At 33.1% G+C, this 70,491-nt stretch overlaps 6 protein-coding genes across 11 annotated transcripts in view; 2 read left to right on the forward strand and 4 right to left on the reverse strand.

The window, feature by feature from the left end:
- Positions 1-14,191: 14,191 nt before the first annotated feature.
- Positions 14,192-15,100, forward strand: LOC133675945 (AT-hook motif nuclear-localized protein 17-like). Its single transcript, XM_062097552.1, has one exon. It carries the CDS (start codon positions 14,192-14,194, stop codon positions 15,098-15,100), a length of 909 nt encoding a protein of 302 aa, XP_061953536.1.
- A 15,015-nt stretch (positions 15,101-30,115) lies between these two features.
- On the forward strand, positions 30,116-34,466 carry LOC133704240 (hydroxyproline O-arabinosyltransferase PLENTY-like). Of its 3 annotated transcripts, none has more exons than XM_062129020.1 (9): positions 30,116-30,315; positions 30,595-31,232; positions 31,735-31,802; positions 31,917-32,118; positions 32,382-32,479; positions 32,582-32,651; positions 32,740-32,811; positions 32,999-33,112; positions 33,930-34,466. In XM_062129020.1, the coding sequence occupies exons 2-9, from the start codon at positions 30,828-30,830 to the stop codon at positions 33,999-34,001; spliced, it is 1,101 nt and encodes a 366-aa protein (XP_061985004.1). In that variant the 5' UTR covers positions 30,116-30,315; positions 30,595-30,827; the 3' UTR covers positions 34,002-34,466. The 3 variants fall into 3 exon arrangements, with proteins under 3 accessions (XP_061985004.1, XP_061985010.1, XP_061985018.1); XM_062129034.1 differs by lacking the exon at positions 30,116-30,315 and adding an exon at positions 30,346-30,364; XM_062129026.1 differs by lacking the exon at positions 30,116-30,315 and having other exon boundaries at positions 30,323-31,232.
- Positions 34,467-34,809: 343 nt separating this feature from the next.
- LOC133704230 (non-specific phospholipase C2-like) lies at positions 34,810-38,103 on the reverse strand. Its single transcript, XM_062129010.1, has 5 exons — positions 37,454-38,103; positions 36,484-36,871; positions 36,060-36,279; positions 35,307-35,483; positions 34,810-35,218 (listed from the first exon to the last, which is right to left on the reverse strand). Exons 1-5 carry the CDS (start codon positions 37,942-37,944, stop codon positions 34,908-34,910), a joined length of 1,587 nt encoding a protein of 528 aa, XP_061984994.1. The 5' UTR covers positions 37,945-38,103; the 3' UTR covers positions 34,810-34,907.
- A 5,865-nt stretch (positions 38,104-43,968) lies between these two features.
- LOC133702773 (nonsense-mediated mRNA decay factor SMG7) lies at positions 43,969-49,692 on the reverse strand. Of its 3 annotated transcripts, XM_062127106.1 has the most exons (8): positions 49,502-49,692; positions 48,317-48,427; positions 47,599-48,186; positions 47,378-47,500; positions 46,928-47,160; positions 44,911-46,837; positions 44,675-44,811; positions 43,969-44,556 (listed from the first exon to the last, which is right to left on the reverse strand). In XM_062127106.1, the coding sequence occupies exons 2-6, from the start codon at positions 48,383-48,385 to the stop codon at positions 44,932-44,934; spliced, it is 2,919 nt and encodes a 972-aa protein (XP_061983090.1). In that variant the 5' UTR covers positions 48,386-48,427; positions 49,502-49,692; the 3' UTR covers positions 43,969-44,556; positions 44,675-44,811; positions 44,911-44,931. The 3 variants fall into 3 exon arrangements, with proteins under 3 accessions (XP_061983090.1, XP_061983078.1, XP_061983084.1); XM_062127094.1 differs by having other exon boundaries at positions 44,675-46,837; XM_062127100.1 differs by having other exon boundaries at positions 44,675-46,837; positions 48,317-48,441; positions 49,502-49,668.
- A 15,980-nt stretch (positions 49,693-65,672) lies between these two features.
- LOC133687001 (uncharacterized) lies at positions 65,673-67,570 on the reverse strand. The gene is made up of 3 exons (XM_062107009.1): positions 67,412-67,570; positions 66,353-67,030; positions 65,673-66,222 (listed from the first exon to the last, which is right to left on the reverse strand). The coding sequence occupies exons 2-3, from the start codon at positions 66,969-66,971 to the stop codon at positions 66,116-66,118; spliced, it is 726 nt and encodes a 241-aa protein (XP_061962993.1). The 5' UTR covers positions 66,972-67,030; positions 67,412-67,570; the 3' UTR covers positions 65,673-66,115.
- A 1,041-nt stretch (positions 67,571-68,611) lies between these two features.
- Positions 68,612-70,491, reverse strand: part of LOC133705155 (rho GTPase-activating protein 7-like) — a 12,690-nt gene continuing 10,810 nt past the window's right edge. The window contains exons 21-22 of one of the 2 annotated variants that reach the window (XM_062130288.1): positions 69,321-69,483; positions 68,612-69,094 (exon numbers count right to left, since the gene is read on the reverse strand). In XM_062130288.1, coding sequence (XP_061986272.1) covers positions 68,976-69,094; positions 69,321-69,483 — 282 coding nt within the window. In that variant the 3' untranslated portion in view covers positions 68,612-68,975. Of the gene's footprint in view, positions 69,095-69,282; positions 69,484-70,491 lie in introns of both variants that reach the window. The other variant, XM_062130280.1, reaches the window with a different exon arrangement.

The following is a 70,491-nucleotide window of genomic DNA, read 5'->3' on the forward strand; positions in this document are numbered from 1 at the left end:
CGAACATAAACATGCTAGACCAAATTAAACAAGTACACATACTTGTCAAATAACAAACATAAACTTTTTTATCATAGTGAAATCATCTTAGCAATCAGGCTTGTAGCTGCGTTGGTTCACAAAATTCTGAACCCAAATTTTTCTCAAATTAGCATTTTTTTTACCATAAATGCTTTTGCCAACATTTCATGTTGGACCAAGTGATCAAATGCATCCCCAAGCGTGATCTCATCAAAGCCTTCAATTTTCATCACTTCTATATATAGCTCATTAACATCAAGTTGATTTTTGCTGAGGCTTTGGATTGCAAATGCTACATCTCCAATCTTTTTAGACAACTTTTCAACACTATCATCTTCATACATGCGATTTCTCTTCCTATGTTGCCTCTTTTGTGCACTAGAGGAAGATGTCTCTTTTCCTTTTGAAGTTTCTTCATATTCCCCTTCATTTTCAATTGAATTGATTGCTCTTCAGTGTTTTCTTCTAAGTTGACATCAGCATATGATTTGGCATAATTTCCGGTTGCCATATCTTTTCCAACAACAATTGTCATTGCCTTGTACATGTCAAGTTTTTTGTTGAGATACTTGTCATGATTGGGATGTGCCTGTTCATAAAGTTTAGAATACGAAATTTTTTAGTTCCTTGTATAACATTTTGGAAACAAAAGTAAATATAAAAATTACGAAGAGTATAATATTTATCATATCTTCACTTTTTCATCATAAACATCTTTCGAAACTGTAATCATCTTCAAACAATCATCCCAACCAAAGCCACTTTTATTTTTAAGCTTGGTTATTATTCCCCATTCTTTTTTCACAGTTTTGAGATGATTGTCAACATGCTTAGGCTCGTATTGAACGTTGAACTTTTGACTAATTTCGGTAGCCACCTTAACAAAAGATTCTGCTCTAAAGATGGAAGAAGGTTTGTTTCCTTTAAGTGCCTCCTCAGCTAATATCTCAAGTAGCATGTGAGACATAGGCTTAGACCATGTAAAGTGCTTGCCCTTGCATTTTTCATTCTGTGTGGTACTCATTTCTACAAAAAAAAGGTTATAAATTTATACAAAATATAATCATACAATATTTAGATTTAATAAATTAAATATAAAAACTACAATCAATATTTAAAAGAGAATACATAAAATACATAAGAAATTATAATAAAGTCAACAAACAATCCAAATACATAACAAAGATAATACAAACTCAAACAAGACATAATAAAAATAAACATATATAATTAACACTCAATTACTAGTTTCTTTGAGTGGTATAATCATTCCACATGGTTGATGCAATCATTTCTCTTTTTGTTATCCACTCCCTATTCTCTTCCCTCTCCTCCCGTTGACTTAAGTTGATTGTTCGTCTAATTGGTTCACTTTCCAAACATATTTCTTCCATAAGAAAGTCATTTGGATCAACTCCCATAATGTGATTATGAATAATACAACATGCAAGCACAACATCTACTTGTGTTTCATAAGACCAAAAAGACTTTCCATCAATTGATCTAAAACGACTCTTCAAAATACCAAACCCTCGCTCAATAGCAGTTCTTAAAGAAGAGTGTCGAAGATTAAATAGCTCCTTTTCATTTTCTGGTGAATGTTCTGTAAACTCGTTCAAGTGATATCGAACTCCACGAAAAGGAGAAATGATTCCTTTTTTAATACCGTAACCAGCATCACCAAGATAATATTTTCCTACAAATTAGAAAAAAAAACCTATTACTATCTTTAGCTAATTAAACATTTTATATGTTTATTACATATAATAAATACTTTATTATATACATTCTAGAATTTTTAGACCACTAGGTCTTGATAATGCATCACCTAAAACCTGTGAATCATGTGCACTTCCTTCCCAGCCAGCTAAAACATATATAAACTTCAAATCAAAAGTTATAGCTGCTAAAATATTTTGTGTTGTTCCTTCTTTTCGACCTCGAAACTTTCCTTGAATCTCAACAGGAACATTTGCAGGAACATGGGTACCATCAATTGCTCCCACACAATCCTATATAAATATGAAAAAATAATTTATAACCTTTTCTTTTAGATGTAATTAAATAATGTATAAAAATATTGGTATTGTTCTCATACCTTAAAATAAGGATAGAATCTTTGATTATTCAATATCTCTGCGGGAACTGTATCGCCTGGGTCTTTAATTAGGTGTTTGTATAACTTAAGAACTGCTTTTAAAACAATTCTAAAGTAACGATGGATAGTTTTAACAGACCTATAGTATATACCACTAATAAAACGAAATCTTTGGTTTTGGCCTATAATTTGTAAGAACACAATTACTTGCTCCCTAATAGACACATTTTGAGTTGATCTTAATAAGTCATGACTTGTGAGAACATCACACAATTTATATAAGACAACTGGTTTCATACGAATTTGTTCAACGCAATGTCTATCACCTCGATTCAAAATGCTATCCATATAGAATTCTTGTTGAGCAATTGCATTTATACGCGGTTCTCTTGGTATATAAATTCTATTTCTTTCTTGTTCAATAATAGCTACCTCTGTCGCTATCACAGTTACAACTGCTCTCATACATGCTGCATGAATAATCTTACTATCCATAACAAAAAAGTGAAGTTTTCTGCTAACAAAACCTAAAAATTTGGGGAAATAAACATTAAAAAAGCATATAAAATACTTACATAATTAATATAATAAATTATGCTCAAAGAAGCTGATTCCCAACACAAACAATACCTTAAAAGAAATAATTATATAATGAATTCTGCATCCCAAAACAAACAATATAATAATTTATTAACGAATTCTGTATATAAATATTTAATAGGCTCAAGTTTTCTATCCAAGCCAAATTAGTTTTTTATAACTGTGTTATATTTCTACCCAACATCAACGTACATAATATTTAACTGTCTAAAATATTTCTACCCAAACCAATTCCCATTTCACTACTGTGCAACATCATCAACCGTTGATTACTGTCCTAACCATATACTCTTCACTTATCAAGCTTGGAACCCATATCTCCACCCGGCTTAACCACTGTCTAATATTTCTACCTAACAACAACGGGTATAATATTTCAGTCAAGATTTAGCCAAACCAATTCCCATTTCATCATCAGCATTATCAACGCACACATCACTGTGCATCATCATCAACACACACACACACACATATCACGCCTAGAAAGCACAAGAAACGCACAAAGCACAGGAAACACATATCATCAACTCATCAACAGAGAAAGAAAATCACATCGGGTGGGTCGGGTTCTACTGGAAGAGAAGCAATTGAAGAAAAGGAGATGAAGATGAAGAGATGGAGGGGAATTGAAAGCATACGTGTTTGATTAAACAAAAGGAGAAACAGAGCATGGGTTTGCTGTGTTTTTTTCACAGAAACCAAACAAAACATTTTGTTTGGTTTCTGTGAAAAAAACACAGTAAACCTGATTCTGTGAAAAAAGCATAGAATGGGAAAAATAGGTTTGGGTTTGCTGGGTATGGGTTGCTTTGTATGGGTTTGCTGTGTTTGGTTTCTGTTAAAAATGCAGGGGTTTTGGTTTTCTGTGTATGGGTTGCCCGATGAAGAGGTGGATCGGCAGGGAAGGAAACGGGGCTGAAGGGCGCCTTCGGCTTAACGAAATAATGGGTTTTTTTTGTGTTTGGTGTGCTAGCAATAGTGGCGAAACGAAGGAATGGTTTGGTTTTCTGTGTATGGGTCTCTGTTTGGTTTCTTGAAAAAATTCTGGGTTTGCTGTGGTTTATTTTTCCTAGGGGTTTGGGTTTGTTGTATGGGTTGCCTTCCCACGGGTTTGGATTTACACAGAGCATGGGAGCATGGGTTGGAGTAAAATTAACAAGATAAACAAGGAAAAAAACGCAGCAAATATATAACAAGACATGCCATTATAACAACAGAAAAATAAAAAAGATGAAAAACATATAAGATAATAAATAGACATTTGAGGAAAAAAAATTACCTGGAAGAAAGCTGTGAGAGATGCTTCCAATTGATCTGGGTAAATTATTTGGGAGAGAAAGAGAGTTTAGGGATTTGTATTTTAAGAGAGTGCACGTTTTGTTAAAGAGAAAGGAAAGTGTTTTCCCTAGAATAAAGAAAGGAAAACACTTTCCTGGCATAAAACTTTTTGTTTTTCTTTGACCAGAATTGAGTTTCCTTTGACCAATTTTCTTTATGTTCACCAAACATGGGAAAGTGGGGAAAATAGTTTTCAGGAATTCATTTTCCTGGAAACAAACAAGGCATAAGTATACATCAAATTGACCTTTTATTCGCAGTAAAAAAAAAAGATTCAATCTTTATGGAGGTTAAACTAAGTAGATGTGTTTTCCATATTTTCATTTAAAAATCAAAATTTTAATTAAAAAAAACGTTAATTCACCATTCATGAGTGGATGATATATAATAATACTGAATAAAAAAAATAGAGAAAAATATCTCCTTTAAATATAAAAAAAACTAGAAAAGTATCATAATAAAAAATAAAAAAATAAAATTAACTAAAAAAATATTTATGTTTATAAAAAAAATCAGATACTATTGGAAAAGTGCATTTAAATTTTGTGATTTTAACATTAGCATGTCAAAAATCAAAACTATATATAATTAAAAATCATCAATTTTTACCCTTTTTGGGTCCAAGCTTATTTTTAAAAACACTTTCAAACAATTATTAAATGAAACCTGAGATCACCTTTTATAATAGGAATGATGGCTTCATCTATCCTTAATTCTTCGATTTGTTCTTTCATCTTCGATTGAACCAATTTTGTCCTTGGATAAAGCTAAAGTGTATAATTTATTATTTCAACGAGTTTTTCCGAGCAAAGTGACCGGAATGACTTGCACATGACAATGTTTTTTCAAAAATGTCAATGTCACTATATAAGATTAATGGTTCAACATCTCTCCTCCTTATATGATGAGGTATTCCTTCAATTTAATCCAATTAATCTATGAATATACATTAAATTTTTTTTTTTAGTTTAACGTGGGTGTCCGGGCCAGCTTTCGCGCACCTCGACTAATCCCACGGGCTCTAAAGTAAACGACCATGTAAGCCTCCAGTGGCTATCATATGAGCAACAACAGGGCTCGAACCTGAGACCACAGATGAAGCAAACCTCTTAGTCCCAAACTCTTACCACTGGCCCACCATCTAGATGGTTAATATACATTAAATTTTTAATCTATCGTTTAAATGAGATTTTTAAACCACCCCACAAAAATTAGTCATGTGATTTATATCCGACTAATTTAAAAAATAGAAAGTGAAAAATGAATTTTTATTGCTTTCAAAATTTTATTTTAACTTTTAAAATCATTAATAAAAAATAAACTTAATAATTCAACCTAACACGATTTCTATTTTTTTTTCCTTCTAAAAAGACACCAAACGACATTTGCATTTTTTCTTCATAGATTCATCAATGTTCAAATTCTTTCTTATAATTTAAAATCTTTCAATATTACCTACATAATTTTTAAAAGTTTGAACCTTGTGCTTTGTTATTAAATAAGTATTAAAAAATAAATTTAGTTCATATTTTTATTTTATTCTTCCCTTATTTGTTTTTCCTTTCAAGTCTCCTTAAATGTTATTATACATCTTAAAAACCTAAAAACAAATATTAAAAAATAAGTTATTTAATTGTTAGACTTAAAATTGAAACTTTTCAAAAACTGAAAAACAATTACTACTAGAAAATTAGCTAATACAAATGGAAACACCGGGGGAAAATTTCATCGGTATATTGAGATGGCCTTTACTGACATAATTTTCCATCCTTGTATCTATTGGTAAACACCGACAGGAAAATTATGTTAGTACATATTGAGAGAATGACAAACGGTATTCTAATGGGATTCAAAAGGGTAAATCATACGGTGAAGTGGTATTTTTATTGATAGAATGACCAATGAAGTTATTGACGGAATAATTAAATCGGTAATGTCGTCGGTGATATTTAATTTATGACTTGACGATCGACCCTCCTCTCCCTCTCCCTCAATTCTCTTTCTTCCTTATGTATTTTTTTCTACAACAAACAGCCACCCCCCAAACTAATCTCAACACAATTCAACCTCCTACAATAAATCTGGCCACCACAACACTCAGTTCGTAAGCATTTGTGTTCTGATTCAAATTTTATTGAGGATTCTCCATTTTAAGTAAACAAACCTGCCATTTTTTTATTTGAACCCAATTTTAAATGTTGGTTTTTTTGCATTTTTTTTTGTAGTATATGTATTTTGTTTGGGTGTTTACTTGTTTTTTGTTTGTAAATTGATGAGACATGTGTCAAATTTTTGACCTAGGTGTTTTGTGATGAAATAAATAATAGTTTATTTAACGAGTCCGTTTTAGATTTTGTCAATTTTATTGCTGATTGAAATTTCCAGTAAATATGTAAATATTTGAATTTATATAGATAATTGATAATGAATTAAGAGTACAATTAAAATAGATTAAATAACTTTGAGCTAAATCAATATTTTTGCAAATTATTTAGTTAACATGGTTAATTAATACATGTTGTCATCATTATTTTATATAGGTTTGATAGTTCATGAATGTATAGAGATTCACGTCAAGGCCCACGGTGGATGGATTATTGTAATGGGGTTCAGGGTTTTATTAATTATGCATTATCTAATTCGAGAAATATTAGTGAAGGGGGAATTAGATATCCACGCAAAAAGTGTAAAAATAAAAAGTTTCTTGATTCAGATGTTGTATCGATGCATCTTCTATAAAAAGAGTTCATGGAGAAATATTTCTGTTAGTATGCACACGGAGAACCATATACCTCACGATACCATGGTAGAAAGGATGGTTGCGTCAACTTCTAATTCTAGCAATATGCATGGAATTGTAGATGGCAATAGTAATCCTTCTAGTAATATGATTATGGATGCAATGAGAATGAATCAGGGTCATGCCGGTTAATATCCAATTATAGATGAAGAACCTAATGCAGACGAGGCTATACCTATTGATCTTTTGAAAGATTCTCACAAACCATTATGGAATGATTTTACAAATCACAGTAAATTATCGATCATTGTACACGTGTTCACCATCAAGTTAGATGATGAGTTGTGTAAGGTCGGTTATGATAAAATTATCGAATAAGCGAGAAGTATTTTACCTAAAAAGGACAGGCTAAAAGAGAACTTTTATACTGCTAAGTCCATGATGAAACCTCTCGATCTAAGATACCAAAAAATTGACACGTGTCTAAACTTTTGCATGTTGTACTACCTTGAACATACAAATTTGACTGGGTGCAGAACATGTGAATATTCTTGTTATAAACCCATGACTGGCAGAGGAAGGTCTCTTTTCGAACACATAAAACTTAGATACTTCTCAATCACACCTAGACTACAAAGGTTATTCATGTCACCAAAAACTATTGAGCACATGACATGACACCAATCATATGATGCGGTGGATGGAGTGATGGTACACCCTTTCAATAGCGAAGCTCGGAAATACTTTAACAGTGTGCATCCTCGGTTTTTACTAGAGACAAAGAACGTGTGTCCTGGGTTATTTACAGATGGATTCAATCCATTCGAGTTATTTGCTGCTTCTTTTTCTTATTGGTCGATGATACTCATGGTTTACAACTTGCCACCTGAGATGTGTATGAGACCGGAGTTCATGTTTTTATCTATGGTCATACTCGGTTCTAATAGTCTAGGTCAGAATATAGATATTTATCTTTGACCATTGATTCATGAGTTGAAATAGTTGTAGTCATTTGGGGCTTTGACTTATGATGTATCGAAAATTTTTTTAATGAAGGCAACTTTGATGTGGAGTATCAATGATTTTCCAGCTTATAGAATGGTTTCTGGTTGGAGCACGCATGAAAAATTAACATGTCCATACTGTATGGAAAATAACAAGGCATTCACCCTAACAAACAGCAGTGAAACATCTTTTTTTACTGCCACTGATAGTTCTTGCCAATGAATCACAAGTTCAAAACGAACAGAAAGACTTGTTTATTGACAGAGTTGAAAGGGATGTTGACCGTCGTTTCTTGCCAATGAATCGTGAAAGGGAAGAAAAAGGACAATATTAAGCCTAGAATGAATATAACTTTGTTTTGTCACCGTAAAAATATGGAGTTGGTTTATATTGGGTTATGTTAATTCTAGTGTTACTTTGTCTTTACTAAGTCTTGTTCTTGAAAGAAAGATGAAGTTCTACGACGAGTATTTCATCAATGGATATATGTTTCATACTGAAGAATATGGGCAGGACAAAAAGACATATAATGGTGGGGGGTCAAATTCTAATGAGTTTGAAATTGACTACTATAAGAAGTTGGAAGAGGTCATTGAATTGTAATATCATCACGATCAGAATAAAGTATTTTTATTCAAATGTTATTGATATGACACCGTTGACAGAGGAATCGAAGTAGATCCTCATCGTGGTTTAGTTGAAATTAATTCAAAGGCTAGACTCCGCAACATCGATGATGTCTTTGTGTTTGCCAAACAATCCCAGTAAGTTTATTATACATACAATCCTTCCTTTAAAAAGGATTGTTTAAGAGCTGATTAGTTATCTGTGGTGAAAACCAAACCCAAGGGTTGTGTCAAGATTGTTTAGGATAACAACAATGAATTAATTGTGGGAAATGATATTTTTCAACTTGGTGAGTTAGTTGATCCATATTGAGTTGCTCCATCTAATGACTTAAAAGAAAATTGAAACTTTTGCATCCCCTAGAATATTTATATGGATGTTGACGCTGAGGAGTTAAATGATGTTTTGAGCTCTAACGGATAAGTCGATAAAGATGATAGCGACAAAATCAACGTACAAGATTGCGATGAAGATAAGGACGGGTCAATTGATGAAAAAGAAGAGAATTTTGATTAATTTAAATGACACGAATATGTAATGCCATAAACTATAATGTATTACTTATGGAAGAAATTCATTTCAATGTATTGACAATACTGTTAATTTATTATTGAATGATAATAAAATATTTATTTTATTATTATGATGTGAAGTGATGTTATTGTGTTGTGTGTGCAGCTGTGAATTTAAGTATTTGCAGAATGAATAGATAGGGAATACATATGCAATTTGTTATTAGACATTGTTTTACACTGATAAAAATATCGTCAAACTGTATATTACACACAAGTATATCGAAGGAATGTGTTCGTTGGTCTATTCCAGAGACCATGAGAACTGTTCCCTTTCACCCTAAAAATGTTCATAGTATTCATTACATATGGGTATACCAATAGAATGTGTCTTTCGGTATATTCTAGAAACCATGGGAATTGTGACCTTTGATCATGACATTGTTCATGGTGTTCATTACATAATATTAAACCGACAAAATTTGTTCATCGGTATATTCCAGAGAATATGAGAACTGTTCACTTTTCAATACGGTGATAATTAATTGACTATTCAGTTTTTTTACCAATAAAATCACCGACGAAATGAAAAGTCGTCGGTAGTATTTGAAGGAGCTTTATGAAAACTTTTACGCAAATTGAAATTTTTCATTTGACTTTACAGACGGAGTTACCGATACAAATATTAAAAATTTTAATATTTAATATTTCATTTATGATTATGTTAATAAAAAGCGCTCAGATACCAAGACTATTAAATTTCAATTTAACTTCACAAACATAATTATTGATGAAAATATTAAAAATATTAATATTTAATATTTCATCGGTAATCATGTCAATATAAACTAAAATAAAAGACCTAAATCATGACAGATCGAGGCTTCATCTTCTTCTTTTTTCTTCTCTCACACACATGTTTTTCTCTCTTTTTCATCTCTTTTCTCTCTCATTCTAACCCGACATCAAGTATTGTCTTCTCTTCTCATCCTAAGATATGTTGTCTTTTTTCATTTTTCTTCTTATTTTTCTTATTTTTTTGGTTTATTATTAACAATGTCTTTTCTTTTCTTTTTTTCTTTTTTGGTTTTTTCATTAAAAGCCGAAATAAAGCACTCCATTAAGGTAAGAATTTTTCATTCCTTTTTCTTCTTCTTTATTGTGTTTTTTTTTCATTATTTATGTTTTTTTGTCATTATTTTTGTTCAATTTTGTGTTCTTAGTAATTTTTTGAATTAATAAATGACATGAATTTTAGTTGTGATTGAAATAATTTTTGCATTATTTTGTTCAATTTTAGTTTTTTTTTTTCAAATTTATTGTTCAATTTCAAATAAATTTTTATGAATAATTTTAATTATTAGTTTTGTATTTATTCCATTTAGAATATTTTTTTTGTAAATTTAGGATTAAAAATATTATCACATAGAAATAATTGTGTTGAATTTTAGTTGTTATTGTAATAATTTTTGCATTATTTTGTTGAATTTTAGTTTTTTTTAAATTCTGTTGTTCAATTTAATTTAAATGTGTAGGATTAATTTTAATTATTATTTTTAATTTTTGTAAATTTAGAATAATTTGTTGTAAATTTATGATTAAAAATACTATCACGTAGAAAATGAAAATTTTCTACGAAGTTAAATTATGCTAAATTGTTAGAAGAAATTGAATAAAATCAACTGGTTTATGGCACATATGTTATATATTTACAGGTTTAAAATTTTTGGATAGTCTTCGTAAAGGAGAGATGTTGCCAAATTTGTTTATAAAATAGGAATCGTTTAATTTTTTTTATCTGTTAATTTGTGTAGATGCTTAGAAAAAAGTCTATAGCATGTCACGAGGACATAATCGTTGCTAGTTTTTCTAGTAGCGATGCTAATGACCATGAGTGATAAGGTGCCGATCAAGAACATGCACCTGAGGCACATGCATTTACTCAAGATACGAGCTCGTTGAGTGTGATGCTGCAACATTGATATGGGGTCCCTTCATAGTTGGATCTATTTACCTGCAAGTATTAGGCCCAGTGAAACGATGATCTTTAAATGTAAGTTTGTTTTGCTTTCACAACGACATGTTTAATAATTGTTTTTAAAATAATATCATTTAAGGAATGCAATTTATGGTTTACAAGCATTGAGGCTATTGACCTTTAAATTGTCGATGAAAATTCTATTATTTTAATGAAGCTAGGTTTCCAAGCTAAGTTGTTCAAGGTTATTATTAACTTAAATATATTTTTTATGTTAATTTGGACTGTTTATTGAAATTACTGAAAAAATTATAAATTTTTATTTTAGGGGAAAATTTGAATGGGAAAGAGTTGATGATAATGTTGCGAGGAGAGTTTGGGATAATGGCGCTATAATTAAGTAAGATCGAATTCAAGATAATTTTTTTTATTCCAAATATTAAAATTTTATTTTTCATTTACTAACAGGTAATTAATTTGTATCATATAAGTTGCATTATTTTTTATACGAGGTACAAAAGAAAGCCAAAAAATATATAAAAGAAAGAGAGCTTTTAGGTTAGAATGACATGATATTTTGGAAGGATTTCAGACCTTTGTACATCTCATAGGATGTATGGACAAAATACATTCAACACGTGATGTCCACACGTTTCACTCGACGCTCACAGTCCGATAGGGATAACCAGAACCGGCGTGTTCACGGTTACATTACCAAGCACACTAGTGGCTCTGTTCTATTCATTTTGCATGCAAAGCGGATAATATAATTTTTTTTATTACATCTATTTGTTTATTAATTGTTTTTTTTATAAATATATTTAACTGACAATATTTTTTTTATTGCAGGCTACGGTTTTTGGACACGAGCCAAGCTCGATAGAGCTTTTTGTTGAAACGCATGTGTGGAGTGATGACTGCCAAAAAGGGATGCAACAGTTAATTGATAGTCGAAATCAGCACTTTGTGGTATGTTTGTTTTCAATCATTTTTTTTCTTAAGTTATTATTTCCTTAAATTTGATGAATTTATTTTTTCTTTCCATGATACATATAACATCCGGTTGAAGAAGAGATACATGGATGATCCTTCGATCCATCCGGATATTGATCTAGATTTGTGGTTAGTGGCAGGATCGTTCGATGGGCTTAATAGAAATCGGATGTACGGGCTCTCTAACACTACATTCGAGAACTTGCGATGACCTATAGTGCTTCGATAGTTGGATGCTCACAATCGATTCTGAGCGTTCAAACTCTGGAGTTTATGGCGATGTTAGACCAACGAATACAGGATCAGACGACCTATCTTAATAATAAATATGAATGACTCACTGTTTATTATGAAGAACTCTGTTGATTAGTAATGAATATGAGATCAAAGATGAGTGGTTCATGTGCACTCTTTAATTAGCCCTACGATCTCGGCGACAACCATCCTCCTCTTCCTTCAACGCCGTCTCTATTTTAGATTTGTTGTATTTGAACGTATAAATATTTCAATTTGTAATAAATATTTTTTATACTAATTTATTTTAAAATTATAAAATAAATTTATTTTTCTACTTCTATTCAATATATTTTTAAAAAATATATTTTTAAAATATTATTGTTGGGGTTACCAATAAAACTAGATTGTCAATATATTCCAGAGAGTTGGAAAAGAATTACTGCAAATATCACTTTCATTGATAATGCACTGACAGAATTACAAATATTATCTGTCGGTGATATGTAATATTTACTTATTGATATACCGACATAATAAAACAGTTAAATTTTTTTTAGCCCGCTTTATTCATCTGTAAATCTTTCAATATATTTATTATCAATTGATTATAAATTGTCGACAAATTGTCGACGAGAGCTTTTATAAAGGATTGTTTTCATTCATAAATCTGTTGGTAATATACGTATCAGCGAATTGCTAGTACAAATATTTTTATATGTAACACTGTTAAATCTTACCGTGAATAAAGATAATTCTAGAACCATAAAGGTTGGTGTGAAATATTGAAAATCAATGCAAATAAAAATTATGTTTAATATTAAAAAATTATTTAAGGATGGTAGTATCACTCAACCCGAATGGGAAGCAATCATGCGGTAATGCTTTATACCACGAAAACATGTAACGAAAAAACATAATAAATAATCGACAAAGAAGTTACATAAAATTACCATGCATACCCCAATGTCTATCGTGATTTTTTCGTAGGGTTCCTTTTTCTTTCCTGTAACATAGTGTTGATATTTGATGCAACGATGCCCCTTCCTTTTTGCCTCTCATTTAGCGAGATTTTCAAAGTATGTTATTTTTTTATGCATTTTAAAAGTATATTTTATTTAAAAAGCATTAAATTAATATTTTTAAATACTTTTCAATTATTAATATTAAAAATAATATATATATATATACACCAAAAAAAATTATTCTAATACATTTTCAAGTAAAAAATATTTTTAAAAAGTATTCTACAAGTTTATGTTTAAGATTAGAATGCAAGATACATTTTAAAATAATTTTTTGCTTGAAAATATATCAAAATAATTTTTTTTTAAATTAAAGCATTTAATTAATATTTTTTAATACTTTATAGTTTTAATGTGCCATATAAAAAATAAAAAAATCAATAAAATTCTTTTAAAAAAATCAAAAACAAAAACAAATACACTCTCGAGCACTTACTCATATTATTTTACATAGGAATCATGTTTACCCATTAGTTTCACCCTTATTGTTTTGAAGTGCGCTACAAACATAAATTTACTAAAATTTAATTTTTTATATATATATATTTTTAAATTATTTTGATATACTATATTAAAATAAATTTTAAAAATAAGATAAATTATTTTAATATATTTATAAATAAAAAATAATTTAAAAAACAGAACTAATCACCGACGGCGAACTAACAAAACAGGGAGTTGAGGAGGACCCAACCTAGCCAAGTCCAAGCAAGCAAACTCCCAAGAAAAAACACAAAAGAGATTGGCGTACACTCCCTGACCCCACTCTATTTCTAGACCAACTTCAAAATTCAGATACGATACCCATCATTTTAGAGACCCCCCCCCCTAAAAACTAAGGTGTCCCCCACCTACCTTCCTTCGTATCGTATGTGCCAGCCTCTCCTCTGGAAACTTGCAAAATTGTGGGACCCACAACTTAAAACCCTGACTATAAAAGCAACCTTAAAGAAACAGTGTTTTCCCTGCTTCTTCCATTTTCTTTCTCTCTCTCTCACTCGACAAAATCCTCCCCATGAAATGGCTGATCACTTTGAAGGTGCAATCTCTCTCTCAAGAGAACTGTCTCACACCTCTGATGACTCCTCCTCCGAGCATAGCCCAAGAAGTGTCCCTACATTCTCCACCACTCCTGTGTCCACCGACTCTCCATCAAGGTTTGGTGGACCCTGCAACAATACCTCTCCTGATGATCAGCACCACCAGCACAAGGACATCAGAATCCAATCAGTTCAGATTCAGAGAAAGCCACGAGGTAGACCACCTGGCTCGAAAAACAGGCCCAAACCACCCATTATCATCACCAAAGACTGCGAGTCCTCCATGAAACCAGTCATCCTCGAGATCTCCGCTGGTTCTGATATAATCGAAACTATAATCAACTTTGCTCGTAGAAACCATGCGGGCATAAGTGTAATGAGTGCAAATGGGTCTGTATCTAATGTTACTCTTAGCCACCCAGTTTCTCATGCTCCTTCTCTATCTTTACATGGACCCTTTAACTTGCTTGCACTGTTTGGCTCTTTTGTTGGTTCTTTTGCATCGAATAAAGTACCATGCGCTTCTTCCTCTTCTTCTCCTGGTTCTGTGTATTCTTGCTCTTCTTTTGGGATATCTCTTGCAGGGGCACAAGGGCAGGTTTTTGGAGGGATAGTGGCTGGAAAGGTGATAGCTGCAAATCAAGTTGTGGTGGTGGCTGCTACTTTCGTGAACCCTACGTTTCACAAGCTACCATGTGAGAACGATAAGGATGATCAAGAGACTAAACCTAGTAATGTTGGTGGTGGTGGTACCGCAAGTGAGTCTTGTTTTAGCACTGGCATGTCCATGACTGTTTATGGCTTGGCTAATCCAACCCCAGTCAATTGCCAGATGTCTCCTCCTGATATTGTGCACTGGCCTGGCCCTTCCTCGCGTCCATCATATTAGCAGGAATAAAATGTTCAACTTTCCTGGGCAAGCATTTAGGTGCAAAATTGTGTTAGATGACTTGCAGCATGTGTTTCTTAGTTCTACAAAATTGAGTAGGTGATGTTTATGAAAGTGAAATTTAGTTGGAGAATGTTATTGCTATGATAAAGGCAACTAAAATAGAATTGTCTTTCTATGGATAGCTAGTTTTGTAATAGTATTTCTATTTTATGTTGCCTGATGTTTGTCGCGAATTTTAGATTACACCTCCTTAATTTATATAATATCTATGAATCTTCTATATCGTTATGAGCCCTTCCCTTCCTTGGTTTGGTTTTATTGTTTCATTAATGGCGTTTGTGTGTGTATATGTATATATGCTTACATTTCTCTTAAGAGTTGATCCGGTTCACATAGATTGTTTCCAGGTTTCTTAGAAATCCTGATGAAGAAAGAGGGTGGCATTGGCAGTGGTGCAGAACCCAGTCACGGTTTAGGCTACTGTTACCATGTTGTTTTCTGCAACAAGTGACCTGACGCCAACGTAATTAATTATATCTTTGGGAATTCAATGTCAGGGGTCCAATACCCTTGGTAAGGGTTCAATTTCTCACCTTCTCCCAAGCAATTAAAGCACACAGATATGCCTGAATGGAAGCAAGAAACTCTATCCAAAGCCTTTAACTGGTGCTGCAGGCTAGAAGATAACTGTACTTCTATTATCATGATCTGGTGGCTTTCGTTACTGAGTCGTCTTTTCTTTCTTGTCATGGTCAACAACCCATTTGATCTATCTTCTTTGCACATTACAACTGGTTAGGACTTATCAAACCATAACCTAACTATCATGAATGTACTGAAATGCATGCGTATAGAATGCTGTACGACTTCGAGGCTAGTTAGCTGACAATGTTTTAAGTTCGAAAAAAAAAGCTGAGAATATTTCCTTGATTCTTAATATCTGATTCATGTACATTGTTCATGTGCCTTTTTAAAAGAGTTTTATACGATGGTGATTGATTTTTTAAATATATTTTTTAAAAATATATTAAAATAATATTTTTTTTATTTTTTAAAAAATATTTTTAATATTAACACATTAAAATAATTTAAAAACATTATAAAAAATTATTAATTTTAAAAAAAATCAAACTTTTTCAAAAATACCTATTAAATATAAAAACAGTCATAAAATAAAACTACTATTCTGATTTCGTACCCCAAAATCTAACTTCAATCAAGTTGCGTGCAACTTATTTGCTAATATTATATAGCATTTGATATGAACTTTTGTAATATGTCACATGATAAAATTAAAAAACAGATATCATAAAATATCTCTTGCTGTTAGCTAGATACATTCCTTCATGCCTGTGCCAAGCACGAGTACATTCTTCTTCCATGGTGGTTCGTGGTGGGTTTTGCTTGTATTTTTCCTACTGCGTGTTGCCTTGGTCCATGAACCATTGTCCCTACCCTGTAATAAATGGGGACTGAATCAAAGGAAAGATCAAGCATATGGTGGGAATTACATGCTATGGCATTGATTCAGAAAGATAGCATGAAGATAGTGAGTCCGAATTCCAGTCAAAATACACAACGGTACATACTTTGTTGCTTTAAGACATGACAATCACTGCACTTCCCACCTTAACCCCCTTCTCCTCTCTCTCTCTCTCTCTCTCTCTCTCTCTCTTATTTATTACACATGCATGGAGTCCCCATGAATGGGACTGCAGAGAGAAAGGTAACTTTTTTTTTATTTCTCTGATAAAAAAAATGATGAAAGTTGCTATTACCGTGGTGAAAACAAGGGTCAAGGTGAATGCAAGAACTGAGAGGGTTTAGGCCAGGAGGGGGCACGCGGGGTCAGTAAATGCAGTGAGCAAGTCTGGGGTTTGTAGACTTTGTCGATCTCTAATTGGCCAAATATTTTCACGAGCTGTCATGTAGAGAGAAAGGTAAAAAGCTGGTAACAATTGGGAGTTTCTATCCACTTGGTCAAACATATTTAAACAACCTTACAGAGATTGCTATTTTAATGCCTGGATTTGCTTTCAAAAGGTGTTATAACTTGTCATAGAAAGAACAAACATGAAATCAAACAAGTTTGGAAGCGGGCTTTTTCATGCGTTGGGAATTGGAACTTGGTTGCCATGTTGTGAGCTGTGTGCATATAAATGAAGTAGTCTTGTTTTGTTGAGTTTTGTTGCTTCTATTACGTACAAGAGTGAAGCTAAGGCCTAGAGGAGGGCCATGGTTTAGTTAACACAAGTTGTCCGCGCTACTTCGCTGGCTATCTCTTAGTGTGTTAACAAAGTAACGAATACATAAAATATAGCAGTCTAAGCAGTTGCATAATTTATAAGCCAAAGGCAAGAAATACGATTTCATAATGTATGTTGCGAAGGTGGAGGAAACTACGAAGCAAAATAGCAAAAGTATAGGATTGTATGTTGTTGAACAACACAAAACAAAGTAAAAGTCATAAAGTACCATACAAAAGTTTGAAACAAAGATATGTGCAAATGGAGAGAGATGGGTTCCAAGTTTTTTGTGCAAAGATGAGGACAGAGATGCTATTGACTCTACTATTGAACAAACGCATCTGCTGGTCTGTCATCCTGCAACGAAACGATCAAAGTTTTGTGAGAAATATGAAAAGGCAATAGGAGCTGAAGTTAATAATCTTCGTCTAAAGCAAGAACAGACATTTAAAGGATATGAGTGAAGTACATGCACATGAACTATGTAAACGAAAAGAAAAACACAAAAAAGTTTCCAAAGCACAAGTGTAAATGTAGGTGATTGGTTGTTAAAAGAAATTTCTTGTAACCTGACACAACAAATAGCCTGATTTTTTAAAGCATAAAAAATTATACGATCAACAATGCAATGGCATTTAAGAGAGTCTCATAACATTTGCCGAGTAAAAAGAAAGTACAATAATGGAGGCACATGCTTCCTTGATGGAAGACCAAATTGGAGATGTGGTTTGCAGTGCGTTGCGTGGTACATGATACATGGTGTGTGTTGGGCCCTAATTGGACAATAATGTAGCCACGTTTTTTTTTTTTTGTTTTCATCCTCTTTTTGTTGGTTTTATTTTCATTTCACTTCATGTTTTGTTGATTGAAGATTTGATTTTGTGATTTTTTTCAGGTTTATTTTTTTATAGGATTAGTCTAAATTAATGAATAGGGTCACAAGTTTTGAAGATTAACTTTGGTTGATTTTGGTTTTTTTTTTAGTTTTTTTTTTAATTTTATCCTTCAACATTTAGTTGGTTGGGGATTGAACTTTGTACTTTTTTTCACTTTTCTTTCTATGGGATCATCTCGATCTCATGTCCCAAATTGCAGGTTTAGCGGTTTACCATGATTGATTTTTTTTTCCGTTACTTTTTTAAATTGATTTTTTTTCAATTTTTTCTTTAAAAAATGAGTTGTTTGAGATTTGAGTTTTGTTGTTTCATTCAATTTGCTTTCTTACAATGTTATCATGGTCCCACGACTAGGTCGTCTATTTGTTAGGTTGACTTGGATATTTGTTCTTTTTTAATTTCTTCTTTTATAGGGTTATCGTGCTCCCATTCATATTTGTTTCTTTATCCAATAAAATCATTGAGACCTTTTAAGAATATTAGAAGAACATCTTTTTTGTTATATATATATATATATATATATATATATATATATACACACACACATTATTCTTAGACTTCATGACTCTTGAGTTTAGTCTCTCGGTTTTCTATAACACTTGGGTTTCCTAGTGTCCTTTAATGTTCTTATTTTCTTCTCGTATAAATAGACTACTTGTCTTGTATTCTAAGCATTGAGAAAAATATACAAAAAAAGATATGAATTTCTCTTTTAAGTTTTATTTTGAATATGCATGTTCTTACTTGCTCTTTTTATTTTAACATGTTATCAGCATGATCACTCTACTTAATTTATATTAAAATCTTGTCCCACATGAATTCCTATATTACGTGGCTTATAGAATAAATGTAAGTTAATTACCAGGTAAAGTTTCAATGGTAGCATGTTCTCAAGGTAAATTAATTACCAAACAATCTCTATCAAAGGTTGTTATAGAATCACCGTATTTTCTCAAAAGAATTCAAGGAGATATACGTGGATCTACTCAATCATCATGCAAAACTTTTAGATATTTTATGGTATTAATTGATGTATCAAGTAAATGGCCACGTGTTTGTTTATTTTTTAGGTGAAATGTTGTATTTGCTAGATTAATAGCCTAGATTATCAGACTACGAGCACAATTTCCTGATTATTCAATCAAGAAAATTTAATTAGAAAATTTTGGTATGTTTACTTCTCAAGCATTTGATAATTTTTTTCACTTTTATTAGAATTGATATTGAACATCATGTTGCTCATGTACATACTCAAAATGGTTTAGCAGAATTATTTATAAAGCGCCTTCAATTAATTGTTAGACCATTACTTGTGAAATCAAAATTGCTTACATCTGTTTAGGGACATGTTATATTACATATTGCATCATTGGTTAGAATTAAAGCAAGTACTTACCATAAATATTCTCTTTTACAGCATGTTTTTGGTATACCAGCAAATATATTTTATTTATGAACTTTTGGTTGTGTGGTATATGTGCTTATAGTGCCCTCACAAAGGACTAAAATGGATCCACAATGTAGAATAAAAATTTATATTGATTTTGATTCTTCATCTATTATTAGATTCCTTGAACATTTAACTAGTGATGTTTTTAAGACACGTTTTGAAGACTGTCATTTTGATGAGAATATTTTCCCATCATTAGGGAAATAAAAGTTAGTGCCTAAAGCACGACAAGAAATTACTTGGAATAACCTAAACTTATCTCATTTTGATCCAAGAAAAAATCAATGTGAACTTGAAGTTTAAAAGATAATTCATTTACAAAATATTGTAAATCAATTACTAGATATTTTTACCAATAGTGAAAGGGTGGTTAGATATCATATTCTAGTTGCAAATGCTCCATCTAGAATTAAAATATCTAAAGAAAAAAAGGCAACATAGTAGCAAATGAATCTATACCATGCTTGAAGCGCGAAAGACTTGATAGTGCCAAGGACAAAAATCTTAGAAAATAAAAATTACAAGAAATGGATAATGATACTCTTGAAGATTCATCATCCATAAAACAAATGATAAATATTGTGTCAAAATCATCTTCCAATATTGATCCTATTAAAGAGGGACCTCCTGAAGAGATCTAGGTACCTAGAAATAATGAGATCTTCATAAATTATGTTCACACACGAGAGTTTTGGATCAAAATAAAATTATCATAAATGACGTATTTTTATTTAAGGTTGCTTTTGGCATCACTAGCAGTAATGATGAAATTAAACTATAAACTGTTGAAAAATGTCAATATAGAAATGATTGGCCAATATGGAAAAAAACAATTCAAACAGAGTTAAACTCACTTGCAAAAGTAAAGTATTTGGACATATAGTTCATACACCTAAAGGTGTTATACCCGTTGGATATAAATGGGTTTTTGTTAGAAAACAAAATGAGAACAATGAAATTGTTTCATACAAGATATGACTTATTGCACAAGGTTTATCAGAAAGACTTGGCATTGATTATAAAAAAATTTATTCTTCAGTTATAGATGCAATCACTTTCAGATTTTTTATTGGTTTAATAGTTTAAAAAACTTTAGATATACATTTGATGGATGTAGTTACAACATATCTATATGGATCATTAGATAAAGATATCCATATGAAAATCCCTAAAGGATTCAAAATGTCTGAAGCCTTTTATGATAAACCCAAAAGTGTTTATTCTATTAAACTATAAAAAATTTTATATTGGTTGAAGCAATTTGGTTGAATGTGGTATAATCATCTGAATGAATTTCTTTTAGAAAAGGGTTTGAGAATAATAAGATTTGCCCATGTATTTTTATTTAAAAAATTCACATCTAGATTTGCTATTATTGCAATATATGTTGATGATTTAAATCTTGTTGGTACTCTTGAATAGCTCATAAAAATTACAACTTATTTGAAAGATGAATTTGAGATGAAAGATCTTGGAAAGACAAAATTTTATCTTGGTTTACAAATTGAACATCTTGCAAATGAAAAATTTATCCATCAATTGACGCATACAGAAAAGGTCTTAAAGCATTTTGACATGGACAATGTTCATCCTTTGAGTATACCTATGATTGTTCGATCACTTAATATGAAGAAAGATCATTTTCGGCCGCCAGAAGAGAATAAAGAGATTCTTTGTCCAAAAGTATCATATCTTAGTATTATTATAGCACTTATGTATCTTGCAAATTATACAAGATCAAATATAGCTTTTGCAGTCAATTTATTGGTAAGATATAGTTTCACTCCCATAAAAATACATTGGAATGAGGTTAAACATATACTTTGCTATCTTTGTGGAACAACTAAAATGAGATTATTTTATAGTAGATTAAATTAATAATTGATTGGATTTTCAGATGCAAATTATTACAAAACAAGTTATTTATTTACATATGAAGGTATTGCAATTTCTTGAAGATCTATCAAACAAATATTAGTGTTTGCTTCATCATATCATTATGAAATTATTGCAATACATGAAGCAAGTCAAGATTGTATATGACTAAAGTTAGTTATTCAGCTCATAAAAGAAAAATATAGATTTTCAACCATTGAAGATAGTCTCGCAATATTGTTTGAAGATAATGTTGCTTGCATCAGTAAACTTAAAGGAGGCTACGTTAAAGGAGACAAAAGCATATCTCATAAAAATTCTTTTATACTCACGAGCAACAAAAGAGAAAAATTGATATCAAGCAAATCAAGTTAAGTGGTAATTTAACATATTTAACTATAAAATTTTATCAACCTTAGTTTTCAAGAAATTTGTCCATGAAATTGAAATGCATCAATTTAAAGATTTATTATAAAACATGTAATTTTAACCGATCTAGTACTCTTCTAAACTAAAAAAAAGAATATTATAAAAAAAATCATGAGATGCCATTATTCGAACATTCGTAGGAAGCGATTTCGACCCATAAATGGAATATGGATAATTCCAGTTAAGTCGTGACTGGATTCGGTCGCACATCAGAACATCCGATCCATGCGACGAACGATGGAAGCTGGGTCCTAGGTACCTGTATTTATGAAATGAATACGTGCGTGTGTGTGTGATAAGGTGATCTCAGTAAAGAAAGTTTTATTGAAGCGAACAAAGCAGTGATAGAGCAAGTTTTATTGAACTGGACAAAGCATTAGTTAGCTACAAGTAGCAGGCAAGGCAAGCTTTTGTCGAAAAAGAAGAAACACCAAGAATATGGGAAGGAAAAAGTACAAAATGAAGCAGCACTCTAGAAAGAAGTAGAGATAACACAAGAAGCAAAAAAAATCAAGTCTCAAAATTTACTGGACACGGAGCCAGAAGTGCTCTCCAGGTTCAAAGCAGGTTTCCCAGTGGGCAGAGGCTTCCTTGCAGTGGGTGGAAAATGAGAGAAGGCAGAGGCTCACATGATCTTGATGATGTTGAGTAGTGGGAGGATTATTTTTTGATGTTTCATTGGTGAGAACTGCAGTTGTGGGCTCCATTTGAAGCACGAGTATTGCTATGAACACCTGCAGTTGCCCGTCCTGAGTCTACGAAGGGCTCATTTCCGGTTATCTCTGGTTCGTAGGACTTGAGATGCTTGGCGTCTATGGCGAGACATGACTGGTCTTTTTGATGTTTGTTTGAGAGAGGGAGTGAGACTGAGTTTTATTTATTTGACTTCTTTTATTTTTTTTATTTTTTATGGTGAGCCTTGATCTTTTTATATATATATATATATATATATATATATATATATATATATATATATATATATATATATATATTTCTTTTGCGTTCATAGGATGTTCTCAAGGCTATGGAAATTAAACTTATGATCTGGTTAAAGGTATTTAATGATTGATATATTTAATATGCCGTAAAATTTATTTTCATCTATCTCATAGTACTTGTAATTGTAAGATAGTATAAAATAGACTATCTAGGTGGTGGTTCAATAAAAATGATATAACTATAACCATCTAGGTGGTGGTATAATGGTAAGAGTTTGGGACTAAAAGATTTGATTTCTCTGTGGTCTCAGGTTCAAGCCATGTGGTTGCTAATATGATGGCCACTTGAGGCTTACATGGTCGTTAACTTCAGGGCCCGTGAGATTAGTCGAGGTGCGCGCAAGCTGACCCAGACACCGACGTTAAACTAAAAAAAAAAAAGATAGTATAACTATAACTCAAAATGTATAATTTCAAAACATAAAAAAAAATTAACTGAAATACTTTCGTATTAGTTAAATTTAAATTATTGAAAGAATATCATTTAGTTTAGCATATAATAAAAATAAAAATAATTTAATAATCTAGTTTTTTATTTTTTTCATATATTCTAAATCATGGATTTGGATATTCTTAAAGGAACATGTTCCACTTCCTATTGATAGATTTGAATTCAATGTATCAAATAGATGAGAGAAATTATATATATATATATATATATATATATATATATATATATATATATATATATATATATATATCACTTTTCAATGAGATAATTAAGTTGAGGTCACCGATTTTATTTTTAAAATAAAATCTTACATCGTATTTTCTACTAGTTTTACAGAAAATCAATGTAGTGTATCTACGAGGCAACTAATGTAATTGTTTTGCAAGTTGCAAGATGCACGGATTTCCTGACAAAAGGATCTTACATGGGAATTGAATTATTTGTTGCTGGTATGGTTGGTTTTGTCATTACCGTTATTTAAATGTTATTTAAAATATTTTTTATTTAAAAATATATTAAAATAATATTTTTTTATTTTTTAAAATTTATTCTACATCAGTACATAACAAACATAAAAAAAATCAATTTTTTTTTATAATACTTCTTTTTTTTTAATAAAAAAAACAGATTCTTCTTTAAACAAGTTACTCTAGCTTGAAATGTAGTATTGAAATCGATCCTTTTGTTATTGTTTTATGTACACTCTCTAACTTCTGATCATGGAAACAATAGAGAATGGATTTTTTTGCCTTTCAGTAAGGCCATAGCCAATGTGGAGGGTGTAATGAGACAAATGGCAATAGAACGTGTTGTAGGGCTAAGGACCACTTGTTCTTTTGGCTACTGAACCACCTAAATTACGAAAAATACAATTTTCCCAGCGCACCAGACACTTCCTTTGCTTCCCCCACTTTGTTTTTTTCTCTGTCTACCGCTTTGCTTTTCTTAAAATGTGAGATTATTAAATTGCTTTGTAAAATGTTTTTTTTAAAAAAATATATTAAAATAATATATATTTTATCCTTTTAAAATTTATTATGAACATTAGCGTATCAAAACAATTTAAAAATATCATAAAAATTAATTTAACGAGAGATGGATTTCTGTGGGATCACAGATCCTCAGGGCCGCATTCATGTTAGGGAATCTGTGTATGTAATCCACATGAATATGGCACCGCGCTCTGATATATAGCTTAGCTGATGATGTGGTTCGTTCTTGTTAGACTTTCAGGACCCGGGCTTTAGCACGATAGAGACACGCTGAAAAAAAGAAAACAAAACGTTACCAGTCCAAGAGTTCTCAGCTTTCACCAAATTTCTTTGCGATAATTGGGATTTCGCTTTGCAGTAGATTATAACTTAGCTTCGTTTGCTTTAATTTGTTGAATGTAATTGCAAGTAGGTCTGTCTCCCTTTTGGCTTCGATTTTGTTACATCAACCAGTTGGTTGCTATCAACTCACTTCGTCCATTTTGTTTGTCTACTGTGCATAATCTCAAGAATGTCTGTCTTGGAAATTATATAATATAATTGAGGATAAGCAATAAAAGGGAATTCTGGTACTAATCTGGAAAGGCTCAAGAGGAGAAAAGGTGGAAAGGGATCTTAAAAAAGAAAGGTAGAGATTGGCCTCATGTACAGAGGTTTTAGAGTTTTGCCCAGTAATGAGTAAAAAAGATACCATGTGGATCGTGGCTTTCACGAGATAGGACTGCAGAAGTGTTGCAGCAGCTAGCGTCCCCACACTAAGACATCTCAGCCCAATGAGTTTAGTTTGGAATTCCAATTTGAAGGTTCCAAGTTCAGAAATTAATGAAATGGGATAGAAGATTGGTGAAATGAAATTTTGACAAACTATTTCAATTTCAATTATGTAACTCAAGATCTGAAAGTCTCCAAATCTTCACTTCAAGTTCAACTCTTGTAAACAATATCAAATTTTTTTATGATTTGGATGCGAGCAAAATAAATTATGCGTTAGATTAGGGCACGTTAAGCTAACGTTTGAATCAAATATCTGCAACCTATCATCAAAAGAGAGAGAGAAGAGAGGGTGGAGAGCTTGATGCATGAGCTTGGCCTTTTCCATGTTGCAGATTGTTTTGTTGGCGATTAAGAGAGTAGATGTATATCTGGTGGAGAAAGAAAGAGTGTGTCAATTGGGGTTGTCATGATTCATGATACACCAATTTTACTCCTTGATGAGCCAACTTCAGGCCTAGACAGCACTTCAGCTCTTCAGGTGATTGAACTACTTTCATCAATGGCAAAGGCAAAGCAAAGGACAGTGGTGTTGTCTATCCATCAACCGAGCTATAGAATTCTTCGATACATTCCCAATTTTTTAATCGTGTCTCACGGTTCAGTTGTGCATAATGGTAGCCTGGAATCACTTGAGGAAACCATAACCAAGTTGGGATTCCAAATTCCATTGCAACTAAATGCTCTGTAGTTCGCAATGGAATTATCAATACACTAGAAGACGCAGAATCCAAATTGTACACCCTACTCTAGAAAATAATGAACCATCGCTACTTAAAAAAAAGCTTATCAGCAACTGCAACTAACTAGTAGTTGCAAATAATATTAAATTTTGTTGCTGATAAAACTCAGCTACAGATAATTTCATATATGATTTCAAATGCAAATAATAAATGCTAATTTTTTAGCAATAGATTATCAATTGATGATTTGCTTAGTAAAAAATTATTCGTTGCTAAGATTCCGGTGTTGAATATGTAAATCAACAACGAATATTTCATTGCGAATGATAATGGCTAATCAGCAACGGATATTGTGTTGCTGATCCGTTACTGATTAGCAATGCAAACTTTGTTGCTAATCCGTTGTTGATTTATCCAATGACTATTTTTTAAAACATGAATTTTTTAAATTATTTTTCCCAATTTATTGAATTTTTTTTAATTATTTGTGGCTATTTCAAAAATTATAGATAAATATATAAAGAACATAAATTAATACTAGAAATTATCTTATCAAAAATAATAAGTCAAATAAAAATAAATTTCACAATAAATTTCTAAATCTAATCAAACTTACATCAAAATAGATAAGTCACAATTAAATAAATATGTTCTATCATAAAGGTGATAGTGGGGGTGGAGGTGGGGGTGGGGGTGGAAACGAACCAAAACAGTGCTGACCATCATAATGGTCAAGGCCTAAGTCGATATACTGGAGTAGACAGGGGATACATAGGTGTCGTCATCTGTGGAGCCACGTGTGACGACATAGATGAAGCCATAGGTGTCGACATGCCTTGGTCCATATTTGACACCCAAGCTTAGTATCCCCTATTACTAAGAAATTTTTTTTTTATTAAAGTCATCTCCTGTTGTAGTGATAAAATATGACCATCTCTTTCCTTTATTTGTTCTGTCAATGCCAGAATTGATGAGCTAGGAGGTGTTGACTCCATCGTATAGGATTGTGATGAAGCACTCATACTAACCATAGATTTCAGCATACCAGGTGCACCATGTATTCTACCATTTGTAACTCCTCCTATAGCCACACACCAAATTGCTCCATCAAATGAAGGATGATTTTCCCGATCAGTTCTATATCTTGAAATCATCTCTTTTTGTAATTTTTTACAATAAAATTAAATATAATAATACATTCATTTTAATTTTAAATAATAATTAAATTACATAAAAAATACTTACAACAACTTTTTTAGACTTGTTATCCATGGAGGTTTCAGGCTTCTTGGCATTCTGATGCAACACCGAAAACACATCATCTTATAGAGGTTCTTTTCCACCTGCTTTTTCTTGCTATCAATAAACAAAAAATATCAGACAATATAAATATAAAAATTTGAAGTGCATTATAACAAATATAAACAATCCTCACCGTTCTAGCTCGATATAATACAAATGACACTATACCTCCAAAATGAATGCTTAATTTACTATCTGTTTCAGGTAACTAATTATTTCTTGCAGATTTTGATTTCTTTTTAAATTCAGGGATGGATCAAATTTCTTTACTCATTTGATTCTAATAACCATTGTTTATCCAAACTGGACAATATATATTCTCTCTAAATTACAAACATAATCTCTTGAATATGTGTTTTTAATTATACCTGTTATCTTAATTTTTCACACCATGTTTGTTCCATGCAAGATGGAATTCTTGGAAGCGTAAATTAATTGGAGAAGAAGTTAAGAAAATGACAAATTATGATTTTAAAAAATGACGCATGACAGAGATAGGTTTCTGGAGAAGGAATAGAAAGAAAGATATGGGTTAATTAGGTTTGATCTAAAGAAGATATAGAGAGGGACATATGGGTTCTTCCGGAGAATGAAGGAATTTTGCCTGTGTGAGGTTCTCTTTTGTTTTCAAGGTATAGATGGACCTATAAATAATTAACATGTAATTATTATTTTTTATAAAAGTCAAAATTTAATTCTTTTTTAATTAGCAATCATATTAGGAACGACAAATTCATTGTTGATTCTTAATATATTAATTTATTTTTTAGTATCTGATTTTGCGTTGCTAAATTCATCGTTAATATTAAAAAATTAATTAGATACAGCTTTAGCAACAAATTAGTAACAGATTTTTACTAGTGTATATTCCTACACAATGTGTAGTGTATATTCGTTACTAATATGATTATATATATATATATATATATATATATATATATATATATATATATATATATAATTCGTTATTAATTTATTGCTAAAGTTGCATCTAAATTATTTTGATGCTAACATCTGATGCTAATGACCTTTTTTTTTTTTTTAGTGTATATTCCTACACAATTTGGCCTCAAGAAGAAATTGTCCAAACCCAACAAGGTATTGATAGCAAATATTCAGGCTTCTGTTCCTTCTTCAATTTGTCTGAAATCATGTTTCTCTGATCAAGATCTAGGAAGATCATTTATAGAACAAAGCATATAAGGTATAGGATAACTAGAAAGGCTTGTATGGCTCTTCCCGCTTCCCCTCTGTACTGCATGTAGAGAACACCGCCTCAGAAGGTATTTGATCTGTATTTTCATTTCCAATTCTCCTGTGTTAAGGAGTTTCCCTGAAAGCTATGTTATGCCTTTTTACCTCTCCCTCTCCCTATCCCTACACGCTGGCTCTGTATCGAGTGTATCGTCCATGTACGTCTAAAGTAGGAGCACCTAAAGCTATCATATCTGTAATTACATGCATCTTTTTTTTGGAAGTTTGAAGAAAGGGGCGTCCAGGATATCTTGTAAAAGAAAAGCTAGTGCATCGGTTACAACTAGATGAATCAATCTTAATGAGGGTAGGATGGCGAAACGAACCAAGAAACAATCCATTTATTCAATAGCTTTTTTGTTTATTACTTTGCGAAATGAAACTCGATTCTTTAATTGTCTAGCTGAAAATTCTCCAAGAACATTCGGGGGTGCATGCATGTAAGGGTTTTCAATTCTTGTAATAGAAATGTTAAGTTTTTAGTTCATACAATTAAGTTTTTTTTGTATATTGATCTAAAATTCTCTCTTATTAGTTCGAATAAATGTGGAATTATTATCCCAATTTGAGTACCTCCCAGTTGAACATTCTCAATTAGCATGGCTCTAGATTCGGGGGTTCCTGCTATAGTCAAACACGAGGGAAAGATAATTTATACCAATATTGGATAAGATTATTTTATAAGAGAATGGCTATATTGTAAACATTTCATTAGTTATGTATCAACATTCCAACAAAAATACTTGTATGTATCAAAAAACTCAGGTTCAGCAAGGATTTCTTAGTCTAAATCATTGAATAGAAATATAAGTCTTTGTTTGATGTACGTTTATGTAATTTATTCTTTATTAATATTTTTTTTAGTCAATCTTTGAATTAAATAAAACGGAATTGCTCTATAGAATCTAATTTATATTTTTTACAATTTCTTAATATCGAGTGTATTATAAGATCATGATTAGATCCGCATATGTTTGGTAAAAAAACATTCTTCTCCTTTGAGAATAATCAAAAAAAGAAAGTGTTTAATTGGAACATGAAAACGCGACTAAATTTATTCTAATTATTTTTTGGGACTGAGTGGATGAAGGGAGGAGCTTCTATGAAAAGGGTCCAATGACTTTGAAAGAATTGAATGAAGAGTTGTATGGTCGAGGTGCAATTTCATCTTCTAATAAAAAAAAACTTTAAATAAATAACAATCGCTTTAATACTCTTCAACATTTTTTTTTAAAAAATGCCCTTTTAGGCTTGTAATTTTCAACTTATTTTATCTTCCACAGCGAAAAGAAAAAAAGCCTAAATTTGCACTCGCAAAAGTATAATGGACTTGCAATCTTAAAACACGTATTCTTTTTTATTTATTTTAGGAAGGATGAAAGCACTCACCCTTCGTTGAAAGATAAGAATAAAACATGGTCTAAAAACTCATTATCTGTGTGCGGGCTGCGAGGTGATTGTCCTTTTCCAATCATTTCTCCTTCTTTTACGTGGTTTGCTGTACAACAAGATTAAAATTAAGAGAAGAATGGGACAAGTTTAGAAGCAAAAACAAAAACAAAATCCTTAAATCCAAAAGGTCGCAGCATCCTTAAATCGAGCCATCACCACCACATCAGCCTCCACCTAAGAACACCCATATTTGCAGGTTGTAATAACTAATTAATATGTATTAAAAATTGAAAACACCGCTATTTATTTAGTTATTCTTAACTTAAAAATGAATAATTTATTAAGCATTCAGTTTCCTCCCACTTTCTCAGTTTTGCAACTTGTCAACCGAGCCTTCTCCACGTCATTCACTTTGCATTTAGCAAAGCGTTGACATAACCCATATTCTACGTTTTTTCCTTCTCTTTATTCAGGTAAACAGATAAAGAAAGACCCTTCATCAGATCTGTGTATTTGTTTATGGTTGTCTTTATGAACTTGAATTCTGATTCTTGCATGGATTTTCATTTTTAATGATTTGTTTTCTTGCTTCTGGGCCTTGTTTTTGCATTGCTGTTATACGTGCTTGACACTAAGATTTGTGCTCTTTCTTTTTTCTGTTTCAAGTTTTAGTTTGGTTTGATGATGAGAAATTGAGTTGGTTTTGTGTTATATTATTGACTCCTTGTTTCTTTATTGTTACTGTAATGCAGATTGATTCTGGGCTTTTTATTTAGCTTTATGATCGAACCATTTGATGTTTTGAAAAGATAGTGGGGTTTTCGTTGGTGAGATTGTGTGTTGGAGATGTGAATTGGAGTGGTTTAAATGTTAATATCTGGGTTTCTATTTATATGCTATTGTAGATAGCATAATTGAGGTTCTGTTTGGCTTTGTGAATTGTGAAGAGAGTTGGAATTTAGTTTCTGTATATTGGGGGTTCGAGATGATTGGGAGAAAAAATATGGGGCGAGCGTCGCCATTGCTTTTGGTGCTTTTGGCACTAGGATTTTTCTTTGCGATGTATAACTTGTTGACTTTGGTAATACAATATAAGGATTCTAGTTCAGGAGCTGGATCAGGGAATCCTGATCCTGTAATACGGATGCCAACCAATTTGAGGAAATTAGGGAAGTCGAATTTGAAATTCCATGTTGCCCTTACGGCTACTGATGCTCCTTATAGTCAATGGCAATGCCGGATTATGTATTATTGGTATAAGAAGATGAAAAACATGCCAGGATCAGACATGGGAAAGTTTACTCGAGTGTTGCATTCGGGAAAAGGTGATCATTTGATGGACGAGATTCCATCTTTTGTTGTTGATCCTCTTCCGGAGGGCTTAGATCGGGTAAGAATCTTTTTATTTTTGCTTTTGCCGCCGTTGCTTATATTTATTTCTCAGCTTTTATTCTGTTACATATTGATTTCAAAGTTAAAATTATTGTGACCTTGAATTTGCTTTAGGAAATGCCTCTTAGTCATTTTTTATTCTTCTCCTTGGCTCGTTTACACATTGTTACCTTGTTAATTTAAAAGTGTTCCTAGTGAATTGATGAGGGATCCTGCAAGTATTGTGTTTCATCAATAACATGAATTATACAGGTTCAATTTTCATTTTACTCAATTATTTCTGGGGCTATGAGAAATCTTGACATTTCTCAAGCATCTTGGTTTTAGATTGATTTCTATCAATAATGATGCAGACATTTAATGTGTTTCCCATACCAAATCTGTGGCTCTTCCTAATATTAGTACAAAAGAAGTCAATACTCATGGTTTGCTTCTATCAAATTATCAATTATTAGTTAATTGCATAATTTGCTCATATAGCCATTTCATGCTCTATCCAGGGCTATATTGTCTTAAATAGACCATGGGCTTTTGTGCAATGGCTGGAAAAAGCAACTATTGAGGAAGAGTAAGTTTTTAAAGCTATGGTTCACAGTTTCCTTTTTACACCTGCTCTTTCGGTATGACATCTGAAATTTAGTGATTGTATGATTGATACAGAAGCATTTTGTGATTGATACAGATACATTCTAATGGCAGAACCTGACCACATATTTGCAAATCCTTTGCCTAACTTGGCACATGGAGATAATCCAGCAGGGTTTCCATTTTTCTATATTAAACCAACTGAACACGAGAAAATTGTTCGAAAGTTTTATCCCGAGGAGAAGGGTCCTGTGACCGACGTTGATCCAATTGGCAATTCTCCCGTAATAATAAAAAAGGTACTCCTTTTATTTCATTTATAGCCTGTTTAAACCATTTGAACTTCTGAGAATTTTATGCATTTCCATATTAGTTATCAGAGCTCATTATTATGGGAATATAATTTAAATTTCAGTTGGAAACACATGAAGTGCTGATCATTGACATGCCATTGTCCTTGTCAAAATATCACTATTGTCGTAGCCATTGGGATGGGATATTTGCTTTAACTCTAAACAGTTTTGCTTATTAACATTTGGTGAGCTACACTTTATCGTTACAGTCACTGCTGGAGGAAATTTCACCAACATGGGTGAATGTTTCGCTAAGAATGAAAGATGACCCAGAGACTGATAAGGCATTTGGTTGGGTGCTTGAAATGTGAGTAATGTTTGATAGGATTCTTTCTATTTTGCTAATGAATTTAGATCTTGAATGGTTGGTATATATTCAATGTTGCTCACATATCTTTGTTGATCTAAGGTATGCCTATGCTGTAGCATCAGCATTGCATGGTGTGCGGCATATACTCCATGAAGACTTTATGCTACAGGTACCTGTGGTTTATGGTAATTCTTCTTGTATCTCTCTATTTCTTAAAGTCACTCATTCAGAATTGCCTATATCCATGTATGTTTCAGCCACCATGGGATTTGGAAGTTGGGAAGAGATTTATTATCCACTACACTTATGGATGCGACTACAATATGAAGGTAAAAGAAGGGATCTCTCTCTCTCTCTCTCTCATATTTATAATTATCTTTTGTGATTTTGATGTTTTAACTGTTATTCTTCACCTTCTATTTTTCTTTGTTTTTTTCCTGCAAATGTTCACAAGTTGTTTCTTAGACAACCAATATTTGATTCTTATTTTGTTGATTATGATTTGTTATTATCCAGGGAGAATTAACATATGGAAAGATTGGAGAATGGCGGTTTGACAAGAGATCCTATCTCAGTGGTCCTCCACCAAAGAACCTTTCCCTGCCCCCACCAGGAGTTCCTGAAAGTGTGGTATGTTCACAACTAGATCTTTCAGACCATTTGGGAAATCATATTATATGAATGTCAGAAGATTCATGTTTGATAAGTGGGCTTAGAGGGAAAATGTTAAAATGAAGCCTGCCTGGAACTACAACACATTGCGTTATTGTACAATTTGTTTTCTTGCTATAATGAACTTGCTTTTCTGAGGAGTATGTTTGAATTAGAACCCAATTAGGCTTTACCCATACACTGAAGATGATCAAGAGAATTGCCATCTTAGGCAGACCTTGTAGAGAAGGAATATGAAGGGCAGATACTGTGGCACAGCATTGTACATGTATGATTTCCCTGAAAAGATGCCCGTAATATTCACATGATACATGGATTAAATTTCTTTATATAAAAACAATAGTTTGTATGAAACCACGTGTACATATCAACTTGGCGTGCTGGCCATCTTGATCACTTGCAATGTGAAACTGTCTGTCTATGTTTTATAGTATAGAGCAAAAACCTTATCTGGTCTCCATCCAAATTTCAAATTACATGGATCTTAGCATCCTAGGTGAAAAGAAACCAAAACATACCTGCATTGAGTTGTTCAAGTATTCTTGGTCTCTGATGACCAAGTATCCTTGTCTGGTGTGAAGTAAAGGGTACTGCGATATTTTCTGTTATTTGTTGTAACTGATGCCATGGGAACTGATAGTTAAGATAATGATTCCTGTCTGGATTATGAGTCATTTTACCTTATTCTGATAGTATGCCATGGAAGTGAAGGCACTTATTTTTTTCTGTGTCTTTCTCATGGAGTTAATAATCCATTTATTATGATTCTCTGCAGGTGAGACTTGTAACGATGGTTAATGAGGCTACAGCTAACATCCCTGGCTGGGACTCATTAAACAGTGGCTAAGATTGAGATCTGGATCATAAGCTCATTGATCCTTGGTTCAATGCAATCTCTTGCGTGAGAGATTCACCCATACTATCTACAAGATAACAGAAGAATGGTATAGGAAAATAGGAATGCCTTCACAACAGAGGGATCTTTGGTTAGTGACACTACGTGAATTGATCATGAAGGACTCTGGATTCTTTTTGTACACATATCTGCTACACTTGAAATAGTGCTGAGTTTTGAATTTTGAATGTTTCAGACCTGTAATTGGGAATTTCTTGCTTTCACAGTTTGTAGTACTCTTTGCTGTTTATGAAACGATGGTGAAGTGAGTTGTCTTGTGCTAACCGTGGCTGAAAGTCAACGGGCAGGTTAATTTGATTGGCATTTGTACAACTATTTCTGTTTGAAGACAGTTCAGTAGACTGAGGTCGTCTTTCCTGTTGTTGTTTTAGTTAATAAAGCCCTAATTTCCACTAATGTAGTCCTTTGTTCCTGCTGATTCCCCCCTGACATTACTCTGAGATAGCGAAAAGCATATATCTAAACAAGAAGAGTGTGCCCGACTGTAGTAGAGGTGCAAGTTCTAGTGGTTCATCTACGGAATCCTCATGCTGTCATGTTTTAAGTGAACTTCATGGAGCTCTTGTTCTGCAAGCATTAGCTCTCGATGCATGAGCCCTGGAATATTGCTATGCAATTGTGTTTTGTTAATTTGTCGACATCCATTAAAATGTTTCTGGATGTATTAGGGTAATGGATTTTTGTTTCTGTGATCTTGTAGTATTGCTGAGCTTGATTTCATTATAAAACAGTACCGGTATAGCAAGAAATGGAGAAACCTTTATTTGATTCACAATTGTTTATGTTTTTTTTCTGTGTATACAATTGCTAATGTTGCTGAGCATGTAACAAAGATCATCATGGTTGATTGGTTGTTGGTTTGGATGTTCTTGTAGTGAGGGAGGGCCTCATTTGAACAATTTGTTCTTCATCAACTCCCATCCTCGTAGCATGAAGGCCTGCTTCCAAGAATCGTTTCACTGCATCCTCCATGTAATCATTCCCTTGCTTGACTGTCATTTCCTTCCCTATCTTTTCAAGGTAACTCGTCAAAGTATCCTCTCCTTTTAGCACAGCTGCAAGCTGTAGTAGCTCCTGCTGAAATTCGGTAAGCTTGGCATCTTCATTGGGCTCACTCTTCCTGATCCGAGTTGGAATCGGTAGTTGCTCTATTCAGGAGAGGGGATGAGAACAAGAACAATCGTTAGCAAAAAGCTCACGTATTCCAAGCATGGAAAACGAGTTAAGGTGGCTAACCTGGGCAATCAGTTCTAGGCTCAGTCCGAGTCTGTACGATGCCTTCAAAGGTACCCGCCCATTCATCCCTCTTTGTCAAGAAAGTGGACATGTTGAAGAGCTTCTTCACCGTCGCAGGAATGGATGAGTGCTCGTATTCTGACGTTGGAAATGGTGACCCATTGGGTCCATGGACAACTGCACCACCATGACAAAGTAACATCCATCAATTTTTAGTTAATTTCTCATTTCCAGCATGATAGATCAACACTCCTGCAGTCAATTATCAGCAAAATGATTACACGATGATGCTATACATCGACAATTTTCCTTGCCTTCCATTTGAGAAAATCACGCACGAGATCTTGATTCTCCAGACATAATTAATCTCCTCACATTAAGACACGTACGTTGGTCGATGAAAAGAAGGGGAAGTGAGAAATTGGTATTTGTCACTTTTTCGCTAGCCTGGTTGTCGTCCACGAGGATTTCATTTCAAGCACTGACAATGGGCGAGTGCGAAAAACACAAAAAGAAGTAGGTGGAAGGTGGTCACCTTTTTCTCTTTTTCTATGAAAAAGCTCTGTAAAACAGGCTAGTTTATTTTGCACATAATCTAACAGTTAGTCGTGAAGGTATGGCTGGGTGACATTTAAGTAAAAGCTAGCCCTTAATCGTATATGATAATGCTATGAATCAATGCTCACAGAGCAAGTAATATTCTTGGATATTTATATATGCCGGAATTCCCTCTGAAAGTGATGTGCTACTTACCGGTGCCCTTCTCTATCCACGGGGAGACCATGATAGAGGGAACTCTAACCCCGAGTCTATCAAACTTGAAAAAAAAAGGCGCTGGTCCCACAATCCCGTCCGGACTAGGGACCCCAATTACAGGTGTAGCCACGTGATCGTAGAACCCACCATGCTCGTCGTATGTGATTACTAACAGTGTCTCATTCCATTGTGGACTTGCCCTTAGTGTCTCGTACACCTGCAATATCCAGAATTACAAAAATGTTTCCTGCGATTGAGAGGGTAGGGGGGATGGAGAAGACATATGTTCAAGGAAAAAAACTCGGACAATCTCAACAACGGTGCTCTTGTAAAAATAAAAAAACGTAGAAGACTGATAGAACCACCTACATGCACGTGAATGACTGTCCAAAATATATGTAAAACAAAAAATGGCGAGCACCTCTTTGACAAACATTTGCCCTTGATAAACATCATGGGAAGGATGATCATCGTTGGCAGGGGCTGTCTTCAAGTCCGTGTACCGCTGCTCAATCACAACATAACCAGGAAGCTTGCCTTTTCCCGCATCCTTCTTAAACGACGAGTCATAAGGATGGAATCTAGAAGTGTACTTGACCTTCCTTAGGTTCCTATAAAACAATGTGGCCGGGATGTTCTGGTAGTATATTCCCCAAGATATTCCAGCATCGTCAAGGTTTTCGAAAATTGTTCTTTGAGGGTACCCCTTAGCGAGCATTGCCGGGATGTTGCTGGTGGCTCCGGCAGATGTGCCTGAATGCACAAATAGCCGGTTGGGTTGTGTAGATGATGGAACCGAAGCAAACCACCTGCTAGTACCAGAATGGTTGTTGTCAATTGGACATTGCATGTGCTTTTACATGTACTTGCAAAATTATAGCTAAGTGGGTATTTCATAGTCGACAAATTAATTTAATACTTTCAGTTTTTTTTTTTCACAAAAATTATATATGTAGATGACTAGATAGACTGGCTACAGGAACGTTCTCCTTCCAGTTTATGGAGGGTTACAGATAAAAGGCCCATTAAGCAACATAGATTTCTATAATTAAAAAGAAATTCTTTCCCTTTTTTTTACAAAAGAAAGAAAGAAAAATCGGTTTCCTACTAACTGCAACATGGCATGTGTACTAAAGAGAAGATGAAGGTGGCTTTGGAGACGAAAATTAATCATCCGTTGAGCTATCTTTCTTCTCTCTGCTTTTTCTTATGGTTAAATCCCATCTGGAATATGCCATTGGTACAGTCCTGAGATTAATCATGACATTATTGGATTATATATCCATTCTACATGATTGTGGATAGAGTGAAAATCAGTGTTTAGTTCGAAAAATGGAATCGTTAGTACGTAGCTTAGTTAAATTTGGACAGACAAAAAGGAATGGATGTACCTGTCAAAGACAGCAAATTCCGATACAAGTGCCCTGTACACAGCTAGCATATCAGGCTCGAATCCGTTCATCACATCCCGGGACATGTTGGCTGATGGGTCCATAGAGAAAGCCTGTTGAGCAAAGCCGTTCATGGGAGGAGGATTCTTGGACGTGTCTTCAGACCCAAATATCTGCTCCCTTATTGCTTGAAAAGAGTGGCCAGGATCAGGGTCAACATACTGAGCTTGGTTATTGAAGAAGAATTTTGGTGAATTTGGATCCGTTATGTTCAGTGGATTCCATTGAGTGCCATCAACACCATTGATTTCAGGGTTGATTTTCTTCATCCAACCTAGCATGTGATCGAAAGAACGATTTTCCATCACTAATACCACAACACTTTTTATTGGACTTGCATGGATTTGGTCATGGAGGAGTACAAGGAGGAGGAGGAGGAGGAGGGAAGGGGCTAGTTGAGGTGGTCTTTTTGCGGACATGTTTTGTTGCATTTTGGAGATAGTCAGTAGAGGAGAGAAAGGGAGAGGAAGCTTTTGGTAATGGCTGTTTTGACAACTTCTGTGATCCAGCCCGTGCCATTGTGCTCTTCTTTAATGGTAGCTTGCTGCGTTGAGTTAGATGCAGTGGGCGTTGCTTGTCTTTTTTGCCATGTGCCCAATCCTCTTTTGACAAAGATATTTCCCTTTTTGATTCTTGTGAGGCATAGAAATTGACTGGATGCATTAAAGTTGGTGTTTTCACGCCAAGAGTACCCAGTAGTAACTATTCACGAGCGGGTCTGAATTTTTTTTCAAAAAAAAACAATATTAATAATTTGAGTTATAATATTGACTTGAGATTAATAAATTGATTTTATTTTAATTAAATAAAAAAAAGTGATATTAACCAAACAAATTACTTTAAAAAAATATTATGATACCTTGAGAGAAAAAAATGAGAGCATGAAATTGGATAAAAAAGATAAGAAAATGAGTTCAAGTCAACAAATATTAAAGACATAATGGAAAAAAAAATTAACTACACAAAAATATCTAAAATAAAAAAAAATAATTAAAATAATGAGGGCAAAAATCATAATAAAAAAATAGAGGGTAACTAAATTTTTTTGATTGGAGGGTTAAATTGAAAAGAAAAATAACAAAAAAAGGAAAAGGAAATAAAAGAAAGAGGAAAAATTGGAAAAAAAAATAACACGACATAAAATTGATTTAAAAAATATGAGATTAAAAACCAATAAAAATTTAATAAAAGAGTTACAGGAAAAAAAAAAGAGAAATCCAAAAATTAAGAAACAAATAAAAAAGAAATATATGAAAAACTAAAATTGAAAAACTAAATCGAAAATAAATAACACCTATACAAAAGGTAAAATGATGAAAAAATGAAGAATTTTTGTTTGGAGGGTTAATTCAAAGAGAAAAATAACTCCAACAAAAAACAATAAGGATCAAATTAAAAAAAAATAACACAAAATAAACTTAGATCGAATGGTGAAATTGAAAAAAAAAAACTTATATAAAAGGGACAAGTAAAGAAAATAAAAAATTAAAAGAATAAAAATTAAATTGAAAAGTATTAATATATTACAAAAGAATAAGATCGAAGAAAACAATTTTTTTGTTAAAGAGTCAACGACAGAAATAAAAAAAAAGACTAAATCATAAATACTAAAAACACAAAGAAGACTAATTAGTAATTTTTGAGGTATGACAGGAAAAAAAAAAGAGAGAAAAAAAAAAGGATCGCCAATGTAAACCACCAACTCGTTGATGACACGTGCTATACTAGTTGAAAAAGAACGCGACAACGCATTTAATTACACGTTGAATGGTCAAGTTTAACCATGGGGGCGCCAACCAAAATGCACGAGTGTCTCTCACATGCTGGCGCGTGCATCGCCCGCGCCAATCGCTTTTTAAATTCTAATATTATTTTATTATGGTAAAATACAATAATGTTTTTGAAAAATATAAAAAAAAATAACAAAATAACCAAAAGAAAAGACATAATTTTCTTTTGATTATTTTGGTTCAAGAAGCATTTTAGTAATCTAATTTTAATCTACAATAGAAAAAACCGATAATACAATTTGATTAAAGACATAATTTTTTGTTTCCAACAACAATTTAGTATTTTTAATGCTTATATAAAACAAACATAGCTTAATACTCTTATAAGTAAGTCCATTTGTTATTTGAATGAAGAGTAAATTAATAATTTTACTGCTGGAGTCCAAGTGAGATGTAAGCAGGAAAAACACTGTTAAAACGTCCCTTCACTTTTAGGATATTTGTCACAATAATACAAGGCGTACATGTTATCCGCTCTGGAACGTTTTACTGACATTGACATATGAGACCTTGTGAGAGAAAAAGAATTTAATATTCTTTTTTATATAAATAAATGGAAAAGGACTCTGGAATTTATGATAATTCAGAAAGAAGGATGTGCAAATCTATCATGTGAATCGATTTTTGTGTTTGTTTTTGAATTTTAAAAGTATTTTAAAAAAAATTAAAAATATTTTATTTTTTTATTTTAAATTAATATTTTTTAGTATTTTTAGATCATTTTGATCCGCTGATGTTAAAAATAATTTTTAAAAAATAAAAAAAAAATTATTTTTATATATATTCAAATAAAAAACACTTTAAAAACAATCAAAACCACTCTTAGGCACCGTTTGGGAACGCGGCTGCGGTCGCGTTCCCAAAAAATTTAAAAATTTTTTGTTTTTTTTTTGGCTAAAATTTAATATGGTTTGTATGTTTTGGATCGTTTTGATGTGCTGATGTCAAAAATGATTTTTAAAAAATGAAAAAACATTGTTGGCATGCATTTTGGCATGAAAAGTTATTTGAAAAGCACCCGCAACCACACTGCCAAACACGCTCTTAATCCAGCAATAATCTAATTGAAAATGCTAGTTGTTGCCTGTTCTCCATCCTCCTTGCCATGGAAATGAGGATTCGTTTTTTCCTGCAATTTGGGCGCTGGAAAGGTTGACTTTCATTGCGGAGTCGGATATTCATTTTCAAATTAGACAAAAATTTAAACACAACCAAACATTCTCTAATAGATGAAAAATAATCTATCTCTTTTTCTACGTTCTATTTTCCCACTTTCATGTAGATAGAAACCCGTGATGAAAAAATTTGTTACAACTCAAAACTTTTAAATATTAAAAATATTATAATTATAGATAAACATTTAAAATATTTAGTTTTACTCATTGTAATCTCCACTTATCAAAAGTTTATTATAATCATTTATATATAAAAAAAAAAAAAAAACTCAGCTATACTGAATAGAAAAAATAAACTAGAAAAATCATTCTTTTAAAATAAAAAAAATAAACTAAAAGCATAATAATATAAAATAAAAAAATAAAATTAACTAATAAAAATATTTATTTTTCTTAAAAAAGCTCTTGTACTGGTCTCTTCGAGTTTGAAAGAATTCATCCTTGAGTTTAGTCTTCAATTAAAACAATTCATTTATCAAGAACATTACTTTATGTGTAAGCAACCTCTTCATAAATCCTTTAACTTCTTTGTGTGGACCACCTCAACAAGAGTACCTAACACAACATATTTGCATCAAGGTTGTCAATTCCGTTTCGGTAGGTGTTTTATTTTTTCAATTGGAATGGAATATTTTAATTTTGGAGTGTTTCGGCGTGTCGTTTCGAGGTTGTAATGTTCACACACACATATATATTCAATAAACATAATTCAAATTCAAGATAAATTAACTATAAATTATGCAATACAAACACAATGTCAAACAAATATAATTTTAAAATTTAAAATATTGCAAGATAGTCAAGATTAAATAGATCTTTAACTTAAAGTAATTCAACTTAAACAAAATATCAAAATATTATGAAAGTAAATGTTTTAGCACAAATATTTTAAATATAAAATGAGATCAATATTATTGAGGCTAATTGAATCTAAAACATCTTTTATTTTGCTCAAATTCCTACAAAATATAAACATGAAAAAAGCAATATGAATATAAACCATATATATTAGTGAAAAATCTAATTTTAAAAAATTAATATCATTATTAATGAAAATAGTAATAATAATTTTCAATATTGTTATTAATATCATTGTTATTGAAAATAGTAATAAAAAAAGAGCTTTTTATACTTAAGTGGTTTAATTAATTAAATTGAACTAAGTTTAATTTGATTCAATGGCTTTTTAAAACTGGAACGGAACATGTGGAATAAAACCAGAACATTCCGGCCGAAATTTAGCCAAAAATCCGGAACGGATCGAGATTTAAAATGAGATGAAAATTGTTCCGTTTTGTTCTGTTTTTTGAATTGGTATGAAATATTTCGGTCATTTCAGACGAAACGGAACAGAATTGACAACCTTAATTTGTATGAGCCATTCCATTATAGATCTTTAACATAATATCTTTGTATGGGTTGTCTCATTATGGATCTTACCATCATTATTAAATTTTTAATAACAACAACTAATATAAATAGAAATAACACACTAGTTTATAGACATTTTTTTTTCTATGAAGAACCACCTCACCTCTTCATACACAAGCATGTTGTATTATGCAACATGGTTGTCTAGCAACACGCAACAAGCAAGTAACCTCTAGAATAGTTGGGCTCTAATATCAAGTAACACAGACAAAAATAAATGATAAAAAAGTTTGTTACAAGTCAAAACCACGTAATATTGAAAACATCATAATTTTGAGGGGATTCAGAATACTTAATTTTTATTCATCATAGTTTTCACTTGCTAAAAAGCTATCACAACTTTTTATATAAAAAAAACCTACAAAATTATAATAATATCGATTAGGAAAAATAAACTAGAAAAACTATTCACTTAAAACAGAAAAAAAAAACTAAAAAACATAATAAAAAGTTATATATATACAGCCAAAATAAATGCTTATTAATTATACTTATTATAGAGAGATTAAATTTATTAATGAGAAATATAAAAAAAAAATGAAAAACAATTAAGGAAATGGAAAGATGTACAGCCAAATAAATGCTTGAATCTATAATGGTTATACTTTGTGAACTGAAGAAAGTTAATTGAAGGGAGGGAAGCAATTTCTAGACCTTCATTTTTTATTTCTTCAGACATTGTTTCTTATCTTTCAAATTCTAGCACAAAAAAATTGAAGAGAATATCCATGTTATTATGAACAACATTATGAGATGATCTTATCAACATAAAAACTACCTTATTCAGCAGTGATTCGGGGTGGGTGTTAGTAGTATGGTAGTAATTATTTTTAAAAATAATTTTTATTTAAAAATATATTAAAATAATATCTTAATATTTTTTAAAATTTAATTTTTACGTTGACATATTAAAATAGTTTTAAATAAAAATAATGTACCGAGACCCGGGGTAGCTGCCAAGGGCTAACAATCGTGTACACGAAATGAAAAATCGATGAAATGACAAACGCACCGACTCCTTGCCCGGCGTGTTGAGTTCGACCACTGCAAATGTGAATCCTGCAAAGGTCTTCTGATTGTGACCTAGAAAAAGACTCTGATAAGATTCGGTAAATCACTACTCTTCATCATCTTTTAATTAAACAAAACTCCATGGTCCCGCTCTGGGAAACATGGTGTGGTTTCTTTTCCATCAATCAACCAAGTTAGGTTCTGGACAGTATCCTCGAACTCTCTTTATTTTTATTTTCACCGAGACGGTTTGATTTCCCTAGTCCTCACACCTTTCATTTCTCAAGAGATTGTAGTCAATTAGCCGCTTGGGTTGACAAATTGAGTCTACTGTCCACACAAAAATCAACTTGGGTGGCTCGGCTTCACTTGACTCTAAAACCTGACCCCCTTTTTTAGAACATTTCATCATTTCTTTCTCCGTCTCACGATAATTTTGAACTCGCCATGGCAACATCATCCAAACAAAATATGAGAAAACCCCTTTAATTTGTCACAGTACCTCCTTCTCAGGTCCAAAGTTTTTTCCCTAAGAAATAAAAAAAAAAGAGGAGAAGAGCTCTTAGTTAGTTCGGTGGGAGTTATTGTAATAATAATTAAGCATGCAGGATCGTTTATTCTCTATTAATTATGCCGGCACAGTAATTGTCACTGCCAGAAAATGGCAACTGGCAAGTAATATCTAGAGCAATGCTGTCACAGCCAAGAAGCAGTCAAAAAATCCCCAATTCATCATCACATTCCATAGTGAGATGAGAAGAATAATCCACCGATCAAGAATCCATTTCTAGTGTCCGGTTTAAAGGAGCAGATACGATGCTCGTTGATCCTAAGCTAAGGAAGCAGCAGCATGTAAACTTCAAACGGAGCACGTATTAGCACATTTCAGCTTAATAAATAACACTCCCAGGCCAGTGAGGCGTAGAATGGGTGCACAAGCCATGGTGCAGACTTGAATCAGCAAACCTGTAAGTGAAGCCCGACACGTAATTGGCCCGACAAGCATCCATACATCTACAAATAAAAAACTAGCGACTTAACAAACATATAACATAAAAAATTAAAAATTAAAAAGCATTACTCCAAACATAATAGTGTCTTTGACATAGAAAGGACACCGTTCAATGACTTATTCCTGGAAATTAGGGTCTGAACCAGGTCACTTGTAACCCGTAAATAACGTCATACAATTAAAAAAAAAAAGTCTTTCATCTATGGACTCTTACGACCATGCACATGAGACTTCCAATCATCCATATAAAGAACTTCCGGTAATATCAACATGCTACTCTCCAGCTTCTGACGCTGATATCATTCCCTGGCACTCTCCCAACTAGAGCTCTGAAGTTATCTGGCACAGAACTGGTTGAGCAAGCTATAACATATCACTGTAGACCGAGACTATACCAGTAATCCAGAAAACGGAGAGCAGAACGAAAGTTTAGTAGGATGGTGAGTACACCATATCTTTATTCCACCAACTCCTCCGAATATAAGCCCAAAACCAACAGTTGCTCTTATTAACATCTTCTATCTCCAACCCAAGTAACCAGACCAGGCATTTACTTCTTACAAATTTCACATCATCAGGATGTTGCAATACTTGTCTTCTCCATGCAGGAGAGCTCCGTGAAATCTGTTTTTGAGATAGTAATCAGTGCATGCAATATACAGCACATAAAGGCACTACTTAACCAAATCGAACAAGTGCTTGTTGAATAATCTATTCAGCGAAAAAGTAGATAGATACTTACCTGTTCAATAGCAAGTGCCCGCAAAGGAGGCTTTCTCCAACAAAAAGTTAAATTTTAAATTTGACAAGGCTGCTAAGTTGGAGTTTGTATTTGGTAGCAAAAGGATGCAGTACATTCGCCGAAATCATTCTCAAAACCTCAAGATAAAAGGAATTTTGTGAGATCAGGACAACATTCAATAAGAGAGCTTACACACCAATGATGGGTGAGATGCGGTGTATAAGCCACAATCTTACCATCTATGCTTCCATGCTGATTCACACAATATAACGACCACCCCAGATGGACTGTCCATGATATTGCTCAGGAATTGGAGAAAACTGCTGGTTTCCATTAATGAGTTGTTGCTGCAGCTGGTGTTCTTGCTGTACCCGTTGATGCTCAAAACCCAGATAGTTCTGCCAGCCTTTCTGTTTCTCTGCTTGGGTTTGCACTGGCGGTACCTGTTTCCCAGGGAAGGGAAAGCTGGCTGTCCCACTTAAGCCACTGCTGTTACTCGTATACTGTGGTGCTGCATGAGAAGTGACATTAGCAGAACCATTGAGTCCAGAGACTTTTGCTGATGATGGCAGCTGATAGCCATCCAACCAGCTATAATCATCCTGTAGTGGATTCTCAGCCATCAAAACTGAACCAGAAACTGGTTCACTCGCTTGCTTAGGAGGAACAGAATTAAAACCTGGGGGAGGCCCAAGGTGCCTTAGAGGTCGGCTAACTGGACTTTTTCTGAAACCTGGTGGCAAAGCTGCCGATGTCTTCACAGCCAAACTTTCAGCAATAACTCCAGAAGGAGCATAAGTATCAACCTTTGATGGAACAGCATTTTCTGCCACCGTTGTCTGACCATAAAACATACCAGTATTTACATTCAAAGATTGTTGGACAGAAACTGGACGAACAGCTTGATAGGCCATGCCTAAATCTTTCTGCATCTCATGTTCCATGACATGCCCATTTTCCATGAACCTGACACCTTTCAAGCCATTGGCAAGAGAAGCAGCTTCTTCAACTAACCACTTTGAAGTATGAGGCTGGATAAGTTGGAGAGGCTGAGGGACAATAGTACCATGAGATACAGATATCTGAGAACCTGCATCAAAAGCAGCCTGCTGCCGAAGATTATCAAGAGGGGCTGAAACAGAACTGCCATAAAAGTGCAAATCATCTGCTGCATTTCGACTAGGTTTTAGACCTTCATGAGGGGCCCATTTTGGACTAAGCACATCATTTCGCTTCTCAGTCACTACTGGCTTGAAAACAATCACTTCATCTTCCTCTTCACCTTCAGTGTATGGGTGTGGATTAGGCTGCAAAGCTACCAAATTCATTGTTTCTTCAGGCTGCACTTCTTGAATCACATCAGCAGCTATCAACAACCCATCAACTGAAATTTGAGGCTCAGCACCAATAACAAATTTTTTCATCTTTGAATCAAAATATATTGTTTGCTGATCGACCCTGACCATATTTGCTAAGGCCTTCCCTGCTGCTAGAATCCTTTTAGCACGAGCTATTTTTTCCTTACTGCCATCGCTTCCAAACAAGTGCTTCCTTGAAAAGTCTAAAATAGTATGTGCAGGAAGAAGTGGTGAAAACCCTCTCAACTCAAAGTCTTCCCACAAAGCAAGCCGGTTTTCTGTTTCTCCTTCTTCATAACGGCTCATGTTAAAAAAGCATGTCTCGTCTTCATTGTCATCAAGAGACATTGAGCAACATGAAACAATCTTGTTCAAAAATGATATGCAGTGATTCCAAAAGTTCAATCTTACAGCTGACTGTTTCTCATCTATGTCACTGCCTGATGCTATGTCAGGACAACAAGCCAACCATTCTACAAAAACCATAATGCCAGGTAATAGGTAACTTGAGGAGGGATCATGAAGTTGTGCACACCTATCTAATACGTGTCCCATGAACTCAAAAACAGCAGTAAAGGCATTCTGAAGCAGAACAGCACGCTGCACGATTTCTGCATATGTCTGACCTTCAGCCTCCTTCTTCACATGGTGAACAGTAAATATAAGAATCGAGATGAGGCGAACAATGAAAAGTCCATTTTCAGAAGCATCTGCACCAAAATTCAGCTCCTCTTCTGGTCCAGAAGAAACAAGCTCTGAGAATCCAATGCTAACCAGTGCCAGAACTTCCGAAAATGTCTCCAAGCTGGACCAAGAAAAAAGTGACACTAGGAAAATTAGTCATCAGAAGTAGGCTAACAATCTATTAAATTAAGAAAACTTCAAGGTAAAATACCTAGTGCGTGTGAAAAGAATGCCATTCAGTCGGACAAACCGAACACAGAAGGACTTGTGAATCTCACGAATACTAGATGTCTTTTCCTTGACAGCACCTGCTTCCAGTTTCATATCCTTAGATGCAGGGTTTGCTTCTCTCTTCCCTCTACCTTTGCCAGTCAAGCGCACAGGTGAATCCTTGACACCAGAGACTTTCGCATCCCCAAGCAGCTGAGAGTAGCTCAGACGATTCTGCCAATACACAAAAGATGACCTTAACTTGAACAGAAATAATAAAAGGTTAAACTTTGCGTGTAGATGACTAAACAATCAATCTGTGCATCTTTTAGCTTTAGCAGAACACTTAGCCTTCAGGACACAAGTCAAGCTACATCTCCATACTCAGAATTTGCTAATCAAGTTTTAAGATGAGGCACATAAAAACAGCAGATCACAATAAAAAAGATACCTTCTCAAAAGCAACAATCAAGTTATCTCTTGCAGTTGCAAAGGGATTATCCACTGCCAGACTCCTAAAATAGCGATACACAGCCACCAACTCATCCCCTGAATAGGAAGCCAAAATGGCAAGCTGCAAAGATTAAAGCTCTTGTCAAACAGGAGATCAGGATCACCATTAAAAAAAAGGAAAAAAAAGAACTGTGATTGTATGTACTATTGAGGCCAAACCTGGTGATGGGGGTTCCCGCTTGATGGCCACAGAGATGCAGCTTGCAAGTAGTAACTTGAAGCTGCTGCATACTCACGAGTTTTGGAGTCACCATCCCCATATAGTCCTTTATACCTAGCCAGGTCACCCAAGTATATCAAACAACGGTGACAAGAGACCAAACCTTTCTTAGCATCAGTCTCCGTAACAGCTCGATTATCTGAATCCTCAGAAAAATAACCCAGAGGAAGCCCATACTTTGCTCTGATCTTCAGAATCAGATCGTGATAAAATCCAGTTGCTTCTGAAAGGAATGTTTTAAATTGAAGCCTTATCTTGTTGATTCGATCAGGTCGTGCAGGAACTTTCGGACCTGGAGGTGCATTTGAGCCAATAGAAGCTAAAACAGCACTATAGTGAGTTCTTAGTTCCTCTATGCGCCTATAATGCAATTGCCACAGAGAATATTCTATATTGTGCTGCTCAGAAAAACCATGGTCCTCAAGAATTATCGCTTCATAGTTCTCACGCATCTGTTGCCATGAATTGGGATCAGATGGAACTCGAGCCTGAGCTGACCTCCGGCGCTTATTCTCCAACTCAAGGTTCTGTGCAAGAAGCAAATAGAAATAAGCCATGATTGCTTCACTCTAGAGAAAAGGGGAGAGGGAAGATCCTTGTTTTGGGTTTTAGATAACAAGGAAAGGGCTGAGTTTGTAGAAGAAGAAAAGGAAATACCTTCTCATACAGGCGTTGGGCTCGCTCCCGTGGTGAAGGAGCAGACATTTTATCCATCTGCACAATCATTATCCATCAAATGTATTTGCCTTCTTTGAAATTGCACTCAATCTGCAGGGAAAAAACTGGAAAAATAATTAGAACATCTTAGCAACAATATAGAGAGAAATTCAGAATTTATAGAAATAAATGAGAAGCATGGAATGGAAACGGAGAATTAAAAAAAAAAGCATTTGAAAACAACTAAAATAAGTCACCTTCATCCGACATCAGATTCAATCTTTAAGGTTTCATTACAAAGATTCCGATTTTTATATACAACACCACAGGCCTTCCACACTCTACAATAAATTCACTTCCCCCTCATTAGGGCATTTAAAACACCAGTCAACATTCAAGACAAAACTAGAAGAAACCGATCAAGACCAACTAAGCCAAACATTAATATTTCATGTCCTTCTCATGGTCTTGCACAGCACAACCACAACTCACTAAGACAAATATTTGATTTCATTGTTATAATATGACTGGCAATCCATTACAATTGAAACCTCATAAACTAATCAACTACCTTAACGCATATCAATAAAACTTAAAATAAATCATATGCCTTACTTCTCAGTCGACTACCTTAATACATATCAATAAATTTAAGAAAAAAAATAAAAAATTATGAAGTCAAGAGTCATTCTCCATAATTTTTCACAAACTCTCCAGCTTGGTTACTGACAAAAAAAAACAAAGAAAAGAAAAGAAAACTGGCTATCTCAAATTTTCCTTGTCCGCAAAGAGCAGTAAAATTAAAATTTAAAAGGGGGGGGAGAGAGAGAGAGAGAGAACGTTACAGTTCAGTTTATTTCAGATTCTAAAAATTAATTAAAAGAAAAAAGAAAAGAAAAAATCATATGGTTCTAAAATTTCTTTTCCTTGCAAGGTTTCCTCAATATCCTCAGCAGCCAAACAGAGACTGAATTTCTTCAAAAAAAATCAAATCCATAAACGAGTATAAAAAATAACGCGTTCCCAGAAGCAAGAAGAAAAAAAGAAGAAAAAGAAGAAATAAAACACAACTACTAACCGATCTGCAAAGAGTGGATGATCAAAGCAATAAAAACACATGAAAATCAATCGGTTAGAAACCACAGATTCCAAGAAATAGATAGAGGGTATAAGAACAAAGCATACCAGAACAATCAGATCTGAGACGGAAAGAGAATTTCTTCTTCGTCTGATCAAAGCATCGATGAGTGGAATTTGATTTTCAGTTAGGGTTTGTTTGATGATGGTTCGCTGGAGAAAGAGGGGGGGGGAGGGGGGGGAGATGTGTTTAGGTAAAAGGAGGAGATGATGAGGCTACAAATTCTATGCGTTTTCAATTCCTTTCTATTTCTTTCTCTCTCTTTCTTTTTTCGCTTTTTTCTTTCAGGCGGCTTGCTATTCCTTGAAACGCCACCGTTTTGTTCACTATTGACGAATCGGATTTTTAAGTCTTATTATCTGGCGTTATTATTCTTAATTAATTTTCTGATCATCATCAATCTTCACGCTCCATGCCACCAGAGTTTATCTCACTCTCCTATTACTGTTTTTTTAGAATGTAAAATAATATTTCATTAATATAAAAAAGACACACACACACACACACACACACACACACACACATATATATATATATATATATATATATATATATATATATATTTGAAAAGGATATTGAGAGAATGAACAGTGAAAACTAGACTTTTCAAGCACCAAACGATTATTTCATTGGCTTTGATAAAACTAAAGTCCTTGAAACTTTTAAATTTAAGCTGCTTTTATCGGAATTTGTAGCAACATGTGATCGCATATGAGTTGAAGTCATCGTGAATTAACGAGGAATAAACAAACATTATTAAGCTTCACTGAATGAAAAATACATATCCGTCAAAATATCTAAATCTTCATTCAAGTTTAAATTAGGTAATTAGTATATAAAATCAAAATAAATGTCTAGATAACATTGGATGAAAAAAATTTGACTAAATAATACAATTTGAGGATGTTGTTGTTCTTAATCATTACATTTAATCAAATGTCATTATTCTTAATTGCCACATCAATTAGATAACTGCTTTTAAAAACGGCTACATATTTTATAAAACAATTAGGCAATAGTAAAAATAATTGGACCATGTTGGCTACTACCTAGTTCTAGAAAATTTTAGTGTTTTGAGACCGTAAAAGTTTATAAAATCATAGTTTCTGTTATTCTGAAATTTAATTAACTTTATAATTTTTAGAGAGTTAAAAAATTTATAATTTTGATAAATTTTAGACAAAGTTTTTCCTATATAGAAAGTATACCCAAAATTTTATCCTGCTTAAAAAAACCTGCAAAAAACACAATAACCCTAATGAATTCTCACATTTCATAATCATAAAGCAGCTCCAATAATAGGAAAAAACATGTATACATTTTAAATGAATCAAGAATAATTCAATAATACAATATTCAAGTAATCTCAAAATATATAAACATAACTCATTTATCTATTTGCATCTACGTTGTCTCCTAGACGATCCAGGCTTATCATCAACACGACTAAATCTAGCTTTTCCACCTGCTTGAGTGGCCTCGTCCTCTACAATGTCATCATCAAGAATTAACCTCTCTCTAAATGTATCAAGTCCAGTGTGACAAACATTTAACCACCGAGATGCAACAATGTGAATTTCACTTTATTAATCAATATTACGAAGATAAGATGCGGCCTTTCGCCCCTTTCGTAACATGAAACCAACCTAATATTAATAAGACATTAATGTTAAATTAAAAAATTAATACATAAAACCCAATGTTTAGCATTTTATAATTATGAAAAGATTTTATTACTTACGAGATTTTGAATTCGCTGGGCATGTTGCTCATATTGCATGTGTTTCGATGGAGGAACCTTTATGGGATCCAGAGTAATGACCCGATGTGTGATGCTCATGTACCAAATAATACTCCTCATCTGTAATCACGTAATCACGTGATGCATCTTTGCAAATATCATACTTCTTTGTGCATCCCATTGTGAAACTTATGCTCCATACCGGCTTAACCAGTCATGATCATTATTTTTTACCCTGGCGAGTTACAGTGTGCAATGTATCACTCGTGTCGATGTTGACTGGAATGTGTTGTCTGTTATCGAACTATTGCATTACCCGATCTGGGCAATGTAGCTCGACCCTGTAAAAAAAATCAACGGGACCACTAATGTCCATCTCACTGGTGCAAACAACCGAAGTAATCGTCAATCTTTACTTTAAGTAAGGTGTTCACATAACCAGTAGAATATTGATTTTTTAAATATTAAACAACAATAATTTAGTGAAGTGTAATGATCTTAACTACATGAATGATTAAAAAAAATACATGAATAACATGTTGTGTGTCTAGCTCACTCCGATAAAATACCAACACATATGTTGGATTATTTTTGTAAGGCCCGACCTACTCCCCCTTGCAAAATATTATCCGCTATGGCTCAGTCCAACCCGGCTTCCACGCCTCATGGTTTTGTTCCTGGCAGCCCACAAGCCCCAAAACGAGTCCTACAAGGTTAGGTACCAACTGCCTTAATATGCCCTGGCTCTAGACACTCTTCTTTCGATGTGGGATGTTACAATCCCTCCACCTTAAGAACGAGTCGTCCTCGGCTCTGATACCATATGTAAGGCCCGACCCACTCCTCCTTGCAGAATATTGTCCGTTATGGCTCAGCTCAACCCGGCTTCCATGCCTCACGGTTTTGTTCCTGGCAGCCCACAGGCCCCAAAACGCGTCCTACAAGGTTAGGTACTAACTGTCTTAATATGCCCTGGCTTTGGATACTCTTCTTTTGATGTGGGATGTTACAATTATGTAAGGCCCGACCCATTCCCTCTTACAGAATATTGTCTGTTATGGCTGAGCCCAACCCGGCTTCCACGTCTCACGATTTTGTTCCTGGCAACCCACAGGCCCCAAAACACGTCCTACAAGGTTAGGTACCAACTGCCTTAATATGCCTTGGTTCTAGACACTCTTCTTTTGATGTGGGATGTTACAATCCCCCCACCTTAAGAACGAGTCTTCCTCGGCTATGATACCATATGTAAGGCTCAGCCCACTCCCCCTTGCAGAATATTGTCCGCTATGGCTCAGCCCAACCCGGCTTCCACGCCTCACGGTTTCAAAACATGTCCTACAAGGTTAGGTACCAACTGCCTTAATATGCCCTGGCTCTGGACACTCTTCTTTCGATGTGGGATGTTACAATCCCCCCACCTTAAGAACAAGCCGTCCTCGGCTCTGATACCATATGTAAGGCCCGGCCTACTCCCCCTTGCAGAATATTGTTCGTTATGGCTCAGCCCAACCCAACTTCCACGCCTCGTGGTTTTGTTCCTGGCAGCCCACAAGCCCCAAAACACGTCCTACAAGGTTAGGTACCAACTGCCTTGATATGCCCTAGCTCTGGACACTCTTCTTTCGATGTGGGATGTTATAATTTTAAAACACTTTATCAGCACACCACTTAACATTAAAAATATGTTAGTTTAATTGTATTTTTTAAAGTTACGGTTACACAATATAAACACATATAATCTCAAAATAACATCATTGTACCTGCACCTGAGTGGGAGATGAAGTGTAACCCTTGTCGTCTGGACAGTCATAGATGGCAATTAGGGTATATGGGGTCTACACACATGAAGATGTTCCCACGATTATAATTGTTATTCAATAAAAAACTTAAAGTAATAATAGTATTTCTTGCCTCATACCTATAAAAGTAGCAAACATCCCTCAACCCATTTAACTCACTTCATGAATGCAAGATACAGATGTTTGAACAAGCATACTAAAATAGTAGATCTCCAGCTATATGAGGAATAACATCAAAACCATCAAGGAGAGTTAGATAAATTAAAGGCACATATCTCCCTATAAGGTAAATAAATAATACACTACCAAACATATAAAGTATATATGTTCTCACATACCTATATGAAACATTAAAATTATCATAATAATTCATGCAAACTTAACAAATAATCAATACATTAAATTCATAATTGATTTTGTACCTTCATAAGACCTTCTTTTTAACATCAGCTAGTGGTGTTGTAAATGTCACATCGGTCCATTTAAGACGTATGATACCCCCCTTTTTAATTCAAAAGAAGGGGGTGTCAATCCAAATGCTCGTTCACATAACGCAATTCGTAAACCTATAAAGAAAATATCAAATCCGTGCTCTCTTGCCTTAAATCATCAAGCGTAGTTAATTATATTACTAGTTGATTTCAACAATACACACAAAATTCTTGATTCAACAACTTAACATCAATTAAACAAAACGCATAATTAATTTGACTTATTGTAATGTTTAAATATATCAAAGTAACTCTAAATACTGATGTTCTTAACTAATTTCATATTAATTCAACAAACCCTAAATTCACCATAAATCTTAAATTCAACCTAAACAATTATTTTATTTCAACCAAACAAAACACAAATTTATAGCAATGTGGTATATTTACCTTGCTTATAGGGGTAGAAAAAATTTTGGGGTGATGGTGGTAGTGATGGCAGCGACAAAAAGAATGATCGATTTTTTGTTGTTTTAAAGACAAAATAAAAGGATTTGGTGGATTTTTTAAAGATATTATAAGGGGCAACATATGGTTTTAGAGAGGTAGAGAGAGGTTGTATGGTTTATATGTCCTCTTGATCTAGGCTGCATTTAAATTTTAATTAATGTCGCGCTTTAGAATTGCGACATCTACCTTGCGCTCTTTTTAATAGCAACACTTACTAAATGTTGCGCTTCCAAAGCATGAAAATGTCAAACTATGTTATTTTGCCATATCTTTTTGAAACGGTGTTATTCCACTGAATTCTTACGTTTACTGTGCTAATTTTACAAAAAAAAAAAACCTTGCAAATACTCACTAAATCTTTATTCAAAGAAAAAGAAAAACTCTACAACTAGAGAAGAAAACCCTCTATAAAAAAGAACAATTTACAACAAATAAAAACTCACAGTAACACGAATATTGATAATAATGTAAATTTATCTACAAGCATTAAAAAATCCAATTTAAAAACAATTAGATGTTAGATCTTTATTAAAATATGTTTTTTTAAAGAGGAGGGAAAATGGAAATAAATAAAAATGAAATATGTGATGCTCAGATAGTAACTAGTAGCATCTTATTAGTTATTTATACTCTTGCCTTGCCTTTTTTATTATCGAGTTTTACTTTATATTTTTTCTATCATTCTCTTTAAATTTTACAGTCATCTCTTACCTTGTAGCTTTTTTCCTAATACAATGAAAAATTAAATTAATTTTTCTTTATCCCAATAGGTTATAATTATCAACTTACTTGTACTCAATTACAAGTTGTCATGATTTAATGACCATGTATGTTTGTGTTAATTATGATAAGGTGAGTTATTATTCGTTTAAAAGATTCAATTAAATTCAAGGCAATTATCTAAACTTTTTAAATGAAATGTGACAAAGATAGTGATAAAGCCTAGTTTTGGCAATATAACCCACCCTTCCTTGGTGAAAACACGAGTAAATCATTGTTGTTACCTACATAAGGTCCCTTTTATATATTTGGGGACTCTCAAAAGATTAAATTAGTATTGGTTTAAAGAGAAATTGATTTTACTTTCTAGAAAAGAGCTTTTAAGATTTGGCATAATCATCTTTTTTTTTGTTCTATTATAGCCCTTTGGGTGTTTCTCTTCCTTTTAGGGAAAATGTTGGCTTGTTATATTATGATAAAAATCTCTAATTTACAATCTCATCAGGATAAAATATCTTTAATTCATCAAAAGGTGTCTGGGCTTGGCGTTTGGCTATGCTCAAGAACGATGGGTCTAATAACTCACCAAACCAATAGACATGTAGGCTTAGCGTTTGGCTGTACCCATAAATGATGAATCTAACAATTTACCAGATCCATAGGCGTTTGCGCTCAGCGTTTAGCTAAGTCTAGACACATGTGGCTCTGGCTACTAGGCTTAGCACTTGGTTGAGCTCAGGGATGATGAGTTTTAATCTTCTGTTAGTTTCTTGGAGAGCAATTTGAAACAAATAAGCAAAAAACAACAAATGTAGATCCATCAAATTGTAAAAAAAAATGATTTGATGTATTCAACATAGATGTTTTTATCAATTTTAACGTGTTCTGGTAATTTATTTAAGAAAAATGACTAATATCGCTAAATAAAAATACAAGCAACACTAACATTAATTCGTGTACAATGCATGCTTACAATAAATGTATTTAGCGAGGTCATGTATCAATTAAAGTTAGTATTTTTTTATTGAAAAAAAATCAAAGTTAATATCTTTCATTTATTGTCAATGACACATCATATATATTTTATTATTCAATTATTGTTTTTTTATGTCGTGGAGGAAATTGTAAAATTAAATAGGTTGGTTACAATATACTATTCAAAACATATAATTCTATCTTTTTATTATTATTGATGACTATTTACTATCCTTAAAATAACATGATCATTTAACCGTAATCATAGATACATGTTGTTGTCTTGACTATATATTAAGATATAGTCGAATAATAATAATACAAGTTGTTATTATTATTGTTATTGTTGTGTAATCATTTTGTTTTTATTTATTTTTTAACAATACATTTATCTTTAATTGAAATTCCATATCTAACAAGACATCAAATATAATGGATTTAACAAAGCCTCCTTTTCTTATAAATGAGAAGACAACAACTTCCATCTATAATAATAAAAATAATAACCCCCTGCTAGGGGGCTCAGTGATAAAAACTTAGAATCAAGATGTTTACTCCTCATATGGTCTCAAATTCTAACCAATTGTTGCTAATATAATGGTCACTTAAAACTTACATAGTTGTCAATTTCAAAACCTGTGAGATTAACGTTGAGATATACACAAGCTGAACCGAACATCTACGTTAATAAAAAAAATAACCTTTATTTAAAAAAAAGAAAAACTTCAAAGTTGCATTCATGTGCCCCTAAACTCCAACACTTGTATACTAAGCACACACTTTCTATTAATTTTTTCGTTCTCAAGTTAATTTACGATGAGAATGAGATGGAAAGAGACGTAGTGGTTACAATATATTTTGTTTCTCTTGAGGTTCTATCTGTTTTAAGGCAGTGTATAAGAAATTAATTTTTTTTTTAATCAATAATTTTTAAAAATATTTACTGATTAAAATCTTTCATTTAATATAAAAATTAATTTTATTTATGCCAGGGTCTGTCATTATTCATAATTCTCTCAATTACTACCAAACGATCATTCAAATTTTTAATTTTCATATTTTCTAAATCTTTAACATTTCATTCTTAAATCTTATTTTCTCAAAGTTTTTTCTTTATTTTTTTTTCTATCTCATACCAAAAGCAACCTTAACAAGGAAGAAAACAGGCATAAGAAAATGATAACAAGCACAGAAATAAAATGTTTCAAGAGATTATTGTTATTTTTCATACCAGTAAAGAAAAAACGAGTGTTGTTTTGAACGCGCCAGAGAAAGAGAGTGAGCAAAGAACTTGCCAGACGCTGACTGGCTGCGAGATTATAGAGTCGGTCCACGCTTTGATCAGGACAGGCATCGGTAATAACGTAGCGCCTACTCAACCATGATTCCATTCCATACCCTATCTCTGCTCTCCATGGACCCATCAATGAAATTTTCTTGCCACTGTTTGAATTCATCACAACCGTCAATATAGTCTTATCTTTGACCTCGGACGGTCATAAAATCATGGTCATGTGATTCATTATGTCCATCCCATCCACCATCGTGTTCTACCTTTTTCGCTTTTTTTTCTTTTCTTGAAAACACTCTGAATTGCTCAGGAAAGTGCCCAGATCACAAGAGCTAATTTAGAAAATCTTTTTATAAAATATTAATATCTTAATTAAAGTTATAATCATACATGCAGCACACGAATAATCTTAATATGAATTGATAAAAAGACTATTTTAATTTAATGAAATACAAACCAAATATATATTGACGTGTAATATTCAAACCTGTATATATTTGGTTATATATTAAAATTATTTGTGCAATGCATTTGAACCTTGTTTTTTTATTCAAAGAGGTATTCTTATAAATTCATCTTGAAATATTGAAATGTTGTGTGTGTAATTGTTAATTTTAATGAAATAAATCCATAAAAAGATATAACAATAACACGAACAAACAAAATATTATGATTAGATGGTTTTTTATATAGACATATCAAGTAAAAAATTAAAAGGACTGGGTTTTTACATATGAAAGGTTACACAATTCATTCTTTTAGGTAGTGTTTGGGAACGCGGTTCAACCCGCGTTTCCAAAAAATTTAAAAATTTTTTTTTGTTAAAATTTAATATGATTTGTACGTTTTGGATCGTTTTGATATGCTGATGTCAAAAATAATTTTTAAAAAATAAAAAAACATCATCGGCATGCATTTTGGCACGAAAAGTTATTTGAAAAGCACCCGCAACCACATTGTCAAACAAGTTATTATACGATATCGTAGATGAATTGTGCAAAAAAATTTGTATTTTAAATTTGATTCTTAAATTTTTTTTGTGCTATTATATTTTTTTTGGCTCAATTCAAGGATAATTGAATAAAATTTACCGTCTAATCATGAAATTGAAAGATTGGGGATCAAAATAGAAGAAAAAAAATACCATGAATAAGTGATGGTTTCAAGGTTAATACAAAAGATTTAACTTGATCCTCGTATTTTATAAACTATAAATGTCCGGTACCTCAATATTTTATCACTTTTATTTTTGTACAAGAGTTTATTTTGTTATTTTTTAATCCTTGTTTGAGGGGGGGAAGAGGTTGTTGGATTCCAGTGTAAAGAAAGAAAATATTATTGACATTGATTTATGTTATAAACGATCGATTTTTATGTCAAAGAATTTTATTTGATAAAAAGAGTTCATATCAGGTCATTTTTCACCTTAAAATTACCTTAAAAAAATAAATATGAGGCTAGAAAGATTTTTGGTTTTAGGTTGATTTCAAATTTTAAGATAGTTTTTTGGGTTTTAGAGGCTAGTGATAGATTTATCACAACTCTTAAGCTGTTTTTTTTAGTGTTTTGGGTAAAAAAATAATTGAAAATAGATTTTTAAATCAAAGAACTACCTAATCCAATTTTTCAGTCATTATAATGTTTGGATTCTAGTGAGGTAACGCATTGTTTGATTTTTTGTTTTTTCAAAAAAAAAAAAAAAAAACCCATCCGTTGGGAGGTAGCGAATGGGCCAAGCATACTGACCTGACTTGCCAGGCCCAATACCGCTTAACCTTCTTTTTTTCTAGATTATTTTTTAAAAAAAATCAATGAGTTTTTTTTTAATTTATATTTGTATTAATACCCTTTTGAGTTGAGATTAAAAAAAAACTTTATGTTTAAATCTTATTTTAGAATCTCACTTAATAAATTGAGTTTATAAGTTAAGATAGTTTTTTAACATGTTATCAAACTTTTTATTAATAAATGATCATAAATTCTAATTTCATTAGGAAACATATCAAAAAAAAAATAATATAAATAATATTTTAGGATATGTCACCACGTCAGCAATTAAGGAGATCGGACGGATGCTGGTGAAGAGATTACTATTATCGTTAGAGGATTTGAAGTTGAATTCTGACAGAGCAACCCTTTGATCACATCTAAATTAATAAAACTTTACCTGCACGAATGAGAACGCGTCTTCGATGATAAGATAACTGTGGATGAACAATTCATTAATTATCGGTTTAACCTAGCCAGGCTATATCATCCAGTATAAAAATAAATTAAATTAAACAATGAAGAACTAGCCAATCCAATAACAATGCTGATGTAACTGCTCCGGTCATGGGCCAAAGCAGGCCCAGGTGGGACCATCCGATTCACAGAATTGGCCTGCATATTGATTTTTTAGCTCACGAAGGCATATAAAAATCTGCTTTAGGCATGTTTAATGACGTGTTTTTTTTTCAAGTTGTGTTTCACCAGGCAATTATACGATCTAATCTGTTAATATTTTTAATTTTTATTAATCATTAAATGCTTTATTTCTTGTAGCATTTAATTTGATGTTCAATCTAATATTCAGTTTCGATTTAAATAAATGCAGTTTTATTTATTTCTCATGAGATAAATTAAACATTATTTGGATTTTATATCTATCGTATACTTGGCAGCCAAGTTTGTCCAAGAATGGCGAGACACTGCAGCCGGGGGAGCTCTGCCGGTGGGCCAGGTCGATATCGATACTGCTGTTCTGATATTGCTTTTATGATTTTACTAGAAGCACTCCCACGGACAGGAAAAGCAATAATTTTAGGACAGTTGCATGCATTGGTTGATCAATCCAGCCAAGTTTGGGTGCGGCTCAGTTTATTTTATTTTATGGACGCAGTTTATTTTATGAATTAAATATAGAAAAGAACGCACAACACATGGGATGACCAAGACCCACTCGGATTGTCTGACCAGTTGAAGATCTTGACCATATTCACGAAGACGGCACCTCTTCTGGGATCACATGAAGAACAGGGGACTCCTCCTGTTCACGCCTTTTCCGAAGGGAAATGGGCCCTTGATCCAGCGGCAGAGGATTGGAAGCAGATATTCAGAATGACTTTGAGCCCACCCACAGTATACATGGCTTAAGCCCAACTTACTTGGCTACAGTTGGAAGTGGAGGAGGGTAAACCAGCGGAATTGGATGGCGAACTAGGAGGGAGGGATCATCTGAACCAGTAGTAACTCACTAATGTTATCATGTTAAAAAAAGGTTTAAAATTGAAAATGCCTTAAAAATACAACTTTTAAATATTATATTTAAATATTATATAGTACAGATAAAAAGCTAAAATACCAATCTATACTTATTCAATCTTATAATAATAAATATGACTCGTGAAAATAATAATTTTGCCCTAGAAGCTAGAAGCTAGCTATATGATTTCAATCGTGGAGGGCAAAATGATGGCATCATAAGTGTGTCTTTTAGCTTTTGTCTTACACTCCCTCCGTCCCACCTTTCCATTTTATTAACCTGAATTAAAAATTGAACTACTAATTATTTATATATTAAACTTGACCAGCACTTTAAGGCAAAAAAACAAGAAACAATACATTTACAGATGCAAGGTGCGTGGAGAATGAGATGGGGCCGGCAAAGGTTAACAATGCAAGTCAAGCAAACATAACTTTGATCATGAATATTCGGATTTACTACTGATTTTATGAAATGATTTGCACCTCCTTTTGACCCAAAGCATTTTATTTCTTTTCCAATCCAGTAAGGAAATTCAGATTTTCTAAAAATTCTAAACCCTTGCCAGATTTTCTCTGAAATTATTTCGGAAAATTCGAGTAATTTTCTGTTCTCTTAAGTTTTTTAAGAAAATTTAATTCGAAAATAATTTAGGTAATTCAAATTTTTTTTAATAGTGCTGGCATGGTTTAAATGAATCCATGCTATCTAGAGGTTTTTAAAATAACCGATTAACCGAGAAAACCGATAAAACCAAAAAACCAAACCGAAATGAAAAACTGATTTAAACGATTTAAAAAATCATAAATGTTAACAGGTCCGGTCTGGTTTCAGTTTTGACCCAGAAACCGGGCCAAACCGAACCGGACCCATTAAACAATTAAAAAAACAGTATAAATAGTTATGTTAACCTAATCGGCCTCCCTCCCTGACATCTCATTCTCATCTCACAAAGTAGTCTCCTTCCCACTTCCTAGAGAAATTCTCAATCTTCCTTGATAATTAATTCCCGATCATCCTTTCCCAGAAACCGTCTTCATTTGAGCAACGACAGCAAGGTAAATTCCATCTTCATCTTTGATTCTATGTTTAGTGGGTTTGAAAGTCTATTCCATCTTTATTTTCATCTTTCCCAAAAACCGTCTTTATCTTTCAAGCTTCAGCGTTTAATTCCATCTTTATTCTCTCTTTACTTCTGCACAAATCGTCTTCATTAGAGAAACGACAACAAGGTAAATTTATGTTGCATACTTCTTTTATTCTGTATATATTGTTTTAGATTTCAAATAATCTGTTGCATACTTAATCTATTGCGTATGTATTGCTTTAGTTGGTTACCCAAAAACTCATAATCTGTTGAATGTTGCTTTAGTTGCTTTAGTTGCTTATGTTGCTTTAGTCTAGATAACGTGATAAATATCATGGGTTGTTAAGCTTTAGCTGCTTCTGTGACTATAGATTAATGAGCAATAGAAGCGATATAGATTAATTGCTTTAAAAGTTCTATAATAGCGATATAGATTAATTGTTGAGAGACTGTTAATGGCTAGTCCCTACTGCTACCCCTGTGATTTTAAGCTTAAATTCATATCTTTGTTTTGTTTTGTTGATGTTTTGTTTAGATAACGAGTTTTGTTGATCTATTTATTTGTTTTTTGGTTTTATGAATGGTGTAAAGTGGGTTGTTTTTTTTTCTTTGTTTTTCAGGTGTGGATCTTAGGTCAACTCAGATTTGTGAGCTTGGGTTGTTGAAGTGCAGTGTTTAAGTTTAAGGTGATTTTATCTTGTTTCCTAGCAACAAGTATTATATGACTTCTATTGTGCAGTCTAATAGTATTAATATATTACAAATTGCATTTTCTTTTCCAGATGTAAATATATATTTCAATTTCATGCTAAATTATTAGTCTTTTATTTACTGTTGATAAAAAAAATTAATGTATGTATTGCTTCTAATTAATTTGATTGTGAATTTGAAAAAATATGTATATAAATTATTGCAAAATATAGGCATATTCCGTATGTATTGCAAAAGGTATCATAGGCTTTTTTTTCTTGCTTTTGCATTAACTAGCAGAATAGTAGGCAAGGCAATCTTAGGCTATTTCCGTATGTATTGCATCTATATGTATTGCAAAATATATCATAGGTTTTTTTCTTGCTTGTACATTAACTGGCAGAATAGTAGGTAAGGCAATCTTAGGTTATTTTCGTGTGTATTGCATGTATTGTAAAATGTATCATAGGTTATTTGCAAAATGTATCTACATAGCTAAAAATAATGACTTGATTGATGTTGTTGTTGGTTTCTTAATTTCATATGGATAATCAGGAAGATCTTACACCAATTGAATCAAACCCTTCAAGTTCGGAAACCAATTCTTTGCCTATTCCAGTTCCAATTGCTACTTCTAGTACAAATAGCAATACTGAAAGTGAAGGTAATCCAGCTTCTAGATCTAATAAAAGAAAAACATCTCAAATTTGGGATTACTTTAAAAAACTAGATGGTAATGTTAATGCTCCTAGGGTTGCATGTATGAATTGTGGAAAAGACTATGCATATCATAGTATACTTAATGGGACTAGTAACATGTGGAGTCATCTAGGTGCATGCAAAAAATTTCCTTTTGTGATTGACTGAGAACAAAAAACTTTAGTTTTAGAACCTAGGCCTATAATAAAGGGGGGTAATAATGAAGAGGAAAATTTGGTGACTATTAAGGCGGTGAGTTATAGTTATGAAGAGTGTAGGAAAGCCCTAAGAAAAATGATTATACTTGATAAGCTACCTTTTAACTTTGTTGAAAACCAAGAATTTAAATCATTTTGTCAAGTAATGCAACCTAGATTTGATGTTCCTTCTCGTTTGATGATTTGGAGAGATTGTTTGAAAATTTATGTAGTTGAGGAGAAAAAATTAAAGAAAGCTCTTAAGGATCAATGTGTATGTTTAACAACCGATACTTGGACATCAATCCAAAATATTAATTATATGTGTTTGACTGCCCATTGGATTGATGAAGGTTGGAACTTGAATAAAAAAGTTTTAAATTTTTGTCAAGTTTCTAATCATAAAGGCGAAACAATTGGCCAAGCAATTGAGAGTTGTTTGTTGGAAAGGGAAATTGATAAAATTTTAACAGTTACAGTAGACAATGCAAGTTCAAATAATTTGACAATAAAATATTTGAAAAGAGTAACAAGTAATTGGGTAAGTAATATATTGTCAAATGACTTCATACATGTCAGATGTTGTGCACATATTGTTAATCTTATTGTATGTGCGGGATTGAAAGATATTGATGATTCAGTTGTTAAGATTAGGAATGCAGTGAGGTTTGTTAGATCTTCTCCTTCTAGACAACTTGTTTTTAACCAATGTGCGGAGAGGTTAAAAATTGAGAGTAAAAAATCTGTTTGCTTGGATGTCGCAACTAAATGGAACTCTACATATATGATGCTAGATGTGACTGATAAATTTGATGTGGTTTTTATGAGGTTAGAAGAAACCGATTCTAGGTATTTAAGTTACTTTGAGGTTGATTCAAAAGGAAAACAAAAAAACTTAAGTCCTCATGCTTTACAAGATTAGGAAAATGCTAGATTTTTTGTCAAGTTTTTGAAACTATTTTACACAGTTACATTGAAATTTTCTGGCTCGTTGTATATGACATCTAATTCTTTCTTCCATGAATTGATTTTCATGCACACAAGCATATCTCAACTTTGTAGAAGTGAAGATGTTTATGTAAGTAAAATAACCAAGAATATGATGGGAAAATATAAAAAATATTAGGGGGATTAAGATACACAAAACTTTTTGTTATATGTGGCTGTTGTGTTAGATCAACGTTTCAAATTGAAGCATGTGAGATTTTGTTTTGGAAGATTGTATGATGTTGAAGAGGCTGAAAATTTTACAATTAAGGTTAAAGATACTTTGCTAAGATTGTTTGAGCATTATATGAATGTTGATGAGAATGTTGAGGTTCTTCATAGTGTTGGAACTAATATAAATGAAAATGTTAATGTTGATTTAATGGTGGTAAATGATGATATGTTGGATGACTTAGCTTTTGAATTCAAAAAACATTTAGAGGAAGAAGGCAGTGTCCAAAAAAAATAAGGTTGAGAGGTATTTGGGTGATGATTGTGAGGATCCTAATGATTTTAAATTAGATATTTTGGGTTGGTGGAGATGTAATGCTACAAAATACAAGATTCTTTCTAAGGTGACACAACACATGTTAGCTATTCTGGTATCTACAATTGTTTCTGAAGCAGCTTTCAGTACTGGTGGTCATATTTTGGATCCATTTCGAAGCTTTTTATCTCCATCGACAGTGCAAGCACTGGTTTGTTGTTAGAATTGGTTGAGTTTAGCATCAATTCCAATCAACATTAGACACTTCATGGATTATATTGAAAATTCTGAGATGATTGAGTCAAGTAATTTCTTTTACAAATTTAAATGTAGTTATTTTATAATATCATTTGTTTACATATGTTTAATCTAACATTTTAATTTATGTTTTTGTAGAATTTGGTGAAAGTTTAAAAATCTCAACTGACTATTTGTAAGTTGTATTGATGATGTTGGTGCAATTCTGGAATATAATTGTTTTGGGTAATTAATTTACTTTATCTTATTAATTCCTTTTAAAATTTTGCATTGCTAATTTTTTTAATAGTCGAACTGTAATATGTTTCTAATTTGCTAGTGTTTTTTATAGCATTATCCTTGATGGATCTTTTAGCTTTTGCTGTTGCTGGAAGTTTTGGATGTTACTGTAGTGCTTGTGTCGGATTTTTTTCTTCAAATTATACCGGATTTTTATGATAATTTATTACTAGTTGCTATTTGTTAATGTAAACTTTTTTAGTATAAACACCTCTTTTAATTTGAGATACCCAAATTTGATCATGCATCTTAAATTGATTTCAAATTTTATAACTTATTTCTTTGCATATTAAAGATATTAAGATAGAACATTTTAAATTTATTGTTACTATAAGCATTTCAAAAAAATTTCAATATTTTAATTTCATTAAAATGCTTACAACATAATTAATCAAATTAGAACATTTTAAATAGTTTTGATTAAAAAGCCTATAAACTTAGCCCAATAAAAAAATTTAATAGCCCAATTTAATCTAAACCCATTAAAAAAAAGTCAAAAAAGCCCATTAATTTCCCAGTTTTTCAGCTACAAAATCCAATTTCCCAGTTTTTCAGCTACAAAATTGGATTCAACCGAACCAAACCGGTTTGGTTTGAATCGAAATTCAGTTCGGTTTGAATTTTTAAAGATACAAGTTACTTGATTTTTATAGTTCAAACCGAACCGAACCATGAACATACCTAATGCTATCATATGCTCAAGGATAACTTCTTGAAAGATTGAATGAATCACTTAAACTGTATGAAAAGAAAAATTGTTAATGAACTGGAACCACTACAAGTTCACATTATACAATGACTGCCGTAACGAGGAAACAAATTTCTGTCAAACTTAATTTTCAGAATGTTTTAAATCATGAGATTTCATGGACGAGAATATTCCATTACAGATAAAAATAAATATAACAAGGGCATATGCTCTGTTCTTTAACCTCTACTATCTGCCTACGATTTGCAGGTTCTACATAGCATCTCTTATAAATGGCAACATTGAACAAACATAACTGGGAACAACAGCAAGCAAGTCCTGGAATTATTTACAATAATACTTCCTGTATGTGCAAATTTAAAATGAGATTCGGGCATCTCAATCTCCAAGAGAAGCCATGATCCATAGGCACCTTACCTACCTAGAAGCACCAGGCGTCGGGCCGCAGCTAAAACATAACAACGCAACTGAAACCCATGCGCATGCAGTGATTTTGCTTCAATATTGTAACAGGCTACTCTGAGAACTGGTTATCATCAAGTTTTCTGCAAATTTCATCTTCTCCATTTCACTTTGCTCAGCCACTCAAAATTTATCAAAGGTTGACCAGACCGTAATTTCACAAGGTGTGTTCTGTATGGTATAAGCATGTTCTTTAAACCTATAACACATTTTAAGACAATAAAAGAGTTAGCAAACACTTGACAGCATAAAAAAAGAAGAGAAACTGGGGATGTCATCTCTCCTTCCATAACCAAGTGATGCAAACACAAATTTCATGCAAGGAATACCTGTGATGCACATCGTCTTGTAAACGTGAGCTACGTGAGCATCTCCTTTGGTGGCCATATGCGGCCTCTCCAAGCACTGAAGAAATGCCAAGTCAGCCTTTAACAGTTCAGCTTGATCATGAGAGTCGTAACCAATATCATGGCAATAACAACAGTAATCCAACCAATCAATCGGCCGCTTATCCCAAAGAAGAGAACCCCCATCTTTCCCACTTGACCAATTCGGCCCACAATAATGACCATATCGTGGAAATAACTGAGAAAGAAAGGCTCTTGCACCAGTATGCCACGGGACCTTAGAAACATAAGGTCTAAACCGCAAAGGATTGCCCCTACCACCACCACTGTCAACAACCCCACGCGACTGGGCGTGTCTTTTCAACTTCTTGTTTATGGTATCTGGTGCTCTAATTTTATCTTTCGCATTGATAGCCCATGGAACAATCGCTAAAAGCGACCATCCCCAGAACTTGATATCAAAACGTGGTTGTTGCCCCGGCTGTCCCATCATAGAACCCATTGATAAAACCGCAGTTGCTGGTTTAGGATTTGTTCCCGAATCCTTATTTGAAGTCATCTTGAACCATGGGGTATTAACCTTAAACTCTTCAAAGTTCATTATCGAGAAACACAATAAATCACCATGTCAAAAAATTCAGAACTGATTTTCTAGTAAACCTGCCAATAGATAATTCTTAGTATTATCAGAATCTATCATTTGATTAATTCACCAAGAAAGAAAAGGTGTGATTACCAATTTCCAAACGTAACCTACTTTCCTTAACCCTGTTTGGTTGCTGAGAAAATTGTTCGTATTAAAACAACACGGACAAACTTGTAATTACAAACACAATTCAGTAATTTGAACTTCACGGTCCTTCTCTTTTTTCCACCCGTAAAATTATAAGAATTGAAAAAAAATAAAAGAAGCTGAGATTAGTAGAAAAAGAAGTAACTTTGTTATAGTTTCATTTTCCTCCGTTTTCTCAGCAACCAAACAGAAGCGAAATCACAATTTGCGAGAATCAACAGTTACAAGCTGAAATTAAGAGAACTTACTTCATCTTTCTTCATCGATTATGTATGCTAGTCTGACAATTTCTGTTGGCGTACAGAAGTTTCGCGAGTACAGTTTTTGGTTTTCTTTTTTTATGGTCTCGCGGCCTTTCTCTGGTTCCGGTCCCGTCCCTCTCTTTATTTCACGGAGTGGATCACGTATGACCCCGCTCCCTGTTTATAATCCACAGGAATCCAAGAGTAACTATTATCGCGGGATCCACATGGCTTAACGTGGCATCTCCTTACTGGATTATTGGGATATAGTGTACTTCTCAAATCGTTTCTCGTAAGGGGAAGGATTTTAAAAAAGACAGACATAGAGTCAATGAGCATCTAGTTCATACAACGTTAGATTCCTCTCCTTTTCAAAGATTTTATGTTCAAGCCTCTCTCTGTTATAATTAAAAAAAAATCTATTATCGTGGGATACACATGGCTTAACATGACATCTACTTACTAGTAGATTGTTGTTGGGATATACTGTACTTTTAAAATCGTTTCTCACATTGACGAGAATGTTTAGATGTTGTTTTTAAAATAATATTTTTAAAAATACATTAAAACATATTTTAAAATCATTTCTTATATTTACAATAGAATACTTGAAAATATGTTAAACAATATATTATTTTTTTAATATTAACTCATTAAAATAATTCAAAAATAAAAATTATTTTGAAATTATTTTTTTTCTTAAAAAATACAGTTATTAAACTGCAATGCTAAACAGACCAGTAACTTCGTCCACATGATGTCGACGATATATAATACAGTTAAAGCGCAATGTTAAGAGTAACTTCCACTCTCATGTCGACGACATGCCGTTCGTAATTTATCATCTATCTATAACAACGTGAATTGGAACCCACCAAATTAAATCCAAAAATTAAAATGGGATCAAACCATCATAGCGGGTCCAGAAGATTCGAATAATTTCGTTTTGAAGCTAGCATATTCTTTTTTTTTTGGTAAGTAAAAGCTAGACAAACGAAAAGCATATTCGATAAGCTGGAATTGATATTTTTGGATGATTTGAGCAAATTGGATTGGACGAAATAGAGAGATGAAACTGGAAGGTCTCCCCTGGAATCGAAATGCGCCAGGCCAGGTCAAAATTACCTTCAAAACAGACTAGATTGAGTTACAAGCATTTGACCATGAATATGCATCCATATTGTTCAACATTTTAAGAAACAAAACAAAAACAAAAACAAAAAAAGTCTCTTCCAAACTGTTCAATTCACATCTCGACCTAATATTGACACGATACAGCATACAACATTTTGTGACAAAAGAAAGAGCAATGCGATGACACAGAGAACACTTGATCATTACGAATTCAACCATATCCGCACTTGAAAAATGCCCGCAGAAACGGAAACAGGCAGAGAGAGAACGAAAATTGAAGGTAAGCAAGGGTACAGGGGATACAACTATATGCAACACTGAGGAATGTACAAGACCACGGGTGAATTTCGTGGGCATCATCATATTTGGTCAGTTCCATGGAGGGGATGATGGTCTATAAATAAAATCTTGCGAAGATGTTGTGCCGTAGTTCAGATCAAGGTTGTGGAGTTGTTCCATGAGCTGAGAACGCCTTTCCTTGAAAAAATCCAGCCGAGTTGTTAATTCTACCAAAGCTGAAGATGCTGCTGATGGATGTCTTGGATAGTCCATCACCTGCAACAATGGTGAGTACAGAACATGGAATAAAAAATATATTTCTTGCATGGTATTACTTAAAAATTAGCTCTCTCAAATATGCAAATTATAGGACTGCGTGACATGTTAAGGTCTTGATAAAAGTCAACGCATCCGTGTGTTGAGCTTAACTATAGTCGTCAAAATAATTGTAAGCAAAGAGTTACCTCCACCGCTCTGGAAGTGGAGGGAGCAGAATCAATACCACAAAGCTCATCCATGGACATATTTGTTGATGCCTCGGTACTTTTTGAGTCACTAATACTTGCTGATTCCATAAATTGATTTCGAGGAGGTTGCCTGCTGCTGCTTCCAGTTGCTAACCCCGGTCCTTTAAGATGTCTCCGATCAGTCCCCAACAAAGCCTCCTGTAGCATAGCAGCCATGTCACATATATAAGAGCACAAAACAGGTATTATTTGAAACAAAAGGTCATGCTACAAATAAATGACTTCAAGATGAATTAAACAAAGATGCACCACATTATAAAGGAAATACAATTGATACATCACCAGGCTCAAAAGACTTTCCGTCAAATGCACTCTAATTTTTCCTAGAGAATGTTTACCTGCTCATCCAAAAAGTACCGTTATTTCTTTTAAAGGTGCTGTTCCCAAAGTTATGTGGCGTCTTACCTGTCACATATCTCCATTTTTTCCTGTTTATTTTTATTATCAATTTTATAAATCATTTTGGAGACAACACACTTAATGAATCAAGAAGCCCTAGAAAAGGAGCTTCTCCATCTCCTTGATCAATTAATGTTCCAGACATTTATCTCAACCTTAAATGATGCCTAACTCAAAGCAGGTTCATAATCAACATCATAGTAAAATGACCAGAATCTCTAACACAACATATTGGCGTGATATCCTGATCAAGGGACCTAATTAGCAATAAAGCTTTGGCAAAAAATGCAGATGAACATATGAGAAGGAACAGTTCATTAGTTAATACTAGAAAGCCTTGCATTGAAATTTTCCTTCATCGTGCCATGAACTTTAGTTTAATCACTGTACTTTATTTATCTCTATCTCAAAGGACAAAAAGTTGGAAGATTTTTTGGCAGACAATCCTAAAAATGTTGAATAATAGTTAAATCATTGGTCATTTTAACTAACAATGGAGGAGTACGAGAGTATGAGTAAAATAATTGGAAATAGGAAAGCAAACAATGATGATGATGACCACCTCATTCAATAACAAGTGAGATGCATGGGTAGGGTGGATGAAAAATATATGGTATTGCAAATCAAAAAAAGGATGGCACAATCAAACAGGCTGCAAATGCCATGTTAAATAAGCACCCATTACTATAAATGCTTCAAGCACATGCAACTATGTACATCAAGACCAATAAACTTAAGATGAGTTGG

The sequence above is a fragment of the Populus nigra genome, chromosome 1, assembly GCF_951802175.1.
Source record: "Populus nigra chromosome 1, ddPopNigr1.1, whole genome shotgun sequence".
In the NCBI taxonomy this organism is placed as follows: domain Eukaryota; kingdom Viridiplantae; phylum Streptophyta; class Magnoliopsida; order Malpighiales; family Salicaceae; genus Populus; species Populus nigra.

Excerpts from the sequence above, each read along its gene's own strand:
- LOC133675945 (XM_062097552.1), top strand. The coding sequence starts at position 14,192 with ATGGCTGATCACTTTGAAGGTGCAATCTCTCTCTCAAGAGAACTGTCT.
- LOC133704240 (XM_062129020.1), top strand. The coding sequence starts at position 30,828 with ATGATTGGGAGAAAAAATATGGGGCGAGCGTCGCCATTGCTTTTGGTG. Across the intron at positions 32,812-32,998 it reads GATGCGACTACAATATGAAG|GGAGAATTAACATATGGAAA; the intron begins GTAAAAGAAGGG and ends GTTATTATCCAG. Across the intron at positions 33,113-33,929 it reads CAGGAGTTCCTGAAAGTGTG|GTGAGACTTGTAACGATGGT; the intron begins GTATGTTCACAA and ends GATTCTCTGCAG.
- LOC133704230 (XM_062129010.1), bottom strand. The coding sequence starts at position 37,944 with ATGCAACAAAACATGTCCGCAAAAAGACCACCTCAACTAGCCCCTTCC. Across the intron at positions 36,872-37,453 it reads GAATTTGCTGTCTTTGACAG|GTGGTTTGCTTCGGTTCCAT; the intron begins GTACATCCATTC and ends TGGTACTAGCAG. Across the intron at positions 36,280-36,483 it reads GGCAAATGTTTGTCAAAGAG|GTGTACGAGACACTAAGGGC; the intron begins GTGCTCGCCATT and ends TGGATATTGCAG.
- LOC133702773 (XM_062127106.1), bottom strand. The coding sequence starts at position 48,385 with ATGATTGTGCAGATGGATAAAATGTCTGCTCCTTCACCACGGGAGCGA. Across the intron at positions 47,501-47,598 it reads GCGGGAACCCCCATCACCAG|CTTGCCATTTTGGCTTCCTA; the intron begins GTTTGGCCTCAA and ends TAATCTTTGCAG. Across the intron at positions 46,838-46,927 it reads ATTCTTTTCACACGCACTAG|CTTGGAGACATTTTCGGAAG; the intron begins GTATTTTACCTT and ends TTCTTGGTCCAG.
- LOC133687001 (XM_062107009.1), bottom strand. The coding sequence starts at position 66,971 with ATGAACTTTGAAGAGTTTAAGGTTAATACCCCATGGTTCAAGATGACT. Across the intron at positions 66,223-66,352 it reads CAAGACGATGTGCATCACAG|GTTTAAAGAACATGCTTATA; the intron begins GTATTCCTTGCA and ends AATGTGTTATAG.